Source organism: Chenopodium quinoa, unplaced genomic scaffold (assembly GCF_001683475.1).
Source record: "Chenopodium quinoa cultivar QQ74 unplaced genomic scaffold, ASM168347v1, whole genome shotgun sequence".
NCBI lineage: Eukaryota > Viridiplantae > Streptophyta > Magnoliopsida > Caryophyllales > Amaranthaceae > Chenopodium > Chenopodium quinoa.
The window spans coordinates 5,366,106-5,429,203 of record NW_018745650.1 but is presented as its reverse complement, the minus strand read 5'-3'; the positions used below and the strand labels follow the sequence as shown (position 1 = coordinate 5,429,203).

General features: G+C 36.8%; 3 protein-coding genes, 1 long non-coding RNA gene and 2 pseudogenes across 4 annotated transcripts; 4 read left to right on the top strand and 2 right to left on the bottom strand.

Annotated features, from left to right (window-relative positions):
- The first annotated feature begins 2,520 nt into the window (after positions 1 to 2,520).
- On the top strand, positions 2,521 to 20,955 carry LOC110716962 (annotated as a pseudogene).
- Positions 20,956 to 25,002: 4,047 nt separating this feature from the next.
- Positions 25,003 to 25,347, top strand: LOC110717027. Its single transcript, XM_021895667.1, has one exon. It carries the CDS (start codon positions 25,003 to 25,005, stop codon positions 25,345 to 25,347), a length of 345 nt encoding a protein of 114 aa, XP_021751359.1.
- Positions 25,348 to 37,383: 12,036 nt separating this feature from the next.
- On the top strand, positions 37,384 to 39,555 carry LOC110716914 (annotated as a pseudogene).
- Positions 39,556 to 41,611: 2,056 nt separating this feature from the next.
- Positions 41,612 to 43,023, top strand: LOC110716915 (phosphatidylglycerophosphatase GEP4, mitochondrial-like). The gene has a single exon (XM_021895567.1). The coding sequence runs from the start codon at positions 41,939 to 41,941 to the stop codon at positions 42,836 to 42,838; it is 900 nt and encodes a 299-aa protein (XP_021751259.1). The 5' UTR covers positions 41,612 to 41,938; the 3' UTR covers positions 42,839 to 43,023.
- A 1,752-nt stretch (positions 43,024 to 44,775) lies between these two features.
- LOC110717026 lies at positions 44,776 to 45,189 on the bottom strand. The gene has a single exon (XM_021895666.1). The coding sequence runs from the start codon at positions 45,187 to 45,189 to the stop codon at positions 44,776 to 44,778; it is 414 nt and encodes a 137-aa protein (XP_021751358.1).
- Positions 45,190 to 45,357: 168 nt separating this feature from the next.
- LOC110716976 lies at positions 45,358 to 46,870 on the bottom strand. The gene is made up of 2 exons (XR_002510649.1): positions 46,585 to 46,870; positions 45,358 to 45,928 (listed from the first exon to the last, which is right to left on the bottom strand). It is a non-coding gene; the product is annotated as an uncharacterized LOC110716976 (long non-coding RNA).
- Positions 46,871 to 63,098: the final 16,228 nt, after the last annotated feature.

Sequence of the window (63,098 nt, the reverse complement as noted above, 5' to 3'; positions counted from 1 at the left end):
AATAAATATAGTGAGTTTCTCGTTAAAATATAAATAAATATATCTACAGAGTTGAATTAAACCCAGTGCATCGACCCGAATATGACCCGACCCGAAGTTGACCCGAAATTTGCACCCGAAAATTGACCCGACCCGAACTCGACCTGACCCGAAGTGTTGACCGATACCCGACCCGACCCGATTATCAGTCGACCCGAAATCAACTCGAAACCCGAGATGACCCGACCCGACCCGAACTTGACCCGATACCTATTTGACCCGATCCATACCCGACCTGAATGACCCATTTGCCAGGTCTATTGTGTACTACTTAACTAGTGTAAAGGCGATATACTTGTTGCCTTGTTGGCTGCTATTCTATTTTGTTGTAGAAGGCTACTCAGTTAACAATTGTATGGCTAATACATAGGGTAGTAAAAAAATTATTTCCTACATCTGTAAAAGGTCTTTCTATTAGGACGGTGATTGTTTTACAAAGACTTTTTGATTAGAGACTCGAGTTTTAAAAGAAACGAAATTTTAGTTTAGAAACAAAGGGAATCATACTTCATACAATTATTTATCATACCGATCCTTCTTACTAAGTTTCATTTTCCTTTCCTTGTTAATTTCATATGCCTAAAAACAATTACATTGATTTTAAGTTGATGACACAACAACATGATATCATTTGATGTGGATTTGCGTTTGTCCATCTAATTAAGTAATTTGGAGCAATACTCATTAAAATAGAGCAAATAATGATAACACGTGTTATGTCGGCCTTTTACTATACTAGATTCTGCCGTGCAACTTGTTAACCGATCCTAGTGTCATCCTTATTTTACGACCAAATCTAATGTCATCCTACTTTAAAGTTATATAGCTTAAGCTAAATAGGTACAGAGTACTTTGTAATAAACCCTTCGTATTTTCTAAGTGATACATTTTTTTTTTGAACACCAGGAACAAGCCCCAAAACAAATGAAAGAAAACAAACTAAAAAGCAGAACAAACAACGAAAAAGAAGACCAAAACAACAATTAAGAAGTCCCAAAAAGCTAAGTCTTTGGAACTAATCTTGGCCACACCACTCTACTAATTTCTCAAATAAAACGGCATGAAAATCCCTAAGGATTGTCTCGAATCCTTAGGGTCCTCCAATACATCTATCTTATTTATAATTATTAGGGCGGCTAACGCGTGCGATGCGCATGCCATTTCTAGCCATGTCCGAGAATTTCTTTCGATTTGACCTTAAATTAGAACTTTAGTTGTTTGTATCATTAATGAGAGGAAAATATGTAAACAAATACATTTATCTTACTTGTATGGGTATAAATGTGCACACTATTCTTAAGTGTTAAAAAAAAGGCAATTAATGAGGACAAATTAGTAAATAATCATTTTAAAGGTTATAATTGTCCAAACATTATTCATAAGTGTTACTATCTCAAACTTTTAAAAAAGTAGAGATATCTATCTTTTTCAATTTCCGCTACTATTCCCTTATCTACTTTTTGTCTATTTTTAAGTACTTCAATGTGACCGACATAGCTGTCAACATGAAATTTTGACCAATAATATTGTACTTTATACGAAAGATTAAACAAAAGCTTTTGTATACATCGGTTTACAATAATGTTATTGTGTGGCATAAAAGACTAAGAAGGTGTTTGTTTGGTGGGATAGAAAGAGGAGGAAAGAGATAAAAGGAAAGAGATTCAAATATTATTTTGCTTGTTTAGGGGGATAGGGATAACATTGGAGAGGGGGATAAGGATAAAAATACAAGTGATCTCTCCAAAATAATAACTAGGGGGAGGTGGTATAAGGGTTGGGGATAAATCAAAGGAGGTAAAATACATTTTTACCCTTAATGAAAGAAAGAATGAAGAAAGAGGAGAGATTTGAGTAAGGGTAGTTAAGTAACTTTCTTACTTATCCCAATAGAATTCTCAATTCATACCAAACAAAAGACCACCTTTTTTTTTATCCTTATCCCACATACTAATCCTCAAAACTTATCCAACCCTTTTATCCTCCTTATCCCTATTCCTTGTACCAAACACCTTATAAAAGTAAGTTACCCTTAATTTCATAAAAGTTATCCTTTTTCTCATAAAAGTTACCCTTAACTCATATAAAGTTACTCTTTTTCTTACATAAATTACTCTTTACTCACCTAAATTAAAGTTACCCTTACTATGTTCACCAATAGTTAATCTTTAATCAATTGAAAGCTACCCAATAAGCACCAAAAAATTACTACTTCCGTTTCATATTAGTTGCAACTTTCGGGCATTATTTGAGAGACATAAAATATTCCAAAGTTGCAACTAATATGTAACAGAGGTAATAATTGAAAATTACCCAATAAGCATAAAAAAACTAGAGTACTCAACCATTTACTCCAGAGTCCTGAATTAGCCGTTGATTTGGTAAACTTTATCAATCTCCATCTTCCCCAAATCAACCCAGATAAGTGAAGAAATAAAACCTAATTATTGTAGTGTATTTTCTTATCGGGAGACGGGAGGAGAGAGAAAGGAGGAGGGATTATGAAATTTTCATTATCACCTTATTTAGCATTGAAATTGGAAGAAAAGAAGATTGAAAAGTTGGATTAATTTCAGAGTAACTCTGTTGAAGTAGAGGAAGGCGTTGATCTCGTCAAGTTTTTGTTTTCAGTAGCTGTCATGGGCCTTGAAAGAGAAGGAGAAATAAGTTGTCAGCAGCCCACCATTCAATAATTAAAGTAATCTGGGTTTTTTGAAAAGTTTGTGAAAATTAAATATATTCATGGGAGTACTTGTTGTAATGATCTCATCAATGCATAGTTTCCATATGTATTACAAGTAAATTTCTTATTATTTATATTTTTTTTAAAAAGAAATCTTTTATTTATACTTATATAATAATTAAAGATATTATTAATCAAATTTTCACATTGATAATTATCCCACTCAAATTAGAGCACTTAAAAAAAAAAAAAAAAACACAGAGGGACTACTTCAATTATTAGGGGTACTTTAGTTCCATATCCAATTCTAAAGATTGGTACTGTATGTTTCAAATCTAATCCCGATTCCCAAAATCCCAACCCATCAAGATAGGCACTTTCATTTTCAAATTTTTTATTTTTATTTTATTTTATATTTTTCTTGTGGTTCATAACACGAAAGCCAATTAATACAAAAGGCAACTATCCCTAATAATTGTCGGACTAATAATAGATGTAGACTTTCACGTCGGCAAGTGTCGGACTAATTAAGCAAATAACATCTTTATTCTTTATTAATAGTACTTATATATGAACTTAATGTTATTGTACAAGTACAACATTTCACACCTAGCCTAAAAAAAAGTACACTACCACTTCTTCTTGGATCAATCATGCTAACTGATATTCTTGCAACCATCTTTTTAGTGTTATTGTTTGTTTATGTTCCATTGCATCTCATCAATTCACTATGGTTGAAGCCAAAGAGGCTAGAGAAGTGCTTGAGAGATCAAGGCTTTCGAGGCAATCCCTACCGTCCGATCTCCGGGGATCTCGCCGAGATCACCCGCACGGCCAATTCATCACTCTCCAAGTCCATTTCATCCCTCTCTCAAGATATAATCCCTCATATCATGCCCTTTTTCCAACGAACCATCGAACAATATGGTATGTTCTACGAAACACTTTTGTTAAATCGTTTTATTATTATTTACATTTTTTTAACAATCGTCAATACTTTGTATTCAATAGAAAAAATGTGATAGATTTAAAAGAATGTTATAGTCGAATACATGGATATAGGCCAAATACAAAATACTACTTTCATAACGATTACATTTTTTACCCACACTTTATATCAAATTATTGCAAATATTATAAAACAGAGTTAATATTATATACTCCGTAGATTCTTTTTAAGGTCTAAATATCGGATGATTCTCCAAACTAAGCTTAAATACGAAACTAATTCCGAAAGTAGACGCGTGACAAAACTATTTACCAAACTAAGCTTCTGGAGTAAAACGCTGTCTCGGACAGCGTTTTACCCCCGATTTTTTATTAAAAAAAATTCAATGTGTTCAGACAGCGTTTTACATGTTGACTTTTTTTAAAAAAAAAATTCGTATGTTCTGACTTAAAAAAATAAAATAAAATTATACACTTTAAACGCTGTCTGAGGTAGCATTTAGAGTGCATTTGATTGTTATTTTAATTTTTTGTAATTTCTGATTTAAAAAAAAACACTATAAACGCTGTCTGAGGCAGCGTTTATAGTGTATTTGATTTTTTTTTTTTTTTTTTTTTTTTTTTTTTTGTAATTTTTGATTTTTAAAAAAAAAATATAAAAAAAATTATACACCATTGCGTTAATACGATAATGATTGTATTCGTTGGAATTGTATTGTATCCGAGTATTGTGGTTGAATTGGGATACGATTGTTGCTTCCTATCTTCTTCTCCTCTTTGTATTTAAGTTCATATTCACATGATTGCAATATACGGACAATACATATGCTTTGATTGCTGCCATTGTTTTGTGTTTAACAAAATCAATTCATGAGCAAATTCTACCATCCAAAACGAAGGTGTGTTGCTCAAGTAAAGCCTCAACAGAGGACAGAAAAGGTTAAAGGTAGGAGTATAGTGAATAAACCTGGGCACGGGTGATAAGTGTCATTTATGTCGCTATTTTTAAGAGTTTTCTAGTTATTTTTTCATAGTTTTTATATCTTTTTACTTGGTTTTAATAACATTTTATTACATTTGTCATGATTGCGTGTGAAATGTCGTTATTGCTCAATTTTGGCTTTTCTTGCATATTTTAGTTGCTTATGGCATTATATTAAACTTTATTGGTTTATTCTTATGTTTAGGAACACTTGGATAAGTTCATTGCTCAAGATTGAAGAAATATAAAACATAAAAGAACAAGTAATGAAGAAATGTGCACTTGATTTTCAATGATCGAATTTCAAACGCCTATATCTTTTTATCTACAAAACATTTTGGGGCAATTCCAATTGGAGATGAAAGCTTATCTTGAGAGCTTTCCAAATACAGGTCATATGCCCAATTCCGTTGTAAAACGTGGGAGATATGCTCATTTGAAGCTGAGCGGTTTGCCCAGTCCGATAGGAGCGGGCGCGCATCCTATGAGGAGCGCCCGCTCTAAACTTTCTGGAACGATTCTGCCATATTTTGCTGCAGCTAGGAGCGCCCGTGCACGAAATTGGAGCGCCCGCTCCTCTGCACGCTGCTCGACTTTTTGCGGAGCTTCCTAGGCAATTTAGTAAGGGGGTATAAATAGATTTTTTGCTCATTTTAGGGGAAAAAATTCATATTTTCAGTAGTTTTAGGTTTTTAGAGAGAGAAACTCTCAAATTTTGGAGAGAGAAAGTGAGAGAAACAATGGTTTTCATGGATTTTGGATAATCAAAGGAGGAATTTGATGATTTGAAGATCTCCATTTTATATCAATGAGCATTTCTTACTCTCTTCTCTCTTTATGCTTTATTAATTGCTTTGTTAATCATGTTTGAGTAGATTTCCTTCTACTAGGTGTTGAGTGAAGCTTTGTTATGGTTAATTGAGTTATTTGAGATAAATTTGATGATAATTGTGTGACTAAATTGATTGAATTGATGATGGCATGTTGTTTGTTTTAGATTGGATTGATCTCCCAAGATAGCAAACTTAATTGCATGTTAGTTCTAGTTTGACAAGGGATTGTGAATTAGAATTTATATATTTGATTGCATTTTGGGTAAATTTCTTCTACGCACCTAGTCAATGAGGGATCTAGGCTAGGAATTTGAGAGATTGCTCTTGATGGTAATTAATTCCCATTTTGATTCTTTCTTTGCATGATTGATTATCAAATCGATTCCCATTAACTTGTTAATTGTTCAAAGTGGATATTTGCCCCTAGTAGACTTTGTAATATCTTGATCTTTATATGTGTGTTAGTGTAGTTGTAGTGTCCACTATCCATAAACCGACTTCGGCGTAGCTTAAGCATTAGATCGAGAACAATCCAACATTACCGTTCCTTGTGGTTCGACTCCGAACTTACCACTAGACTTGTTTAGGGGTTAGTTTAGGATTATAATAAATTTTGTTTGGCCGTGAGGAGGTTAGTCAACGACATAATTTCCCCGCGCTCAAAATGGCGCCGTTGCCGGGGAACGGTGTCAATGCTTGATTGTTTTTTATTTCTTGAGTCTAGGTCTTTGTGTATACTTTTCTTTTTCTTTTTTTTTATTTTTTCTTGTTTTTGTAAAAAAATGGCAAGTAACTCGTTTCCTCAATATGATAATTAGCCTTTTTGTGAATATTTCAATAGACTTGAGGGATATTTGGATTTTGATTGTTGTAGTCTTTGGGAGGCTTGTGAGATTTGTTATTTTGGTTTGAATGAGCAAATTAGGGATGAAGTTGAATGCATGCATAATGGTGAATTTAGAGCATTATCAATTGATGATGCTTGGGATTTTTATGTTTGGTTTGCTTGGGATGTCTATAATAAGGGTAATCATGATTCTATTATTGATATGCAATGTGTTGATACTTCTAATATTAGCATGAATTCCCATGATTTGTTACATGATCCCTTAAGTGAACCTAAAACACATGATTTCAACTCTATTTCCTCTTTTGTTCATGATGATGAGGTACATGCTCAAGTTGATGCTAATGGTGTGTTTCAATATTCTTCATTATTTACCATGCCTTCTTGTGATGTGCTTCGTTCCCTTAATGATGAATCTCATGTGTTTGATTGTGCCCCCACTCCCCAATGTGATGTATATGCTCATGATCTTAATGTTGATTTTTCCAATCTTGGTTGTACTTCTTCTTCTCTTGTTGAGCCTCAACTTTCAACACCTTTTGAATCCCTTATTGCTACTTTTGAATCTCAAATTAGGTGCATTGAGCTTGATAATGAGCTTGAGCCTAGTAAGGAAATGATTCTTAATTCTATGAGAGGTCAATTAGAGATAATGAAAAAGAATGAGGAGCGTCTTGAGGAGGGAAGGAGAAGAAAAGAAGAGTTAGAAAGCCAATTGTCACCCTTGATGCTTGTTTGTGAAAAATCCCAATTTAATGTGTGTGTTGAGGATGATGATGATGATTTTGAGCAACCAAGAGAGTGTGAGGATCCCATTGGTGAGCATATGAGTGATGGTGAAGGAGTTGAGAACGAAGAGAGTGTTGATTTTGAAAATCCTAACCCTCTTTCCCATCTTGATGAGTCTCAAGTGCATGATTGTGATCCTTTTATCCATGAGTATTTGGATTCATTTGAGGTTATGTCTAATGTGTTTATTGAGTGTCAAATGAAAACCCATAGCCTTTTGAGTGAGTTCATTAAGAATGCTTCATGGGAGAGAGATGATTTTGAAATGAATTTGCATCCATTCATGCATGGCTTTGAGATTTTAGGCTTTAAGGAAGTTGAGGGAGTTGTTGTTCATGATTGTAGTGAAGGGGATTATTTAGTTCCTCTTGGAAGTTGGATGTTTGAGGGAGATCATGATCATGAGTGTTCTTCTTTTGAGGATTCTATGATTGATTTTCATGCTCAAATTGGTGATTTGAGGGATGGTGGTGAAGAAGAGACCATTTGTGAGACCATTGCTCCTATCCCCTTCTCTCATGTCCCTTTTTCTAGGAATTTCAACCATATCCCCTACACTCCTATATCCCTTCCTTCCTTTGTTAATGAGCCTATTGGGGAACCCCTTGCCTATGAAGATTTTCATGTCCCTCATTCGTCTTCTATTGAGGAAAAGGGTGATTTTGCCACCCAAAAAGATTTTTGTGAAGAGAGTTTGCCTTTCTATTCTTCTTCTTATTTTCTTGAATTTTCTTTTGATTCTTCTTCTTCTTGGCAACTCCCTCTTCACCTTATTTTGCGTGCACTAATCTTGGTGCATGCCCTTCTTATATCATTTGCTTACTTGTTATCTTATGAGATGTGTAGTAGTGCATTTGACAAGCTCTTGCGATCGTTGCAATATTATTTACTAGAGCGGTCAAGCTTGGACCTTAAGCAAGCCTTTCTCGGGAAGTAACCCGTGTTTTATTGCTTTCATTTTCTTTTCTTTTAAGAATAGATTTTCTCTCATGGAAATTTTTGTGTGCCTTTTTCTAGGTACATAACTTGATATACTTTGGTGCATTGGTTTGGATCAAGAATCAAGGAAGTTTGGCACCACAATTGCTAGCATATGGAAAACAAGATTCAATTCTTGAGAAGAGTGGCTTTGAAAAGTTTAATTGGGTCATTTGCGGGTATATACACCCACCTAAAATCCGGTAATATCATTCCTTGCTCTTTCTCCATTGGTTGATACCTAAAGTGGCTTTGAAATAGGAGATATGTTGGGTTGTTGGATTGATCTCCTTGTTTTCCCCTCCCATGGATTATTTGATTTATGTTTGAGCATGTTGTCTCATTCAAGCTTGGGGGAGGGGATTCTATCATATTTGGTAGATTTTGATTCATATATATTCCATGCACATTTGTATATGCTTTTCCATTTTCTATGTCTTGAAAATCACAAAAAGATTTTTGTTTCTATCAAGGCAAATTTGCAATGTATTTTCTTTTGTTCTTGCTTTGGACATAATACTTTTGGACTTGTATTCTTGAATGTCTTTCTTCCTAAATTTTAGAGGTGTGCACGGTTTGAGAATGTGTTAGGTTGACTCTAGGATATGGTATGCTAAGGTAGTTGGCTAAGAACTTTAGGACCATGAAGCTCTAGTTCACTTGCTTGTGGTAAGATGGAGTTGCTCTCTATAGTGGATATGAAATCAAGAGTTATTTATTGCTATCCCTAGTGAGGTATAATTGTTCTAGCCTTCATCATACTTTGTTGAGCGGCATATTTGGATCCTTGGCTATTGCATTCTCATATCTAGAACTTGACTTTTAGCTCCCAAGATCGCGACTAAGCCACTTTAGGGGATGACAAAGACATTTCTCTTTTTATAGGATTAATTTTAAATTTTAGATTTGGTTTGCATTTGCCCCTATTACTAGCCCATTTGATCCATATACATTCTTTTCTCTAACCACAATACAAGCCTTCCAGCCTTGGTTTCACTTTAACTCCTACCTTTAGTTTGTGAAGCAATTTTGTTTTGGAGCTTGTTTTATTGTTTATGGTGCAAGTTTAGAATTATGAGTTCATTTGCAAAACAAGTATGTGTTGTATATAATTTTTTTGCATAAAACCAAATGCATTTTGAGAAAAAGCCGCCCAAAGTTAAAAGAGGCAAGGACATTAAAAAAAAAAATAGCAAAAGCAAAAGCTTGGAAAAAGAAAATATCGAAAAAAAGTAAAGAAGAATGTAAAGCACAAAAAAAAAAGAGGTTTTGTTATTGTTGTTTTCCCTGTTTTTGTTATTTTGTGTTGAATAAGCTTGGGGGAAAGTTATTTAATAAGCATACTTGGCACTTTTGTTTTGGAATCGTTTGGATCTTGTGGAAGAAGTTCCACCCGTGCTTCACATAGGTTTACCGCCAATTTCAAGAGTTCTCCACACCCTTACTCTCCTAGCTTATATGTTACAACCTTGAAAGTCCTTTTGATCCTAAAGGGTTAAGTCATTCAATGATGGCGGGAAATAGGAATCAAGCCTATAGAGCGAGTTTGCATAGCCAAGATGTTGGGTAACCTTCTCAATGTTTTTAATTTCTTATTTATTTTCCGGTTCCTTCGTGGAATCATGAGAAGCTAACTTGAAAGTGGATTTGAAACTAGTAGAGAGAACGTGGTTTGATTGGTTGGAACAAAAGGTGGAATGTGTTTCCTTTAGTTCTCTATGCTTAGCATATGTTATGTTTCAACCAACCTTGGACATCTTAGAACGTGCATACCTTTATTATTTTAGAAATATTGACATTCATTAGTGTTTGTTCCATCATAAAAGTCCACTCTAGAACGCTTGTAACTTTTCTCTTACTTCGATTTATTTTATTTTATTTATTTATTGCTTTGCCTTGATTTTTTTCAAGAGTTATGGGTTAAACTCTTAGGACACCCTTACGAGAGCTTACTCGTCCTCTAGAGAAATCTAAGGGTTTAAAGTGCTTGATGCATACGCTAAATGTATTCGTGATTCCTACGAAAGTGAGTTAGTGTATATTCTTCCCCTTCTAGTTTTCTTTGTTTGTATAAAATGCATCACATTCCCTTGTGTTTCTTTTGTTTTGCTCGAGGGCGAGCAAAAGTTAAGCTTGGGGGAATTTGATAAGTGTCATTTATGTCGCTATTTTTAAGAGTTTTCTAGTTATTTTTTCATAGTTTTTATATCTTTTTACTTGGTTTTAATAACATTTTATTACATTTGTCATGATTGCGTGTGAAATGTCGTTATTGCTCAATTTTGGCTTTTCTTGCATATTTTAGTTGCTTATGGCATTAGATTAAACTTTATTGGTTTATTCTTATGTTTAGGAACACTTGGATAAGTTCATTGCTCAAGATTGAAGAAATATAAAACATAAAAGAACAAGTAATGAAGAAATGTGCACTTGATTTTCAATGATCGAATTTCAAACGCCTATATCTTTTGATCTACAAAACATTTTGGGGCAATTCCAATTGGAGATGAAAGCTTATCTTGAGAGCTTTCCAAATACAGGTCATATGCCCAATTCCGTTGTAAAACGTGGGAGATATGCTCATTTGAAGCTGAGCGGTTTGCCCAGTCCGATAGGAGCGGGCGCGCATCCTATGAGGAGCGCCCGCTCTAAACTTTCTGGAACGATTCTGCCATATTTTGCTGCAGATAGGAGCGCCCGTGCACGAAATTGGAGCGCCCGCTCCTCTGCACGCTGCTCGACTTTTTGCGGAGCTTCCTAGGCAATTTAGTAAGGGGGTATAAATAGATTTTTTGCTCATTTTAGGGGAAAAAATTCATATTTTCAGTAGTTTTAGGTTTTTAGAGAGAGAAACTCTCAAATTTTGGAGAGAGAAAGTGAGAGAAACAATGGTTTTCATGGATTTTGGATAATCAAAGGAGGAATTTGATGATTTGAAGATCTCCATTTTATATCAATGAGCATTTCTTACTCTCTTCTCTCTTTATGCTTTATTAATTGCTTTGTTAATCATGTTTGAGTAGATTTCCTTCTACTAGGTGTTGAGTGAAGCTTTGTTATGGTTAATTGAGTTATTTGAGATAAATTTGATGATAATTGTGTGATTAAATTGATTGAATTGATGATGGCATGTTGTTTGTTTTAGATTGGATTGATCTCCCAAGATAGCAAACTTAATTGCATGTTAGTTCTAGTTTGACAAGGGATTGTGAATTAGAATTTATATATTTGATTGCATTTTGGGTAAATTTCTTCTATGCACCTAGTCAATGAGGGATCTAGGCTAGGAATTTGAGAGATTGCTCTTGATGGTAATTAATTCCCATTTTGATTCTTTCTTTGCATGATTGATTATCAAATCGATTCCCATTAACTTGTTAATTGTTCAAAATGGATCTTTGCCCCTAGTAGACTTTGTAATATCTTGATCTTTATATGTGTGTTAGTGTAGTTGTAGTGTCCACTATCCATAAACCGACTTCGGCGTAGCTTAAGCATTAGATCGAGAACAATCCAACATTACCGTTCCTTGTGGTTCGACTCCGAACTTACCACTAGACTTGTTTAGGGGTTAGTTTAGGATTATAATAAATTTTGTTTGGCCGTGAGGAGGTTAGTCAACGAAATAATTTCCCCGCGCTCAACGGGCCGGGTTGGCCCGTGTGCCGCCCGGCACGGCCCGAATTCAAGCACGGCACGACACGAAGTTCAACTCCCGTGCCACGGACAGGGTTGAGAATTCCCAGGCACGGCCCGGCACGAGCACGGGCATGGCCCGCCGTGCTGGCCCGCAGGCACGGCCCGCGGGCCAACGGTAATGTTACAGTTTATTCTAGCTCTAATAAGCCAAAAAAACGGCTAAAAAACGGCTATTTTGCCAATTTGCTCCCCAAAAATTCTATAAATACTCACCTCCATTTCATTCCCAAATCACAAAATCACAATCTCTTCTTCTTATCTCTTATATTCTCTAAATCTCTAATAATCCTTATTTTCTTAAATTCTCTAATTATTCTCTTAAATTCTCTAATTATCTTCCTAATATCGGAAAAAATTAAAAAGTTCGTAATCGTAATTAGTGGAGCGTTGAAGCACGGTTGTAAGATCTAAACTAATCTTAAATTTATTATTGTTTTATTGTTATTATTAGAATAATCTTGTTTAATTATTATTGTTGTTAATTGTTATTGTTGTTGTTATAACTGTTGTTATTAATTATTATTATTGTTACAATTGTTGTTATTATTTATTTTTGTTGTTATTGTTATTGTTATAGTTGTTGTTATTAATTATTATTATTGATATTTTTATTGTTAAAATTGTTGTTATTAATTATTATTATTATAGTTAACCACTTTTTATTAAAAAATTAATTGTTAATTATGGCATCGAACAACCCATCATCTAGGTCTAGGGGGAAAGGCCGACTTATCCGTAGTAGTAGTTCTAGGGAACCACCAAATACAACGAGCCCCCAAATTACGAGTCAAACCAATGACCCCATTTACTTCCCCCCGGGCTATGAGCCATATAATACGTCGGGATTTCCAGCACCACCACTAAACCAATTTCCACTACCACCATACCAATTTCCACCTAATTATATCGGTGATCAACAAAACTATTGTTCTAGCCAAGGTAGCCAAGAAAGTACCCGAATTCCCTCCGGTTCTACCCCTTCTACTGCCACTCCCACTAGTCTCACTACTAACCATCACGCACATCATGAATGGTTAACCGAAACTGAGATGCTACTTTTGAAAAACCGAAGGAGTGAGGTATGGCGTTATTTTGTCCTAAGTAAAGATGGTGAACAATGGGCAAAATGTAAAACATGTAATAGTGTATTCACGGCAGTTACCAAAAACGGGACGGGACACTTATCTAGACACATGAAAGCTTGTGCAAAACCAGCTAGTGATCCAACCCAGCCCAAAATTTTCCAATTCCATCCATACGGCTTTACATACAACTATGAGAGGGATAGGGATGAACTAGGAAAAATGATAGTACACGCCGAACAACCTTTTCTTTTCTTGGAAAGTGACGCATTCAACACCTACATTAACAAAGCACTACAACCCCAACATAAAAGAATCTCTAGGAAAACCGTTCGTTCCGCCGCAATGAAAAATTTCCTAGAGTACAAAGTCCGGTTACAAGCCGAATTGAGTAACCTTAACTGTAGAGTATCTTTAACAGCCGATTCTTGGGATAGTGGTTATAAATATCACTATTTATGTGTGACTTGCCATTGGGTAGATGATCAGTGGATGTTACAAAAAAGAATAATACATTTCAAAATGCTGGAATACCCACACACCGGCATTAACATTGCTCACCATTTAATGCAAGCAATAGACGAATACAACCTTCGAGATAAAATGATGTCTATGACTTTTGATAATGCAACCTCTATGACATACACAGCTAATCTTATCAAACAAAACTTAACCGATGTACTATTAGACGGTGAAGCTCTTCATACTAGATGTGTTTGCCATGTACTTAACTTATGTGTACAGGATGGAGTTCGGGCAATTGGCCCATACTACAGCAAAATCAGAGATGCTATTATGTCTATTAATAGCTCTAACATGAGATACCAAGAATGGAAGAGTTTTCTAAAACAACAAAAGATAAGGGTAATAAAAATTAGAACCGATTGCCCAACTAGGTGGAATTCCACCTATGACATGTTAACAAAGGCAATTGAGTACAAGGGCCCGTTAACATTATTTTACAACCAAAAATTTCCACAAAATGCTTTGTATGATGATGATTGGAAAAACTGTGAAAGATATATGCAATTTTTACAGTTATTATATAACATGACGTATTGTTTTTCTACTGTTTACAATCCTTGTGCTCAAAACTTTCTTTCTAATGCATGCTTACTCGCCCAACTTTTCGCTGATCATCGCCATCAAAGTGATTATGATCAGTATCTTCCAGCAATGGAAAAAAAAGTGGCGTAAATATTATAGTGAGATTCCTTTGATTTATATTTTTGCTTCCATATTAGATCCTAGGCAAAAGTATGAAAACACATTTATGTTAGTTGACATTTACTTTCAATGCATGTTTCTTGACGATGATGTAGAAAACTATAAGACTAATGTGAAGGATCAGTTTTTTGCTTTATATAGAGTCTATGAAGCCAAATATGGAACCGTTCCTCGCTCAGGGCCTTCCCAACCATCCAAAAACGTAAGTAAGAAGGCCAAACATTTATTTTCACAAGCTACTAACTTGATTTCAAGGTTTTCAGGTGATTCATCAATCAGGAGAACGCAAAGCGACGTCTCGGAGTTGCAGATGTACCTGAGTTACGACTTCACCAAAGGCATGGACGACGATGAGATAAACAGCCTCGACCTCCTTGCATGGTGGAAACAACAAAGCTCGAAGCATCCAACTTTGGCGGCAATGGCACGAAACATTCTTGCTATCCAAGTTTCCTCCGTCGCCTCCGAACGAGCTTTCAGCGCATCCGGAAGGGTTTTAGACGATAGAAGAACAAGTCTAAAACCCGAAACACTAGAAATGTGCGTGTGTTTCAAAGATTGGTTGGATGCGGAAAATCGCTCACAAGACCGTTCTTACGACCACAACGACAACGAAGAAGGAACCTCCGCTTCCGGTTCGGGTTCGGCTAGTTCCCAATCTATGCAACTAGCCGATGACCTTGAAGGCGAAGGCGAAGACGAAGACGAAGACGAAGACGAAGACGAAGACGAGCAAGAAGAAGGAGAAGAAGAATAGACAATTATTGTATTGTACGATTTTAAAAATATCAATTTTATCATTTTCCAATTTTTGTTTAATACCATCATTGTATGATTTTTATCATTGTTATCATTGTACAATTTTCTCAACTCAAGTAATAATAATATAAAGTACGCATTATTCACATCCAAAGTCCAATTTGCCTTTTTTCCCGTTTTGTTACAATTTGTAAATTCATATTAAAAAAAAATAAAATTATACCAATTACTAATAAATCATAAACATTAAATTTTAAAGTAATAGTATAAAGTAAATATATAAATATAAATATTGAATATACAAATTATAAAACATAAATATTCAACTTATAATTATAAAATTCATAACTTAATAACTTATAACTTATAAGTTATAAACTTATAAGTTACCTTATAAAACTTATAATTATAATTTTATAACTTATATACATTATAAACTTATTAATTTATAATGTTGTCATATATAAAAAAAAAAAAAAAAAAAAAAATTATTTGAAAACTGCACCAGCCCGCTGCCAGCTCGCAGGCCGGCACGTGGCCGGCACGGCACGAGCCCGCCAGGCACGAGGGCCGTGCCGTGGGCTGGCCTATGAAAATGGCCGGCACGGCACGGCACGAAATCCTGGGCCCGCCGGCACGACCGGCACGGCACGAACCAGCCCGTGGCCCGCCAGGCACGGCCCGCGGCGGCACGGCCCGGCACGGTGCCCAGGATTAATAGTGAAAGTGAAGGAGAAAAAAAAAAGTAGAAACTTTGATTAAAGGTGTGAAAACAGGAAGACGGTCGAATAATTGGTAAAAACCAAATATAATAAATCTTAGAAGGAGACACTAATCTTTAGTGCATGAACTCCACGTGTAGAACAAAGAAGAAAAAAGTTTGATTAAGCTAGGAAAATGGGGCAGCTCAAGAACACAACAGCTTTAATATTTTTTTTTCCTTTTTATTTTTAAATTAGAAATTAAAAAAATAAAAACAAATACACAAAAAACGCTGCCTCAGTCAGCGTTTTTAGTTTTTTTTTTTTTTTTAAATCAAAAATTACGAAATTTTCAAAAAAAAAAAACACTAAAAACGCTGACTCACTCAGTGTTTTAGTGTAATTTTTTTTATATCAAAAGTTACGAAATTTAAAAAAAAAAAAGGCAACATGTAAAACGTTGTCTCATCTGAGACATCGATTTACATGTTGACTTTACAGCGTTTTACACATTGATTTTTTTTTTTTTAAAAAAAAACAGAAGCTTAATTTGGTAAATAGTTTGGTCACGAGTCTACTCTACAAAATAGTTTTATAATAGAGCTTACTTTGGAAAAAACTTCCTAAATATCCCGAGGGACCCTCACTTATATTCTATTCCTTTTATTATTTTATTTGTCCATTTTGCTTTTTTTTTTTTTACAATTTACAATACTCAATATAATACTCTGTATTATAAACTGTCAATTTGCATTGGAATCTTGAGAATTAATACTTCCTCTGTTACGTATTATTTGCAACAAACATTGCTGGACGTTTCCAAAACAAAATTTGTTAATGTTTGATTAACAAAATGAAGGGTGTGTGATTAAGGGTAGGAGAGAGAAAGGGGGATAATTAATTAATGGCCACCACTACCAATTGCCATGGCCTCCTCGACACCACCTACCAGCAGCAATATCCACCACCACCCACATCCACCTACTCGCCGCTACCCCGTAACCACCGGTCCACCACCACCACCATGCTCCGAAACCCCACCAGCCAAATTGCGGAACCCCACCACCTGAGCAAAATCCCGGAATCCCACCACCAGTAAAATACTGAAACCCCAACGGCCACCACTTGAAACCCCACCACCAGCGAATTTCCGAAATTATTAGTATGATACGTATGATTTATTTGATTTTTTTTATAATTTTTAGTTTTTTATTTTTTTTTATCATGATATAAAAAGTCTGGATAGATTTAGATAGATTTTTTACGTAAAAAAGTTAGTTTAGAGTTTTATTTCAACAAAATTTAGATGGATCTTTAGGATTAAATTGTTAGTTTAGAGTTTTATAATCGAAAAATACTAATCAATACACAGTTGTTTTTCACATACGGAATATGTTTCTATAATTTTCATTAATAGTATGTTATTTCAAAATATCCTAAATCGAAAAGGATTATATATGTTTCTTATAAAATATGAATTGTATCAATGAAATATACGTTAAGAGTTGGTATTGGAACAAAAAAATTATCCTAAAATTCAACAAACTACCCGGACATCGTACGGACACAACACTAGTTTACTTTAATAACCGAGGCCAATACTTTTAAATAATAATATCGATAATCTTTTGTGAATAGGAAAGGACTCTTTTATGTGGTATGGAAGAAGTCCAAGGCTTAACATTACAAAGCCTGAGTTTATAAGGGAAATATTTGCCAAGTATGAGGTATTCACCAAGCGGCCTCCTGGAAAGAAGACACCTTTTGGGCTTGTAATGCGAGAGGGTGAAGATTGGGCTAAAGTCAGGAGAATCATCAACCCTGCTTATGACATGGAAAAGTTGAAGGTAATACTATTTTTTTTTATACAATACGAAGTATGTATTAAATGAGTGAACTCATTACACGGTAAAACAAACTTATCCAATATTTTGTGAAAATAGAAACATGTTTTTAATATAACATTGCTTCATCACATTTTTACATTACATTGATTAAATGTGGTGTCATGTTCAGAATATGTTGCCAACAATGGAAAAATGTTGTGACAAAATGATACGTAAATGGGAAGAAATGGTAGCCACAACTGGATCAGCTAAAGTCGATGTTTATTCTTCTCTTAATGCCTTATCCGGAGATGTAATTGCTGAAACATCTTTCGGAAGCTCTTATGAAGAAGGTAAAAAACTATTTAAGCTCCAAGAAGAAGAAATGTTCCTAGCTTTTCAAGTAATGCGATCCATGTCGAACTACATTCCTGGATGGAGGTATGATCAATGTTGTTATTTTTCAATTCAACCATATTTTAATAGTTGCAACACATACACATTTTTATAATATACAATACACTTTAAATGGGGTTGAGAGATTATTAGGAGTATAATTCAAGTGGGAATAGGCTTTAAATAAGGATAAAAGTGTAACTTTTTTCAAAAAATATTTCATTTATAATGTATTGCAAGTATTGAGATATTGCTATGTTATGAAAGTGTTGTAAATATTAAAAAATATACCAAACTACCTTTGTTTCGATTTGATCGTAATATTATTTAATTAACTATGCTACTTGCACCAATTTGAAAGTGTTTGGTTGGAAAACCATTGCTAAGCTATAACAAAACTATCCAAATTGCTAAGCTATAACAAAACTATCCAAGAATTCGAAAATTCGATAATTAATCCGCAACCGATTCGAATTTTTGGATATCTGATTCGAGTTTTCATTTCGAATCGGATATCCGATACGAAAAAGCGGATATCGGATGCGAATTCGGATATTGATTTTCAAAATTTCGGATATCCGATATCTGAAATATAAAGGCTGAAATAGTGAAATATATATAAATTTTTTAATTTGTTCATATAAAACTGACCCTGTATTATTAACTTATTATAATATTCTTAATATATTTGATGATAATTTTTATTGCAAAAAGACTATTATTTTGTTAAAATATGTTGTACAACTTAGTGATACAAAAGTGGTAAAATTAGTGGATAATGGATATCCGAAACATCCGATCTAAAAATTTCGGATATTTAAAATTTTCGAATCGGATGCTTCGGATATTAGTTTCTGATATCTAAGCATTCGGATCGGATATTCGATCCTTGAACAGGCCTAATCATGATTGATAGACGATAATAAATGGATGGATTTTACAATTTAAGGCCATGTTCACTTCACCTAATTTTTGCGGAATTGAAATTGTTTTTACTGAACTGAAATTATTTTTGCTGAAATTAAATTATTTTTATTGAACTTTTTAAATTAATTTTACTAAACTGGAATTATTTTTGCTAAACTGAAATTATTTTTTTTTACTGATTTTCTATTATATTTTTTCTTTATAATTAATGAACTGAAATTATTTTTACTGAATTGAAATTATTTTTACTGAACTGAACTTATTTTTGCTTAAGTGAAATTATTTTACTGAATATTATTTTTTTAAGGTGAAGTGAACAAGGCCGAAGAAAGTGAATTTATATATACATTATTATTAGCTTGAAATCATCTCAAATCACATGTAAAATTAAGTTAAATCATCATCTTGTAGTCCCGTTAAGTTTACCTTATTTTTGCTGAATTGAAATTATTTTTACTGAATTGAAATTATTTTTGTTAAACTTAAATTATTTTTGTTAAACTTAAATTATTTTTGCTGATTTTATGTTATATTTCTTCTTTAAAGTTACTGATTTTTAGTGAACTTAAATTATTGTTACTGAACTTAACTTAACTTAATTTATGAATTGAACTTATTTTTGCTGAATTGAAATTATTTTTACTGAATATTTTTTTTTTTAAGGTGAAGTGAACATGACTGTACTCTGTATTAAGTTAAAAGTTTAAAACTAGCGTATATCTTGGATTGAGAATATAAACTATGTATTCAACATTAATAAACAATAGCTAGAAGAACTAGAGAAAACAAATAGTAGTACTAAATAATAAACACCACCCAATTCAAATTAGATATATTTAAGCCGATTAAAAGATAGCAATATTATAATGGATCGACTTCTAACTTTATTTCTTATTGTCTCGGGTTAAATTTTATATTAACATTTTTATTGTCAAACAGGAATGTTCAAAATAATAGATGATGTGAGTTTTCAGTGCATGAAAATATTATCACGTATAAGACATACGTTGTCAATAATTCTTCTTTATGGATTAATAGTTAGATTTTTCGATATCTTGCATTTTGCACTAACTTGGAGTAATTTGATCTTGATGTTTCAGATATCTACCCACTAAAGTTAATCGAAGGAGAAAGAAACTGGTTCACGAAACTAAAGAAATGGTGAAAATTTTGGTGGATAAAAAAAAAAATTAAGGCAAACAGGGGAGTCGATAAATAAAGTTGACTTACTAAGTATAATGTTAGAGTCAAATGAAAAAGAGATTGAAGAAAATGGAGTTGGACTTCCAATGGAAGAAGTAATTTCTGAATGCAAGTTATTTTTATTAGCCGGAAAAGATACAACTACATCTTTATTAACATGGGCAATGGTGCTCCTTTCCGAACACCAAGATTGGCAAAGCAAAGCTAGAGAGGAGGTTTTGTCGCGCTTTGGGAAAGATAAGACACCGGATTATAGCGACATTAATAGCCTTACAATAGTAAGTTCGCTTATCCATGATATAGTCTTATACGTATCTTTTTACTAGTCAGAGTGTAAATAGGGACGAATAAAGTATTACGTAAACAGAAATTTGAAGTTTTGGTGTGATCTAGTTTTATCTCTTTGAGCTTTATGATTTAACACACATTGCCTTCCTATTTTACAGGTGAATATGATTATAAATGAAACATTGAGGTTCTACCCACCAGTTTCATCTCTCTCACGAATCATCCATACAAATACAAAATTGAAGCAACTAACTCTACTTAATGGTATGGAGGTTAATATGCCAACGATCATGGTGCATCGTGATCAAGAATTATGGGGTGACGATGCAAATGAATTCAATCCAAATCGATTTTCGGAAGGAGTGGTAAACGCAACTAAAGTTCCAGGATCATTCATCCCTTTTGGTGGTGGACCTCGAATATGTATTGGAAAGAATTTTGCATTGATAGAGGCAAAGCTTGCCTTGACAAAGATTCTTCAGCACTTCTCATTTGAGCTTTCCCCATCTTATGTTCATGCACCTATGTGTCTAGCGGCAATGGTGCCTCAATTTGGTGCGCCTCTTATCTTGTACCAAGTTTAAGTAATTTTTCATGCTCCAGATTGTGGTGAGAAATGCTATATATTTTACTAAGTACTTCTATAAATTAGTCAATGGATAATTGTATCCATTATTTAGAACTGTAATAATTTTTACAATGCCCATGTTTTTTTTTTGGACAATGCCCATGTTCTATTATGTATGATCTTGACGATATATAAGCTAAACTATGTAAGTTGTATATCATACTTTTTATGTTTTCTTTTAAATGAAACACTTTAACTTTTACACTACTTTTTAAAGCTACTTCTACACTATTTATATATTTGACTTTGATTAGCTTTGATAATTTATTGTAAAGAAAAATAATTCATGTGGGATCTTGTTAGATTCGTATCGTTATATACTTTATTAAAATATTTGTTTTTGTAAAATCTTACATAATAGTATTAAGAAGATATTGATAATTGAAATAACTCTTTGGTAATTGCGTAATGAGAAATGTTGCATTTAAAAGAAACAAGAGGTATATATATATATATATATATATATATATATATATATATATATATATATATATATATATATATATATATATATATATATATATACTTCTTCCGTTCCAGAAACTTCGACTCGTTTTTCATTTTGAGTCGTTTCCAAGATTCAACTCACTTCTATGTTATACGTTTTCTTGGAAACCTCTTTTATTATCTTACCTCTCCTATCCCATGCTATTTACACCATTTTTCTTACACAAGCCCACCTTTTTACCTTTTTTTATTTATTTATTTTATTTTATTTTTATTTATTTTTAGGCAAAATTGACCTTAACATTCAACTATAACTAGGGTGCACACAACACCCCTAACTTTGACTAATAGCTGGAACACCACCAACTATTGATTAAGGCGCAAAGTGTGTTATTAAATTAACTACCCTTTAATTACAAGAAGTGTCTCATTTTAAATGCTAAAAAATACCCATCAATGGCACATGTTGTACCCCAATCAATAGTTGGTGGTGTTCCAGCTACTAGTTAAAGTTCAGGTTAATGGGTGCACCCAAGCTATAATTCAGGGTGTTAAGGCCAATTTTGCCTTTTTCTTATACTCATTTTTCAAGCATTCCCGGGAGGTCTGCAATTTACGAGCAATCCATTAGATCAATTATCTCGGATTTTATACTAAAGAAATCTCCCCTCGAAAAGAGGAGCAAAACCCTGTCTTTTGAAGGAGGTCGAAAAACCATGTCTTTCGAATGAGATAGAAAACCCTTTCTTTCAAGGGAGAAATCATTATTATAAACCTAAAATAATAAACCAAAAAAGTCTAAAGAAACAAAGGTTGGGGCTTTCCACCGGTTAAACCGAAGGTTGTATTATTTAAAAAGAACAGGCCAAAGTTTGTATTATTTTTTGCAGTTTTTCCAATTAGGAAGGGGATTTAAAATCTGGATTAGCACTTAATTAGATTAGCGTTTCGGTTTTATTGGATAAAATCGTATTAATTGCTAAATTATGCTTATGAACCCAAATTTCGACGAAATACTAGTGAATTTTGGGTGGAAAACGCATTCTAAATTGAACTTTATTCACAAAGTGTTTTAAAAATGGCTTCGAGAAGCCAAAATCCACCCAGAAACATGTTTTTCGAGGATTTTTTCATTTGGAACGAGAAAATTTTAAATCTTTGGACTTTAATTAATTATGGCATATAATTGTTGATTATGTGAGTGATTATGTTACTAATCTACTGCACTTATACTCCTCTTAATGCATGAAATTGGTAATTTTTGGATGATTAATTTGGAGTGCTCAAATTTCCACATAAACTTGAACTTGCTTAAATTTGCAATTGGATTATTCTAAGTGACATGGTTTATGTTGGGTTGTAATTAATGACCACTAAAATGTTTAAAGGATAAAATTTTTATTGGATAATTGATTTGAATCTTGACTACTAAAACCCTAAATGAACAAAGTTTGAATTTTAATGATTTTGGAAATCGGTTTGAAATTCATGTTGTTCTTGCTTGAGTTTGAATGTTGGATTTCATTGGATGGTTGACATATTCAAACTTTTTGAGTCCTAATTTGAATAAATTATTTTTCATTGGATTGTTAATTAATTTATTTGGTTAGTTTGTCAAAATCATAATTATTTTAATCATGGGATGAGTTAATTTAATTATGATACATGCCATAAAAATTTTGATTATTTCAAAATGACCTAATTATTGATGAATGGTACTTGGAAATAATTTTGGATGTTGCCCTTAATTTGGATTAATTTAGTTGGACTTAAAATTAATTTAAAAATACTCAATTTTAATTCGAAAATTAGGGTTGGAATTAAAAATCGTCACACATAATTTTTCGAGACTAAAGAACCCGAAGCATGCCACACTCCTCAAACAGCAAGGGTTGTGTTGCTGCCCGAGGGTGGTGCATGTGTGCTAGAGTGTGCGAGAGCGAAGGGTAGCAAAGGGGTATGTGTGCGAGTGATGCTTGCATGTTGCGGCAAGCATGCGAGCTGAGCCAGGGCTGCTAGGCAGCGCCGAGCAGCAACGGCATGCTTGTGTGCGCTTTATGTGCGTGCTGGGGCTGCCAGGCAGCACAAGCTCTGCATGCGGGCTGGGGCTGCTAGGTAGTGTGCAACACATGCACACGAGCAAGCTGGGGCTGCTAGGGTGCACCCAGCCCGAGCCTTACCATGGCTGCTCGGCTAGGTAGCCTAGCAGCAACCGGCATTTGCGTGGGAGCTAGGACTCGGTTTAGCATATTTTGAGGCTTTGCCTCGGTCTTTCTCATCACGATCGCATAATTTTGACAAAATTGACTTTATTCGTTTAATTAAATTTAATCGTATTAATTTAATTAATATGGATGCGGGTTTTAGTGGGAGCGTCATTAATCGATTTTGAGCGTCTAAGCATTTTGCATGCTTAGGAAGTGATTTTACTTCACATTATAGGTTAAATAACTGACTAGTTTTAGTTAATTTTGGTAATTTGATTAAGTGCGCGTTATTTATCGATACATGACTTTATGATATTGCTTGCATTATTTGTAAAATTTGTTTGGGTAATTTACTTTAGAAGTGAATGGGTGAATGGAATATTAGAAATGTTCTTATGTAGGTTTTTACAAAAGTGACTAGTGTGGCCCGACTAGGGTAGAAAATACGGACTGGGGTCGGCCATTATGTTTTTTGTAAATATAAATACGGACCGCGTGCCATTAAGTATTTTTATACTTAGTTAATTTAGATTACATGCTAGTTTCTAGTACTCGAATTCTTCAAAGTCAAAGTCAAAGATAGCGTTTCTTTGAAGACGGAGTCAAAGATGCCAAGGAGACCATGAAGATTGAAGATTGGACGATTCAACAGAATTTTCAAGGGGCCATGCTAGATCACTATGCATTTATATATCAATTTATTCGCTCATATCTTGATATTTAAATTCATGCCTATTGGATTTCTCAAGTTGAATAATTAGTTAAGTTCACTTAAATCAAACCAACATATAAACCCTAAGTCCCAAAGAAAATTGAAATAAAATTGCCATTCCAAAATGACACTTACTAAAATTTCGAAAATTGTTAATCAGCTATGCCAAAGAAAGACATCATCATTTTCTTAGGGAAGTAAGGTATATTAGATATACGCGTTAGTTTTGTTTAAACTCAACAATATCGGTAAGGAGTCCTTGGATGTTGTGGAAAACGAGATAAGTGGCAAGAAGCATTAGATGCGACAACTTATCAACTAAGAGTAGTTTGGAACTATTAGCAGTTGGATTGCGTAATAATAAGTGTTAAGACAAGTCAAAGTATGCTTAATTACTTAATTATTGTTTTTTGGGATCTTGAAATTGTTTTATTCTCACCTAATGGGACAAAATTATGAATGTGTGCATAAAATGTTGATAAGCTGAAAATTGCAAGTATGCTTTTGTTTCAAACTTATTAGATTATGAATGGTTATTTATAACAAGTAATTATTTTCATTTGTAGTATAATGCCTACAAACAACAACAACCAGTTTTCTCTCCGTTCAATTCTCGACAAGGAGAAATTGAGCGGAACCAACTTCCTTGATCAACAATTTGAGAATTGTTCTCACGCAAGAACAAAAGGAGTACACCCTTGATGAGGAGTGCCTCTCGTTCCGAACAAGGAGGTAACTTAGGCTGCCCTTAACCATTGGACCAGGGCCAACAGGGATGTAAAGTGCCTAATGCTAGGCACCATGTCACTGGAACTTCAAAAGACATTTTTGGAGAAGGACACTTCTTTTGAGATCATAACTGAGATACAGAATATATTCCAGGACCAGGCTAGAACCGAGAGGTTTGAGACCCACAAGCAGATCCTTGAGAGCACGCTCAAGAAAGGAGAGCCAGTGAGCCCACATGTTTTTAAAATGATTGGATTATTTGAGAACATGGGTAGGCTTGACGCCGGGTACTCAACCGAGATGGCAATTGACATCATTCCCCATTCGCTTCATAGTGGCTATGATCGGTTCAAGATGAACTATAATATGCATAGCATGGAGAAAACCATCACCGAGTTTCATGGGATGTTGACGTAGGCCGAGAAAACACTCAAAATCGAATGAGGGAAAGTATGACATGCTTATGGTTAAGTAGGGCAAGTCATTTAAGCGAACGGGCAAGATGAAGAATGGTTATAAGGGGAAAGGCAAGAAAGCCAATCTGCCTAAGCCAAAAGCTACCAAAGGCGATAAAAAAAAGAAGGTAGCTTCTTCTCCGTCCGATTCCGAATGCTTCTACTACAAGAATAAGGGGCACTAGAAATGGGACTGCCTTAAGTTCAAGGAGGATAAGAAGAACGACAATGTTGCTTCTGCAATAGGTAATTACGTTATAGACCTTAACTTTGCTAGTGATTCTTCATGGGTATTAGATATCGGATGTGGTTCATACCTTTGTTCCAATTCTCAGGAACTAAGGAGAAGTAAGAAGCTAGCGAAGGGTGAAGTGCAACTACGAGTAGGAAATGGAGCGAGGATTGCTGCCTTGTTTGCTGAAACACTTTGTTTGTCTTTGCCCTCGGGCCTTATTTTAGAAATAGGTAATTGTTATCATGTTCCGAGTATCACTAGAAACATTATTTCAATTTTGCCGTTGGACGCCAAGGGTTTTGAATTTCGGATAAAGGACATAGTTGTTCGTTTTATCTTGACAATGATTTTAATGGTACGACACTTTCAGAAAATGGTCTTTATGTGCGTTGTTTAGACAAACAGGTTTATAATGTTGAAAATACCATGAAAAGGGCTAAGACCGACCGGTCGAATAGCACCTACTTGTGGCATTATCGTCTAGGCCATATAAACATTAAACGCATTCAGAAACTTCTAAAAGAAGACATTCTAGATTCATTTGACTTAAAGTCATTTGAAAACTGCGAATCTTATTTACTTGGCAAGATGACGAAACATCCCTTCTACAAGTTCAGAGAAAGGGCAAGTGATCTATTGAGCCTTGTACACTCGGATGTGTATGGCCTAATGAGCACGACCACAAGGAATGGTTATCACTACTTCATTACATTCACGGACGACTTTACTAGATATGGATATGTCTAGTGGCGGATCCAGGATTTCCGAGATAGTGTGTCACCATCAATTATTGATCATTTGTGAAAGTACAATTTTTTTTTCCATGTCTTGTTCATAATTAATTTCAATCCAAAAATTATCTATATATATATATATATATATATATATATATATATATATTTCACCAAATTGGTTTCAATCCAAAAATAGGACACAAAAATTCATACCACAACCAAATACAGTACTTAAGAATTCAATTTTACAAGTCGAAAATACTACAGATAACATGTTATAAACAAATGGTACAATAAAATTATTATATTGAATTATCTTTATGATTTTTTAGTTAATTGATAAGCTTTATGGGGAAATATTAAAATTGGTTGTACAAATATAAGATATAAAAAGGGAAAAAAATTATTAAAAAATTATACAAAAAAAAGTGAGATAACTTAAGAGACATGTTATTAAATATAACTGGTCTCTTTAATGAAAAAAGAAAGTAGCGCAAAAAAATTGCGAAATGCAATAGCAGCATCAAAGAGACCTCTTATATAAATAACAGGTCTCTTTAATATTTAAAAAAAACCACAGCAAGTCTTTTGTTGCAATAGCATCATTAAAGAGATCGCCTATCTTAATAAGAGGTCTCTTTGATATTGTTTGGTGTTACCAATAGCAGCATCAAAGAGACCACCTATCTATAATAAGGGGTCTCTTTGATATTTTATTTTTTAAAAAAATACTGTGTCACCGGACCCACTATGACTAAAGGTGGGTCCGCCCCTGGATATGTCTACCTAATGTCACACAAATCTGAATCTTTTGAAAAGTTCAAAGAGTTTCATAGTGAAGTAGAGAAACGACATGGCAAGAAAATCAAAGCACTTCGATCGAATTGAGGTGGCGAATATTTGAGCCATGTATTCAACGATCATTTGAAAGAACATGGGATTCTTTCACAGTCGACACCTCCTGGAACTCCACAATGGAATGGGGTGTTCGAGAGGAGGAATCGAACGCTTTTAGACATGGTTCGATCAATGATAAGTCTAGTCAATCTTTTGATATCTTTTTGGGGACATGCACTTCAAACTGCAACACTTACACTGAACCGTGCTCCGTCAAAAGCTATTAAAAAGACTCCATATAAATTATGGACGAAGAAACCTCCGCGGTTACCTTTTCTAAAGATTTGGGGTTGCGAAGCGTACGTCAAGAGACTTATGTCTGACAAGCTTGCACCAAAATCTGATAAATGTTTCTTTGTGGGGTATGCAAAAGAAACAAGGGGGTATTACTTTTACAACTAATCTGAGAACAAAGTATTTGTTGCTCGAGATGGTGTCTTTTTCGAAAAGGAGCATCTTTCCAAAATGGCAAGTGGGAGGAAAATCGAACTTGACGAAGTTCGAGAGGATGAGTGTAGGCGTTGCTTGAAGTGCACCTAGGTTGAGCATACGTGAATATGCTTGGCAATCATACGAAGTTGGATTTGACATGTAACGACAGGGAGAAAAAAGTAGGGAGCCGCAAACAAGTTTTTAAGGAACTTGTAAACCGTTCATGGATCATTAATGGAAACTATGAAAAAGGACCAAATGAAGGCAACAATGATTTGATCCATGAAGGTTACACCCCATTTATAATCCATGAGATTATTAACTCCATAGTGGTCCTGAACCATAACTTCAGGGATGATGGTACGGATTGAGTCATGAACCCAACGCTGTTCGTATTGGCCTCTACTCGATTCTTATAATATAATGACATGTATTATCTGCAACCCAAAAGACATACAAACTAGATTCAATTCCCTCCAAACGAATTAATCTAAGTTGGTTGGATATTTAATGCACACATAAGTCTAATCGTTGTGATCACTTAAATTTAGCAACAAGATTACTGAAAACGTAAACCAGCTGTCCAAATTATCTTATTAGGCATGCTTTTCAATTACATATTCCCAATTAAACATGCAATATAGGTGATCAAAACAAATAATAATAATAAATCAAATATAAAATAAATAAGCATGCATAGAAATATTGGAAGAAACTAGATTATAATTAAAGAAACGAATCAAATCACCCTAAACATGATACTGAATAATTATTAATAAAATTCTAGGCATGATACTAAACAGATTAATATAAAACCTAAACAAGATACTAATAATTAAATATAATGATCCTAAACATGATGCTAGCACGAATAAATATTGTAAAATTAATTAAACGGAAGGATAATTAAATCTACTTACTTTGATTGCGAAACCTTGCAACTACATCATGAATAAACGATTATTATACTTCAATAAAATATATAAATCGAAAGAATTAAATCAAATCAAAGAAAACAAGTTAAACTGAGTTTAGATTTAAACCCTCAGAGTTTATGATCAACCTTTCACACCGTGGATCGCCGATTGAGATTCGGGTGAAGTATTGATGTCGAGAAACACTTGAAGGAGGAATTTTAAAAGATTGGAATTATGAGATATTGAGAGAATTAGAGTGTGAGAGAGAACGTGAGTAGAAAATGGTAATCGTAACCCACGAAAGGATATAGTATTTTTAGAAAAATACGGAAAAAAGATAAAAATTACATTATCCAACTCAGCAATACCGTGGCGCCAGCTCATCATTTGTTGCATAACGACGGAAATCGTAGCGTAGCGACAAAAACGTCACTTTGCAATGAAACATGGTGCCACGTGAGAAAAACGCCTTCACGCGCTAGAATCCAAATTTGAGTTTTATTTAAATTACTCTTTTGCACGTTCTGATTATGAAAAAATATCTGTTTTAAAACGGTTTTGAACGCGTTTTGACTTTTAGAAGTTCGTTTCAAACTCGAATTGCTTTGTAAATTAGATGAGTCTTAGAATTGGTTTGGAGAATAAAAATAAGAATTAAAATAAATGAATTGGGCTTAAGATTAAAATAAATATGGGCTAGAAATGTTAAATTAAATGAATTTAGAAATAAGATCAAGTACTCCTTTATTTCAACACTAAGCCCGAACCAAATGGCAATGCAAGGTTTCCCTCATCATCGGGTTTTGATTGGAGATACATTTTTAGGTGTCTACAATGAGCAACAAAAGGAACCTGACACATAGAGGGCTTTGAAAGTGCCTGTTTGTGAAAGTCAGAGTCAACCCGACAATGTTGATGCTCAACCTATCGCCCCTCATAGGTCGCAAAGGCAAAAAACTCAACTACACAGATACCTTATTGTCTTGTTAACCGAGAATCACGAAATCCTAGTGTTGGATAGTGACGAGCCTACGACATACAAGCAAGCTATGACGAACCCCGACTCTACAAATGGTTAGAGGCCATGAAGTCCAAGATAGGCTCCATGTTTGAAAATCAAGTATGAGACTTGGTTGATTTGCTCGAAGGTTACACACCTATCGATTGCAAATGGATTTTCAAGATGAAAACCGACAAAGATGGAAATGTATATGAATACAAAGCTAGACTTGTGGCAAAAGGTTAAAGGAAAATTCATGACGTTGATTATGATGAAACCTTTTCATCACCAGTTGCAATGCTTAAGTCTGTCCGGATAATTCTAGCGATTGTTGGATATTACGATTACAAAATATGGCAAATGGATGTCAAAATCGGCTTCCTTAATGGGATTTTGGAAGAGACTGTGTATATGACATAGATTGAGGGTTTTGTAAATCCAAACAACGCTAAGAAGGTATGCAAGCTTAAAAAATCCATTTACGGATCAAAGTAAACAATGCAAGCAGGAGTTCGAATCTGGGTTTTGATGAAGCGGTAAGCAAGTTTGGCTTCATCAAGAATGCGGATGAGTCTTGTGTGTACAAGAAGGTCAGTGGAAGCGACATTACATTCTTAGTCTTATATGTCGAGGACTTATTGCTCATTGGAAACACGCTCCAATGTTAGAGTCTGTAAAGACTTGGCTTAGAAAGTGTTTTTCAATGAAAGACTTGGGTGATCAGGCACAGTACATATTGGGCATCAAGATCTATAAGGATAGATCTAAGAGGATGATTGGACTAAGTCAAAGTACTTATATTGATAAGGTACTGGCACGGTTCAATATGGTGGACGCCAAAAGGGGCTACCTACCCATGTCTCATGGTGTGACTCTCAGTAAGACTCGGTGTCCAAAGACACCTGATAAGCGAGAGAGAATGAACGAGATCCCATATGCTTCGCTAATAGGAACAATCATGTACGCCATGATATGTACAAGGCCGGATGTGTCGTACGCCTTGAGCGCTACGAGCCGTTACCAATCAGACCCAGGAGAGGCGCATTGGACTGCGGCCAAAAAGGTCCTAAAGTACCTAAAAAGGAACAAAGATAAATTCCTGGTTTATGGTGGGAGTGAAGGCCTTGTTCTTAAAGGTTATACCGACGCGATCTTCTAGATCGACAGAGACGACTTCAGATCGCAATCTAGATACATATTATGTCATAATGGGAGGAGCAGTCATTTGGAAGAGTGCAAAGCAGAGCACAATTGCGAATTCTACAACAAAAGTCGAATACTTGGCAGCTTCGAAAGCGGGTAAGGAGGCAGTTTGGATTCGAAAGTTCATTGATGAACTTGGTGTAGTCCCCTCAATCAAGGGACCAATAGACTTATTTTGTGATAATAATGGGGCTATTGCTCAGGCCAAGGAGCCAATGAGTCACCAGAAGGTCAAACATGTCATGCGGCGATTTCACCTATTACGAAAGTGGACTGCCAGAAGTGAAGCTAAGATTTGCAAAGTGGACACGGACGACAACGTAGTCGATCCATTCACAAAACCTTTGTCCCAAGTGAAGCACAACAAGCATGTTGAGGCAATGGGAATTAAGCACATTGGAAAATAACTTTAATTTTCTGTTTTGTGTGTTTTTATTAAGATTTGGATATCTTAATGTAAAACACTAAGTTAACCATTCATATATGGAGTAATTTTAAATTTGCAAAAATTATTATTCCATGGCTATTTAATTGTGGTGTAGAATTAAATAAAAAGTTCATTCGATTTGACGATATTCAAGATAGGGTATCCTATTAAGTGAACACTGATCAAATGTTATATCGAAATTATCCCTAATCGAGGTCAATAAAAAGTTGGACGATTAATGACCATGTGAGATTAGTGTATAGTATGATTTATAGCACCGTCTCTTGTGCTACGTTACGAGGACATAAATGTCATAAATCATTTGCACAGGTATTAGTTTGAACTATACCGGATCAACCTATGAGAAATGTCATAAATCTCACAGCTTGCTCTTGACTGAACCCATTTGGTCACACCCAATCGTGCAACCAAACTAAGGCGACGGATTAAGCCGAATGCTTAAATACGTTGATAAAGATATTTCGTACTCAGACGTCGGATTCCGAGCTTAGAGCATCGAAACCAAGCGTCGAACGTCGAGTCGATTAAGGAATTGACGAGACAACAAAATAAATCAAACAACACAAAGGCCAAACCCCTAGCCGTAGCCCCGCATGGGCCTAGCATGGTGCTAGCCATGCGGGGGCTAGGCCAAGGGGCTGCTAGCCAATGTCGCGAGCATGGCAGCTAGGCCGGCCAGCCATGCGCGTAGCATGGCAGCTAACCCAACACAACATGCGAGCAGGCTGGTGCAGCTAGCAGCCCCAGCTGAGGGCAGGCCGCCAGCATGGCGCGCCTTGGAGCCCAAGGCTGGGGCTGCAAGCTGGCCGCATGTTAGTGGGTGGTCTTTTGTCTTCAGGAGCAAGGGAGGGCCTTGTGGTCCTTACCTAACTCCCTAGTTTATTGTCAAGTGTTGTTTGATTATTGGCATTACAATTTAATTTATTTTGGAATTAAATTAATTGTTCAAATTCTCATTTTGGTGAAAGTCCCACATGGAAAGATTACCTTGGGATTGGAGATCCCAACTCTATAAATACTCAACTTGGTTTTGGGGATTGACACAAGAGTTGGACTCTAAAAGTGATATCTGCCTAAAAGTGATAATACCTTCGAGTACGTAAATCTCTTAAATCGTGTCGTAATTTTGTCGAACCTACGAAATCACGACCAAGTTTTGAACGCGTGGGAGTACGAAGTTGGAGGTTTACGCATTTGCGGTTCTAAGCTTCCGGTGACCAAGGAGTTCAACGATCGTGTTCGAGTAGTGGAGAAGCACGCATCGAGGGTATAACTTCTTATCCTTTAATATGTTTACGTGTTTATTTATTATATGCAATTTAGTCGTATTAATTATGCATGGGTCTGGGGCGAGGATTTGTTTTTTGCACGGTGTTTGGAACACCATAAAACCCTACGGATCTTATACATTAGTACATGGGATTTGTCAAGATTTTTAATTTATATTTCAGTTAAAAATCATAAAAAGCGCTTTTATAATAAGTTTGTTCATCCTTAATAGTATATATTCACTACAAAAAATTAGCCTTTTAGCGACAGGTGATTTCTGTCCCTAATTTTTAAAAATCCGTCGCTGGACTTAGCTAGCTACGGATATATGGACAGAATCACTCCGTTGGTAAAAACCTTCCGCTAAATGGATTTAGAGACGGAAAAAAAAATTTGTCGCTAAACTGTTTGTGTTATTTTTTAAGAAAAAAATTGTTAATTGTTGGGTGGTGTGGCAGATTATATTGTGTAAAGGGTGCTGTAGGTAGTGGTGTTGGTTGTGGGGGTGTGTCGCAGTGGGGGCGGGTGGGTCAATGGGTGGTGTAGGTAGTGGTGTGGTCGTGAGAGTGGATTACAGTTGGGACTAGTGGGTCGTGGTGCCGGTAGCGACTGTCGGTGGTGTAGTTGTTGGTGGTGTAGGTTGTGGGGGTGGGTCGCAGTGGAGGCTGAGGGGTCGTGGTGTGGGGGTAGTGGCGGTGGGTTTGCATTTTTACTTGTTACCACGTTCCATAAATTATTTAGTTTGTTTGTGTTATAAGTTATACTCTGTATATAATTGTTTTGTACTTAAATTATTTTCTTTTCGGCCTTTTGATGTAGATTTGAATGTAAGATGAACCGATGAACAAGTCTGGAGGTCATGACGACGGAGGATGTTGTATTGATGTTGCATAAGTTTAGAGAATTGCTCTTAAATTGTACTTCGTATAATTTGTATTATACGAAGTATTTGGTTTTTGTATTTGAGTTTAAGTACTTGTATTTTTTTTTATTAGTGGAAGTTGTAACAATAAATTCTAATATTTAGCTAAATTGTGGTGATTTTTTTTATAATAATAATAATAATAATAATAATAATTAATAATAATAATAATAATTAGTTTTAAAAAAAAAAAAAAAGGAAAAGAGAACTGTTATCTAAGATAGGCGCTCTCTATGTATGTAGATATAGAGCGTCTATTCTAAGATGACAGTTCTCTTTTCCTTGTTTTTTATTTATTTTATACATCGAATAGAGAGCTGTTATCTTAGATTGGCGGTCTACATAGTACTTTATATAGATCGCTTCTTTCAGGCGATCTGTAGACTTTATAGGGCACCCCCTCAGAAGAACGCTTTTGAGGCGATCTCTATTCCCTATTTTGTGGTAGTGAAAAGGAAAATAAATTCGTTTCTAAATTTAGCAACGGAAAAAAAAAAATTAGAAACGGATTTTCAATTCTGTTTCTAATTTAAAGACGGATATTTAATTCCGTCTTTAATTTATAAACGAATTTTTTAAATTCCGACTTTTTAATTCCGTCTCTAATTTAGCAACAGATTGAAATCCGTTTCTATATAGACATTTTTTTGTAGTGATTATCGATCTAATACATCAATACCGTTGTATTTGTCAAGGTGTGTCATTTAAATAAGGACGAATGTAGTACGTATTGAGTAAATAAAGATTTGAAATTCTGATGTGGTGTAGTTTTAATGTGGTCATATTCGAACAAGAATAACTTTTGGAAAAAAAATGAAGAGAACACGTTGCAACTTTGAATTGATCGAATTAGATTTATTTCCTTCAGCTTCATGATTTATCCAGATCCACCTCTGCAAGGGTTATCAAGTTTGATGTAATCTCAATTTAATAAGAATATGTAATATCCTTTTGGAATATACTGAAGATAACAAGTTGAAGTTTGGAAGTAGAGTTATTATCTTGAGCTTCATGATTTTACACACACTCACACATTGTCTTTATAAATTGCAGATGAATATGATTATAAATGAAACACTATGGATTCACCCACCAATTGCAACTCTCTCTCGAATCATCCATACTATTACAAATATGAAGCAGCTAACTCTCAACTCAATGGAATGAATATGCCAATGAGCATGGTGCATAGAGATCTTGAACTATGTTTTGAAATGATGCATATGAATTCAATCCGTATCGATTTTCAAAATAAGTGTTAAGTGCATCAAAAGTCTCGGGATCTTTTTTCCCTTTTGGTGGTGGACGCCGAATTTTGCATTCGTAGAGTCTAAGCTTGCCTTGACAAAGATTCTTCAGCACTTCTCATTTGAGCTCTCCCCATCTTATGTTCATGCACCAATATATGAATTGGCGTTGGTGCCTCAATGTGGTGCACAACTTATCTTGCACAAGATCATGGTTATCTTTATGCTATGCTACGAAATTCATTCTCTTTATCTTTAATCAATATTTTGAATTGTAATAAATTTTACCATGGTTATGTTCTACTATACTTTGTATGATTTTGATGAACTAGTTGAAAAGTTGCTCTAGTGGTTTGGCTAGGCTTTAATTTGTTGGTTTGCTCCTATAGTTAAATTTGCTTTAAAAATGGTTTGATGTATTTTATTTTATTTTATTTTATTTATTTATTTATTTTTTACATGAGAAATGGTTTGATGTAGCATGTCGTCGTTTGTGCTAGCTTGGCTCTCTTGAGTCTTGACAATGCGGAACAATTGGGGAAATATATATGGAAGGTTATGCCAAGTCAAACCACTAAAAGCTACTTAATAACTATTCAAAAGCTAGTGCTGAACACGCCCTTGATGTCCAACCAAAGCTTTGCACCATCCACTAGGTACACTGCGACTACGTCCACCTTTAAGTAGTCCTTTAGTTGAGAAATCCAAATTAAAAGAATTACTCCAGTTCAAAAATTAAGTTATCGACTGCCTTAATGTCTGTCGTGCTATTAAAGATTCGGGGCTTGGGTGGTTTGATCTTTCATCCTCCGAACCCCATGAGACCTCATGGGGCGCGCATCAAGGTCACCTATTTATTGTGCGCCTCATATGTCAACCCTAATACACAATCGAGATTCTTGCGCAATGAATTCCTTTCGTCCACAACCTCATCTATCGTAGTTCCAATTCGCTCGTTATGATTTTCTTGTCTGATCACAATTTCCTTAAGGTGGGGTCATTTTTTTTTTCCAGTGAGGTCCATTTCTTTGACTTGACACTCAAGCTAATTAAGTATCTCTCCAAATGATTCTATTTCAATTTACTCCCTTTCTGATGATCAATATGGTCTTTGATTGATAAGGTTCAAACCTCTGGTATCAATGCCAATTTTCCTAGTTCGAGTGTTTTGACAGTGGATCTATTGTGGCACGGAGCAGCACAAGCAAGATGAGCGTCCAAGGGACACTCTTGTCTAGTGACAACAAAAGTAGGAAGAAGGGTCGATCGAGGCTTGTGATAACCATATAATAAAGGAAAAATTGTCAAAAATAAAACAACCTTTGACAGGTCTTACGAAAATAAAACAACCGTTTGATTATTCCAAAATAAAACGACCTTTGACTTATATCTGCTCAAAATAGTATAAAAAAAACGGTAACCTGTTTAAAAGGTTAAGCCGAACACATGTCGTGTTGTGATTGGCAATGATTTTTTATTTTTAATTTCTACTTTTTTCTTCTATAAGAAAATGGTTTTATTTTTAAAAAATGAAAATAAAAAATTCCCTCCACCTCAACCTCTCCCTCCCAGTTCAGCCCTCCACCTCCTCCCTCCATAACTTCCGGCGGGAACACCAACAAGCTACACCCACCAGCCACCATTTTCGTCCAATACCACCAAGCCACACCCACAAGCCACCATTTTGAATATAGAGAAAAGCGAGTTTGATTGTATATGTGAGTGGTGATATGGGTTCTGCGATTTGGTTGAGAAGGTGCAAGACCCACCCACAATGTTTTATTTTACTCCATAATTGACTTAATTTTAGATCTCAGTGTATCACTAAGTTGATCGATCAAGTGGTGTTTTCGAAATTAAATCGGAAAGTTAAGTGGTGAATCACGAAGTTAATCGATTAAGTGGGTTCACCGGGGAAGATGGCTATGGGCTCGTCTGGGGCTGGGTGAGGTGGGGGAAAAGGGGGGTGTTCGGGGTGGGGGAAAGGAAGGGGGCGGTGATGTTGGGATGGGGGAAAGGAAGAGCGGTCGGTGGGGAAGGGGTCTGGATTGAGATTGGGGGCTGCCGGGGGAGGGTGGCTGTTCACGGGGATTGGGGGATGCCGGGGGAGGGGGGCTGTTAATGGGTGGGGGTGGTGGTTTTGTTTTATTTATTAATTAAAATTAATTTTTATTAAAAAAGGAAAAATGTAAAACTTAAAATAAAAAATAAGTGAAAAATAAACATTCCAATCACGTTGCAACACGTGTCACAATTAACCTATTAAACATGTTACCGACCGCTCATATTCTATTTTGAGCAAATGCATGCCAAAAGTCGTTAATTTGGAATAATAAAAAAGTCGTTTTATTTTTGAAAGATTGATTAAAGGTCGTTTTTTTTTTTTTTTTGATAATTTTTCCTATAATAAAGGCAAACATGTGATAAGATTAATATCACAAAAACTTCACAACCCCAAAAAAAAATTGATAGTAACAATGATATAATTATAACATATATAACTCAAACCTAATATGGCCTGACTTGAAATCTACCTACTTTAAAAAAACCTCTATTAACCCGTCAAGATTCAAGACCGAACTAATTTCTATTGAACCAATGCATGGAAAAAACTAAATTAACCTAACTTTATCGAACAAGCCAAATTGACCAGTTTTAACTTGATTCGATAAATCCCACCTTGTTATTAGTGATATGGATTAACTTAAAACAGACCCGACAACAAGTATAGACACCTCTAAAGTCATGATTTATGACCTCTTTTGCAGCCTCTTGGGGTCGAGGCGTCGAGCTGAGCTATGCCCTATTTTCCCCCTTGTCTTTTAAAGCCATATTCCAATTTCTCCCTTGAAATATTTTCAACCAATTTCCCAAAACCAAAATTTATAAAGCGGAGAAAAAGAAAAAAAAAAAGACAAGAAATACTCCAAACACGCGCCACCGATTCACATTATCTCTCTCCTACCTTCATCTCCCCCACCCCCAAAATCCTCCCTCCTTGAAATCAAACCCCAGATTGAATCACCCAAACCCAAATGACAACCTATGGTACCATACCCACTTCCCATTCACCCGACCCACCTCCATTAACAAACCTCCATTTCATCTCCCACGCCAAACACAAGATCCAATCTACCTACACCACCCATCGCCGTCCATGGAACCTTCTACTTTCTCTCTCCTCCCTCTCCCTCCCCTCTTCCTTCAACGACGTCGTTCTCCGGATCAAAACCAACCTCTCCTTCTTCCGTATGAACTACGCCATCATCACCCTTCTCATCCTCTTCTGCTCCCTTCTTTGGCACCCAATCTCCCTCATCGTCTTCCTCTTAATGATGTCCGCTTGGTTGTTTCTTTACTTTCTTCGCGATACTCCGCTCTTTGTTTTTGGATACAACATTAATGATAAGATTGTGCTTGCGCTTCTTGCGGTTTTGACGGTGGTTTTTTCTGCTTCTTACTGATGTCACTGTGAATATTGTTGTGGCGCTCAGTGCTGCGGTTGCTGTGATTGTGGTTCATGCCGCGGTGAGAGGGACGGATGATCTTCCGCTCACTGCCGCCGGGTTTGATGATGAGGGTGACGCGCGTGGGGGTTTAGTCGTGGTGTTGGTGGGTTGGGTGAACGGCTTCCTTTGAAGGATACGGCGTCGTCTTCGTTTTCGGCTTCCAATTGAAATTTTGGACTGTGATCAGAAATTGTTATATTTGTGAGTTCGTTCTTTACTTTCAATTTTTTTTTGGTTGTGGTTGAATTTTGGTGAAATGGTAGTAGTTATAGTTTAAATTATTTTTGGGAAATAGGTAAATTGTATTGTCAATTTCATGTAATTTTTTAAGTTTAATTTTCATTTTCGGTATGATCATAGGTTGATGTTTTTTTTTTGGAATATTTAGTTTAGAAATTTGTATGCTTGTCTGAATTTGATTAAATTGTTATTTTGTAGTTCAAAGTCTCATTGAATTTTTTACTTTGATACGAATTTTTCTGTTGATTACTTCCCCATTATAATGCGAAATTTTTTCTGTAGTTGCATTTTGTGTAAACCTGTACCAGGTAAAACAAGTATGATGCCTTTCTTGTTACTCTTACTATGTTACATATAAGAACATGTATGATGAGGAACCCTGGTCGAATCTTCGAAATCAGATCATTTTTCTTGTTACTCTTACTATGTTACTAGTATGTTACATATAAGAACATGTACGATAAGGAACCCTGGTCGAATCTTCGAAATCAGATCATTTTTCTTGTTACTCTTACTGAGTCTTCGGATTAAGATCATTTTTTTCAATCTCGATTGTTTTTATTTTAGAGCTATATCCTTCAACTGAGGAAATCTTAAAACACCCGCTTAATAATATGAATGGATTATGATTTTCTACTAACACTTGCCCTTTCTTTTCCGAAGTTTTCTGTGCTCTTGAAAAGCAGTGAACATAATGCTGTATCGGCTGTATGTCGAAAACGACACCAGATTATTTGATCCCGGAGATTGATTTATTACCACTCCATAGAAAATTGTTGCATTCAAACAGCGTCTAGCTTGTGTGTTACTGCTTCATGTACAAGATGACAATTCTCTGTTTTCCTAATTTTCAGCGATTTTGCACTTATATTAGTTGCTCAATTGATGAACTTTGGAGTATAATAGAGACACGGAGATGATGCCACTTTGTTTAGATTGATAGGTTTTTTTTATGTAGATGAAAGGGATATTATTGGCGGCAAATGTGAATATATGTTTGTCATTTTGCATCATTTGAACATGGATGAACATGTAACAGATGTGTTGGACTTTTACTCTTGATGCCGATATTTTTGTACTTCATTTGTGTCCAAATAAAAGCTTCATTTAGCTTGTACAAGTTTTTAGAAAGGTGAATAAGAAAAAAAAATATATAGAGTAGTGGTGTTTGATTGATTACTGGTGAATATGAAAATTACTCTGGATATATTAAAAAAGAGAGAGAGATATTGTGGTGCTAAACTGCTAATAATAGAAGCTTTGATGTTCTATTGTTCTGGAACAAGCTGGACTACCTCTAGTCTCTACCTGCTTGTTTGCTTGCTGATGTCATTATTACTTTGTTAGTTAGATACTCGTTCATTTATGTATGTATAATTGTGTTTGTTTTATTTCCCCACATTCTAGAACTCTTTGAATAAAAAAGCTAGTGGAGGAAAATATAATCCCAATCAATTTGTTGTTGGTTTTGTTCACATTTTTTTGGTTTTTGAAACGTATAGTCGTCCAGAGAATCTTGGTTGTGACTGCCATAGTTTAAATTTGGCGAACTATTGGATTTAGGTATCTTAATCCTACATGTACTACAATCTTTATTGTTTCTCTAGAATGAAAGGAAAAATTGCCTATACCAATTTAACCTTTTGTCCTGTTCTTCCAAAATAATCTAACTTTTGAATTATTCCAAAGTAATCCAACTTTGTTACCTATTTACTCATAATAACCCTAACTGGTAACCAACCTATTGTAATTGGTTACCAATCCACATGTTATGTAATTGGTTTCCATTTTTTTCTTTTTTTATTTTCCCGGTTGGGTGGGGGGTGATTTAAGGGTGGGTAGGAGTGGTTTTCGGGTGGGTGGTAAGGTTGGTTATGGTGGTTGGGGGTAAGGTTTTGTGGAGGCCGGGGTTTGTTATGGGTAGTGTTAAGGCAGCAACAATGATCTAGTGAGGTGGTTGTGGTAAGGCGGTGCCAATGAGGGTGGTGAGTCTGGTGACAGTGGTTGGGCGGTTCTGGTGTGCAGTGGTGGTTGGACAAGTGTGATAAGTTAACATTGGTGTATTAAGTTAACATTTATTAAGCCTATTTTGACAGCTACTGAAATTATAAGAGAGATGAAGACTAAGTTAACCTTGGCGTATGGGAAAGAAGAGCAATAGGCTCTATTCTCTTCAATAATACCAGTTTAGTAAAAATCAGTAATTATAAAGAAAAAAATTAGGGGTGTAAATAATTCGGATTAAAATCGAACCGAACTAAAAACCAAACTGAATTAGTAATTCGGTTTGGATTTTTTTTCAAATTCAGATATGATCGGTTTGAAAAAATTGAAAAAATATAGATTATGGTTTATATTCGGTTTGAGATTTTTAAAAAAAAATTGAAAACCGAATTACAAACAAAATTATGGCTGGCAATCCCTGACTTGACCTGATAACATGACCCGAATCCGACCCGAAGTTATTGAGAGAAACCCGAACTCGACCCGAACCAAACCCAAACAACCCGAATTCGACCCAATTTGACCCAAATTTCATATTTCTTAATAATATTAAGTTTTACACTATTTTTGATAGTTTCTAGGCATAACCTGAAATCGACCCAAAATCTGACCCGAACCCGACCTACTGACCCGAATTGCCACCTCTACATTACATTAAGCCCATTTTCTCTTTTACAAAGTATACCAACCACTTTTCCCCTTTCATATATAAACCAAAATAAAAACCCTAATTCTCAATTCTCCTTTCTCAGTATCTCACAAAGTCACGGCTCATCACTCATGCCACATCTTCTCACTTTCTCCCACATTTCACACTTCGGTTTGCTTATCGGCCACATCTTCTCCAATTCTCTCTCCTCTCTCAATTTCTTCGATGTTGTTAGTGGAAAATGGATGCTAGAGGTGAATATATTTAACAAGAAAAGGTTGAATAATTGCAGGAATTTTTTGGGTGAAGTTCGGGTTTCGGATTTGAATGTTGTGAAAGGAGTAAATAAATTTTGTATCGTAGGGCCTTTGATTCGCCCACACTTAATCAGTTAGGTCATTTTGAGTATCAATTAATTTTGATTTGGGTCATTTTGGGTATAGTTCGGGTCACTTTGGGTTTCGGGTCAAATTTGGGTCGGGTATGGGTCTGGTCGGGTTAGTTTTGTATTCGGGTCAATTTCGGATTGACGTCTTCGGGTCAATTTCAGGTCACTGACTCACGGGTCGAGTCATTTGGGTCGGATCAATCGGGTCGGGACAGGATTGACAGGTCGAGTCATATGGGTCAAATCATTCGGGTCGGGACAGAATTGACAGGTCGAGTCTAGGTTGCTAAGTTGTTAACCCAAATATCTAATGGAGCTGAAAACGGTTAGGAAGTGGGCCAAGTGGAGATGGTCCAGCCTTGAGCCCTTAACCACAGAAAAACAAATTTAACTTTGTCACATAAAAAAAATCATTAAACAGAGTTAATCTCTTTCCACCAGAAAATTACCCACATAAAAATGGCTCATTCACTTCCTTTCTCCCATGTTTCACCGACAACAACTCTCTGCACAAAATACTCTTTAAATAATCATCTAACCCAAATCATCAACACAACCCATCTTAAAATAAAACCCAGAAATCTCCATTTCAGGAGAGAGAAAATACCCCCAATCATCCTTAACAGCGCAGAGAAATCAAAACCCTTAAATTTTCATTGGGGTATTTTCACAAACATGTGGTGGGCAAAACTCAAAGGAGCAATAGGCCAACGATTCAACCTCGAGGGCATAATTTCTTCCTCAAAAGTCCTAACAAACGACCCCCATTTACTCCTCCCACATCTCAGAATCTCGAACATTGGGTACATCAACTGGGAAGAACTCCATCGAAGAGGGTTCAAAGCCGTAGTTTTCGACAAAGATAACACGATTACATTACCTTATTCATTAAACCTTTGGGACCCACTTAAGGGTTCAATGGAGAGCTGCAAAGCCGTGTTCGGCGAAGGGAAAGTCGCCATATTGAGTAACTCGGTTGGATTGTACGAGTTTGATCCGGATTATTCGGGGGCGGAGGCGGTGGAGAGAGAATTGGGGATCGCAGTGGTGCGGCATAAGGTGAAGAAACCGGGTGGCGGTTCCGAGGAGATTGAAAGACTATTTGGGTGCAAATCAGTTGAGGTTGTTATGGTTGGTGATCGCCGGTTCACCGATATTGTTTTTGGAAACCGGAACGGGTTTTTTACGGTTTTGACTGAACCATTGACGGGAGATGGTGAGAATTTTGTGGTTAAGATGGTTCGGAAGATGGAAGAGTTAGTGGTTAGTAATTGGTTTAGGAGAGCTTTAAAGGCTAAGAGTCATTGTTTTTTAGCTAATGATGAAGTGGATTTGGTTCGTTTGGATGAACCATTGTAGTTTTTGATGGTTGGTAGAATTTAGACTTTGATTATAATTGTTTTGTTTTTTGCAAAGTGTTTTAGCATTGATGTGTTGTCAAGTTTTTTAAGTTGTGGGTGTTTAATGTACCTAGTTTGTCTTTGATTAATGTGAGATTTTTTGAGTGGAATTTTCGTATGAACATGATGATGATGTTTATGCCATACTTGGGTTTATTGAACTATGATGCAGTTGGAAATAATTTTGACCCTTGTGGATGTAAATAGTTTGACTTTTACACTTTGACTTTAACTATGAAGGGACTAAATAAAATAGCAAAATATTGTTAAAAGTTTTCAAAGAAGGAAATGAAGCAAGTAATAAAATATATTTTAAAAAAAATGTGAAACAAGTAATTATATAAGAAGAACCATGAGCTAAGTAGAATAAGTAGTCTATCTAATTACGTAATAATTAGTGGTTATCAATATATTTTAAGAAAAGTGTTTAATTCTTAACGATTATGATCTTTCTTTTCTTTATTAAATATATATATATTCTTATGACTTTATATTCTGCAACTTTGATTTGGAATCAAGCATTATCATGGTTGAGTGAATGTATAACTTCAAGCGGAAGGTGATGAATAAGTGATAAACTAAAGTGAAGTGTCAAAGTTGGTTGAGATTTGAAACGTACTAGATTCTACGATTTTTTCACCAAATACCACTGAGTTAATGCGTAATTCACCATATATCACATAAAATTTTCTAATTCACCATATAACACTGAGTTAATGTATATTAACACAGAATGCCTTTTTTTGTTAACTGCCGTTAGTAATTAAGTTTAATTATGCCACGTGGCTGTCACTTATTGGCTCTTATTAATATTGTCTAATTAATTAGTTAAATAAAGAATTAAAAAAAAAACAGCCACCACCTCCTCACTCCACCAACCCCGACACCCCCCTCCCCCACCAGCCCAGCTCCCCCTCCCCGCCGACGGCCTTGCCCAGCCTCCTCCCTCGCCGGTGGCCTTGCCCAGCCTCCTCCCTCGCTGGCACTCCAGAGCTCCCCCTACCCCTACCCCTGCCATCTCCCCTTCCCGTCCTCCTCCCAAACCAACAAAAAAAAAAACTACCATCACCATCCCTGCCCCAACCCGCCAGCCTAAATTCTCCTCCCTGTGCCAGTGTCGCACCTCCTCCAGCCGTGCGCTGGCACCGCCCCTCACCCAGCCTTGCGCCGGTTGCCGCCCCCTTCCACTGAACCACAAACTCCCCTCCCTCCCGCATCAAAATCACCAATAATTACGCCTTTTCGTCACCCAACTTCAGCAATTTACAACCCAGATCAACACCCATATCAATTAAAACTTTAAGAGAAAGGAGAACGATTAAGATACCTAGAAGACAAATTATCCAGCCGGAATCCGACCAAAACCCCCGTCGACGCTCCTCCCCTTCCCCTGAACCGCCGTGCGTGCATCTCCCATGAAAACCCTCTTCTCTGTCCGTTTCTCTCTTCAACTTCCTTTTCTCTTTGGTTTTCGGATAAGGTGCTGGGGTCGGGGTTGTCGCCGGTGGGGGAGGAGGGCAGTCGCCGGCCATCTAGGAAGTGGCTGGGAATGGGATTGTCGCCGGCAGGGGTGGCGGTGGCTTGTATTGGTGGTGTTTAATTTTTATTTATTTTTTAAAATATTTTTTCTAAATTTAATTAATTAAATAAATAATATCAATTAGAACCAATTACAAGCTGCCACGTGGCACAATTAACGTTAATGACAAAATGAGTTAACGGAAAAGGCATTTTGTGACATTTATGTTAAACTCAGTGTTATATGGTGAATTAGAAAATTTTGTGTGGTATATGGTGAATTACGCATTAACTCAGTGGTATTTGGTGAAAAATCCGTAGATTCTAATATGTTTGGCAAAGTATATTTAATTGAAATCCTTTTCTTAGCCAATAATATTAATCAAGGGACAAATTGTCCGAGAGTACATATGGAGAAACCTCCCTAGGACAGTGATTGACCCAATCTTGTTCGACTCCAATCGACACTAATTTAGCAAGATGGTGAGCAACAATATTGCCACCTTTTTTGACATACGACCACTTAACATAATCAAAGCCACTACTTACATACGAGATATCTTCTAGGACATTATCAAGCTCAGAAAAATAAATGTCAGCTTTGGAAAGACGATTAACTAGGACCTGACAATCCGACTCTAAAATCACTTTGTTGAAACCGTGTCTCTGTGCCAGTTTTATTGCCGTAAGAAGAGCTCTACCTTCTGCCACCTCCACTGGGTAGTAGGCCTTGACTCTACGAACAGAGGTAAACAACACCCTACCCCTACTGTCGCGAGCAACCACCTCCATGCCAACCCAGCCTTCTTGGTGCTAAGTATACCTGTTCAACTGGCCGGGCCGGGCCAAGCCTAATCCAAAATGGGCCGAGCTTATCCATGGGCCATTAAGCCCAGCTTGGCCCATTCAAAATGTATAAACAAACTACAACAACCATGAAGTAAACACAATATAAGAGAATTATAAAGGGCCTTTAAGGGGCCTTATAAAGGGCCTTAGCCAACAAGTTAAAAGTAGAGAACTGAGGAATGTTCTTGACACAAATTTGTTACAATCAAGTAACTAAGCAATGTTCTTGACACAAATTAGACACTTAATACTTATGAAACTCGAAGCTGCTCTACATATATTATAATTGTTCCAAGGCTGCTAGCTGTTCCACATATCTTTCCAAGTCTGCTAGCTGCTCCACCTGACATATCTTCACCCAACAACAACTTTGCAAACCTCATCATCAATCGCCTCCCCAAGTGGAAGTCCATTAGTTCGTTTTTTACACACTTCAAGCAAATGACGTATTAAATGAGATGTGCCACTATTTTTGTGGGCAATTAACTCCACTTTACAATGCTTACAAATAGCGATTTGTTTGCATTCTTTCCTTCCGTCATTTCTTGCCAAACTTTAGATTTCCTACTCCTTTTACGGGCGGCATTAGATTCATCAACCTCATCATCTGATGTATCGGCATTGACGTTATAGTTGCTTCACTTTCCATAGTTCGAGAAGGAGACAATGAAACTGCCACAAGCTGGAAATGATAGTAAGATAATGTATTATTAGTCAAAATTTTCAAAATCAAAATGCTTCAAACAAAAATCCCAATACATCATCATTCAATGAAGAGCTTAAAGATAGTGCACCCTACAATTTGGGAACAATCCCAAAATTATTAGGATTATTATACTAACTAGCTTCCTCATTCTTCACAACAACCCCAACTCAAAAACTAGATTTTTAGCTTTAGATTGAAAAAATCAAGACACCCATTTCATAATTTAATGAGCTTTTAAAAACCCAGAAAAATCACATACAAAATCAAGAACTTCCTCACTTTTTTTGCTGATTTTGTGCTGGTGAAAGTGTAACGGCTATAAAACAAACGGAAAATGTGAAACCCAGTAAATAATCTACCAAACGGATAAATGCAGATAATTCAAAGGGTAAAACAAGCTAAAAATGAAGAAAAAAAACTTAGATTTTGTGTCAGAAACAACCAAAAAATTATACAGTTAGAATAAGCTACTTAATTAAATCCACCACATCAACTCATAAACTTAAATCAATCAACAAACTACAATAACCAAAAACATTAAAAGCAAAAAAAAAAAAAAAAAAAAAAAAAAAACAAAAACCTGCGTAATTTCATATCAAAGCAATATAATCATGAATTTAATTAAATTTTACCAATAATTAAAGAAGAAGGGTGATAAATGGAAGATTGAGAACAACACCAAGAAGATTGAGAGTAGCAGCAAGAAGATTCACGTGAGCAGCAACAAGATTAACGGAATCTGGGAATTTTTTTTAGGGTTCATAATTTTGGGGAAATTGGGAATTTTTATTTTCAAGTATCATAATTTGACGTTAGGAAGTTTTAGAAACAGAAAAATTAGGATAAAAAAAGCCTCATAAGAGTTATCTAATTTTAGCCCTTTTTAACTTAGACCCAACTCTTTAAAAGCCCATTATTTAATAACCCTTTAAAAGCCCACCTTATTTAAATATTGGATGGATAAAACCCTTTTATAAAAGGGCTGGTTCAGGGCTTTAAATGGGCCCCTAACCCATTGAACAGGTCTAGTGCTAAGAAAGCATCAGCATTTAACTTCACAAGATTTGGGGGTGGAGTAACCCATTTCGAAGGACTGCTGCAGCTCTTTACCCAAACAGAGTTGTAAATTTTCTTAGCTTGCTGTATTTTCCATGCTCTTCCGCCAATCTTTCAACCCTCGCTAGCAGAATGTTGTTAGGAGTGCCTTTTCCCTTAAAAACCCACTCATTCCTCTCTGCCAGATCACCCAAGACAGGAAGGCAACATGTTGCTTCAGCTTTGCATTTGCTCCCCTCCATCTCACAACAAGATCACATATAGAACCTTCACGATCGTCAATCAAACTCAAACACCCACCATCTTCCCACAACTCACTCACACTAGCACAGTTAAATAGCGTGTGTGAGCTCGTCTCTTCAGCCCCCCCCCCCCCCCCCCCCCCCCCCCACACCATGGGAAATAAATATCCTCAATTAAATGTATAGAGTTAAGAAGCTTACGAGTGGGAAGAGTGTTTGTGCACAAGCACCACAGGAAGTGTCAGACTTTAGGAGAGACGTCCATGCCCCATATTTTAACCTATACTAGGTGAAAATCATCGAAATTACATCCCTTACCCAACATGTAAGATGTTTTTGTGGAGTACAAACCATCTTTTGAAAACGCCCAAATCGCTTGATCAACAAAAGCTCTCCTACTAATGGGAATCGAAAGAATACATTTCTGATCTCGCTCATTAAAATTGGAGAAAATTGATCAAGGTTCCACTCCATACTCTGAGAATCAATAAGGTCAGAAACCATGCTCGGCCCCTCCACCTGATCCAAAGTCACGAACCTCCCTTCACCATTAGCGAGCCAAGGATCTTGCCAGATGTTAACCCTCACCCTATTACCAATACGCCACAACATTCCTTCCTTCACTAACGCCTTTGCACGGCCATGCCTGTTTCCCGAGTAGCGCATCATTAAAATCGCCAAATCCTTAAAACCCATTCCATCCATACACTTCGGAGAGCACATTATATCCCACGATTTCCAATGTACTTTCCTATTCAAACCTTTATAACCCCAAAAGAAGCGTGACATACATTATCGGATTGTATGAATCACTGAGCTCGGAAATTTATACACACCCATCAAGTATGTAGGAATTGCTTGGATTACTGATTTCAAAAGTACCTCCTTACCGGCCCTCGACAAAAGCTTTTTTTTCCACTCCTGCAATTTCTTCCAGTATCTATCCGTAAGTTCTGTAAAAATGGTTTTTTTTTTATCTTCTTGCTAGAGTACCAAGGTATTTCCCATGTCTGTCAACCTGTCACATATTCAAAATGCCCATTAACTCACTCTTTTGCTCGGCGCCCACTCCTCAGCTAAAAGAAACCTCTGACTTCTCATAATTAATTTTCTGTCCGGATGCTTACTTCATACTTGTTGAGTATATCAACTATTACTTCACATTCCCGTCGGTTTGCTCTAGCAAAGAGTAGATTGTCATCTGCGAATAAAAGATGCGAGATTGCAGGGCCACTACGACTTGCTTTTGCTGCATGAATTTCCCTACTCTGAACTTTATTAGTAAGTGTGAGGAGGGTAGCCCGTCGTTGGGGATCCCACTTCCTCTATGCCCATGACCCTTTAAAAGCCTAGGACTTTACACTTTTGAAGGTGTGTTAGGATTTGAATTCCTGACTGTTTGGGGGACCTTAAATTAGAATTCATTCTATCATTACGCTTTTTGTAAGAAACTAATAGAGAGTTGCCAATGAATTTTAGGAAAACTCGTAAACCTCGTTCATGCCTTTCTCCTAAGTAGAGTTCAAGGGATATTTAGCATGAATCATAAGTTTACCCATGCCCAAATTGGTCTACTTGTACTAGAAATGAGTTTGGGAGCGAGGGTACTAAAATAACGTTCCCTTTAGGGGGGAATCACTATCTTACCCCAAGTGCGGCCTCTACTAGCTCTCCCTTTTTCACAATTTCATCACCAAACAATATATGCAACGTGATACCTAAAACTAAGTTAGTTGATTTTATTTACACACGCTAATCACATAAAGATTACATTACAACGGATGTCGTTATTCTTATTTAGTCCAAATTTGTGAAAGAAAAAAAAGTAAACAAGATTCGTCTTGGCTTAGGTGATAAAACAATCAATTAATTTGTCCGATTCTAGTCTTGTTTTAACGAAAGAATACTATCTCAAACTAATTATATAAATGATTATTTTAACGTGATCAAACAACACTAATTAATTAATTTAAGTGATTTAGAACAAGATAAAGTAATGTGATTTTATCTAAGCGCTCGGGAATTTCCACTTTTCTTTGCTAGATCTTTGTTCAGAATGTTTATGGACACCTTCTTGTTGGGGAACCTCCACCGTAAGAACAAAGTAATTAAAAGGGTGAGTGTTTGGGACAAGAGGGTTGATTATTGCATAAGTTCATAAAATGTTACTGCTGACCTTTTGGCTATTTTTTTGTCTCTTTTGAGCTCATATTGAACCTTTGTTTATAGGGAATGGGTAATATTAGGGTTTCAGAGATTCTGCCGCAGCAAGTGGCGCGCATAACTGTGATTGCTGCGCGCGGATGAGTGAAAGAGTTGCGCTGCTCCGAGCAGCGTAACCTCTAGTCTTGCGCGTGGCTCTATGGTAAGATTTGATTCAGTATATTTTTGAAATTATGAATCTTCCGTAAGCGTAACCTCTAGGCTTACGGAAGATTCATAATTTTAAAAATATACTGAATCAAATACCACTGAGTTATTGCAAAATTCACCATATACCACACAAAATTTTCTAATTCACCATATAGCACTGCGTTGGTAGTGGTCTGGGTGTTCGGTCAGAGGAGAGAGAGAAGGTTTTTTTTTTTTTTTTTTTTTTTTAATTTTTTATTTAAGTAATCAATAATATTAATAAGAACCAATTACAAGCTGCCACGTGGCATAATTAACCATAATTACTAACGGCGTTAACGACAGTTATAAAAAAATGGCATTCTGTGTTAATGTACATAAACTTAGTGCTATATGGTGAATTAGAAAATTTTGTGTGGTATATGGTGAATTTTGCAATAACTCAGTGGTATTTGATGAAAAATCCGTTTTTTTTTTTTTTTTTTTTTTTTTATCTTTCTACTGATTCTCAAGCTAATCACGTTCATTCATTTTTTAGACTTGGGGGTATTCGTACATGCCTTTTCTAGCCCCCAAGACGCCCGGGCCATTTCGCTTCCCTATGGGCCAACGTCTGGTCAGGATAGGGAAGAGACGAGCTACTGCACTCGACGACTTTCGCCAGAGGATTCTTTCGGCGACTCGTGTGTTGGTGAGTATAGTTTTACAACATATGTTCATAATATTTTGTTTTAGCCATCATATTTTTTTTGTGTTTGACATGATGTTGTATTTTGTTGGTCGACCTTTGCCCTTGGGGCTTGGTCGTTGGGGTCCCAGAGGCTGTCCGGGAAGGCGGCGTTCGCTGCCGTTTCTAGGCGCTTTATCAGGGACTCTCCTTGGCTCACCGGACAAACGCGTGGTTTTTAAGCGAGCGGGTTGTCTGGCAGTTCTCGTCCAAGGGGCCTTTGGATCCTGCGGAACCTCCAATTAGGATGCTGTGTTCGGACCTGCTGTCTACCGAGGACCGATCTCAAACGATCTTTGGTTATCTTGCGGAGTAGCTGGTGCTGCCTGGGGCTTCTTACTAGGATTTTGTTGCATCCCTGTTGACTCATTTTCCAGATTTTGTTCCGGGTTGTCTTTCTTTCTTTGGATTTTATTATTATTTATTTTTTTGACGTTTGAATATTGACCTTATTTTGTTTTTGTAGTCTATTATCTTTTTTTTTTTTTTTTTTTTTTTTTTTTTTTTTTTTTGGTACTGGGTCGTTCTGGGTGGTTGGGTTTCCGCTGAGGCAAAGGTTTCGAACACCGACGCTTTTGGATCGGTGATCCACGAGACGTTTTCGGCGGCTGTGGATAAGGACATACGGTACATCCCAGAAACGGCCGAGTCAGTATGTTTTGTTTCGCATATGTATATATCTTTATTTATCATATACGTTTTTTATAACTTTCCTTTTTGAAACAGGTTCCGCGGGAGACCGTGAACGGCATGGTAAGGACCCTTCGAGCTTTCTGAGCTACTTATTGGAGGGCTCTCGTGGCTTTGTCATGTCGTGATCATCGGATGGTTGCGGTAATTTTTTTTATCTTTTTTTTTTATTTTTTTTATTTTTTTATTTTATCAAAGTTATTACATGAATGTGTATTAATCTTTGATTTTGATTTTGTAGGATGTGTAGCAACCTTCCGGGAGTCGCCGAGCACCGTGATTCCATTTTTTTCGTTTGTTATTTTTTGTTTTATGGAAAATGTATATATATTTTATTTTTATGCCTACGACATTGTACATACGACGTATTTTGTATATATCGTCATTTGACTTTTGTCGTATTTTATATTTTTCATAAAATATTAAAAATTCCAAGGGTTCCCGACTTACCCCCCTAAAGAAAAAGAACGACTGAAAAAGGAAAGGGAACGAAAAGAAGAAAGGAAAAAAAAAAGAAGTAAGAAAAGGAAAAAGGAAATAAAAAGGAAAAGAAAATAAAGGAAAATAAAAATAAAAAGGAAACAAAAGGAGAAAGGGAAAGAGAAAAGAAAGTAAGTAACAAAAAGGCAAGCGTGTGAGTTAATCATAAAACCGTAATAAAATTTCCATTATTCACAAAGTAAAATAAGGAAAAAAGAAAAAAAAATTCGCTGCGACAGATTAGGCGCACGCAACACTGAGGGTTTCGCGCAGACGTCGCGCACAAGTGAATTAGTTTCGCATGGCTGCCGAGTGCAACTTCTTGAGTTGCGCGCGGCACCTGCGTGTAGACTTTCCTTTGAGCATATTTTGCCAAAAATCGAGCCGTTTTGGTCTATTTAAACATGGTTACGTCTAGGCTTTTGATCATCTCACATTCATTCGACACCAAAATAATTAATATTACTCAAAGAATTTATTACTCTCTCTCTCTCTTTTTAACCTTACAATGGTGAAAACTTTTGAGCAACGATTGAAACAATGGGTAACCTCCCTTTCAAGTGAGAACAAACTAGCTTTTAAAATATACCACCAAGATGCCCTACTAAGTTTCATGCAACTCAATATTAGTTTTGAATTTTTTTCACGCTGCTGTCAGCCATTTGGACTCTAACCACCATCTCTTTCTCTTTAAAGGGATGAAATAGTGCCTTTACCTGGCGAGTTCGAAGCTCTACTAGGTTCCCTTACAAATACTTTCCTCATGACTTATGCCCCTAACCTGTCAATTTCTAAACCTGCTTTTCAACATTTCTTTTTGGCATGAATGACAATGATATGGACAAAATTGAGGAGCATGGCGTGAATTTAATTCAATTCGTCGAACATTTTGTGACTCCTTGAAAAAATTTGACTAAACAACATTTTAAAATCCGTGCTTTATGTTTTTGTCTTGTTGTCAATTGTTTACTTAGGACAGACAAATAATATGGAGATTATTCAATGGTGTCCGTGGTAGAGCAAATAGAGGGGTGTCACTCTCCTGCTCCACTAGCCTTGGCGAAAATTTTGCTTTGTTTGAATCAGCTTAGAAGAGAATCCAAACGAAAACGGTTTCATCGGAAGCCCTCTCCTATTACATGTACGTTTTTTTTTCACGTACTCGTCAGCGCGCGCAACTCTGAAGGTTGCGCTAGTATGCCCAGCGCAAGTTTCAAAGTTGCGCGTAGAAGGCACGCGTGACTCTTTCAGTTGCAAGCGCCACCTGCTGTTGTAAATTAAAATTCGCAATATGACTTGTTTTTTTATTTATTTTATTTATTTTTAGATTTGGTTCATGGAGCGCTTGCGAATTGTTGATCAGCCACAAACCTTGAAGCTAATGGAGTGAAATCATTTCCTGGTCGTCGCATCCTTTACAAACACAGGAATGACGAAGAATGGACGGCTTTTTTCTGTCATGGGGTTCCTAACATTCATTTTTTGATTCCTTGGTGGAACATAAGTAGTATGATTGGGAATAGTCCTAATTACCCTATATTCGCCTCTTAGGCCTTTCTAGTACTATTTATATATTTCCTTGCAGGGTTATGAGACAATATGGGAGAAAGGATTCCCCGTTGGATTGAATATTGGACTAGTCTCCCTAAGTGGGTAGTGCAAAATCCCATTGCAAGCACGGTCTTATCTTCCTATTACAAAGCTTGGATGAATGCGGCCAACAAGGGAGAGTTGAACATGATTCGTCAACAAAACCAAGCCGCCTTGACTAGCAATCCACCTAAGTCTCTAGTGCAATTGACCACTACTACTCCTACTAATGGCCAAAACAAAGGAGTGAGGAAGAAGTTAGACTTTTCCCCATCTCCTAAGGCTCGTCCAAGAGAACCTAAGAGGAAGGTTACTCCTAAACCTGCGCAAAAAGGCATAAAGATTAAAGAACCGTCCTCAAATCCCTGCAAAAAGGCTCCTTCCAATCCCAAAGAAAAGGGGAAAAGGGTAGAAAAGGCTCCTATTCCAAGTTGAAGAATAATGTGTGGGTTTTGAAGAAGAAAGGGGAAGGTGAAACTTCTAAGGCCGTTGAGAACACTGCTATAGATACTACTCCTCCTTCCACCATAACGGTTGAAGACATAGTGAAACCTTAGGCTGTTACACAATATTATTAGTAATATTTATTTCGAATAAAGTGTAATCACTACTAGATGGTTTATTTTTTATTTTTTATATTATTATCATAGTTCTATGATGTACTTTGAATGCCTTTATGTTTTGGAATAAAAGAGCTCTTTATTTAATTTGTTGTCTTATTTGACCGAATCAAAGACTGCCTACGTATTCGTATTACAAAATCAGGTTTCGCGTAGTTCTTGTTCAACCAAAAATTTATTTTTTTTGTGTTTTTCTTTAATTCCACTTGTAGGATTAAATGAAAAATTAATTAAACCTTGTTTAATGATTCAAATCAAAGTTTAATTTTTGTTTTTCGAATATATATGAGAATTGAATACTCCTTCGTTTCATCGCTAGTAAAAGTTGTAATTGATTTCTTTCAAGCGTAAAATTAAGGTTCGCAGTTCGTCATCAGGTGGCACGTGCAGCAATAGAAGTCACATACGCCAGTTGCGCGCGGAAGCCTAGCGCGACCTTGTGAGTTGCGCACGGCACTTGTGTTACGAGTGTTTCGTTTTTTTTACCAAAATTTAAAACGAGTGAAAAAAAATTTCGATTTAATTTTTTTTTATATCTTATCTACCCTCCAAATGTGAGGAATTTTTTCGTGGGGTTTGAAAAAATCCGAACACTTGAATGGCTCGTTTCTTTTTTTTGGCCTACCCCCCCAAGTGTTGTGAATTTTACCTTGAAGTTCGGTAAAATTTAAAACACTTAAGTGAGAATTTTATTTTTCAGTTTTTGGTCTACCCCTCCCCCCCCAAGTGTTATGAATTTTATCGTGTAGTTCAGTAAAATTTATAACAATTAGAATCTTTTATGCAAATGCTATGAAATTTTATCAGAATATTTGAATGAACAAGTTTACTCGGAATTTATGTGTAATATTTTTTTAAGGCGATCAATGTTATTAGTTGGCGGATTTCATCGCCACCAATATCCATTAATCTAACTGCTCCTCCTGATAGAATTTCAATTACGCGGTATGGTTCTATCCAATTGGGTTTGAATTTCCCTCGTGGATCAGTTGGAGGACCTTTAACCTCTTTTAGTACAAAGTCCTCTTCCTTGATATTACGGGGTCATACCCGTTTGTTAAAATTTCGCGCAATGCGTTGTTGGTAGACTTGTACATGATGCAAAGCTTTTAATCGTCGTTCATCAAGGAATAAAAGCTCTTCATACCTTGCTCGTACCCATTCGGCTTCCGGTAGCTTACTTTCGAGTACGATGCGTAGGGATGGTATTTCTAGTTCAATTGGTTGAACTGCGTCCATGTTGAAAACTAAGGAGTATGGAGTTACCCCTATTGAAGTTCGTATGGACGTTCTATAACCCCAAAGAGCAAAGTGTAGTTTATTCGGCTAGTCGTTTTAATGTTCTGCCATTTTCTTTATGATGACTGTTAAGTTTTTGTTTGCCGATTCTACTGCTCCATTCATTTGAGGTCGATATGGGGAAGAATGGTGATGTTTTACTTTATAACAAGCCAAAAGGGATTCAACTTCTTCTTTGAATTAAGATCTCTGGTCACTAATTAGTTCGTGTGGAACACCATTTCTACAAAATATGTTTCGTTCTAGAAACTTTGCGACATTTTTAGGAGTGATATTAACGTAAGAGGCGGCCTCGATCCACTTAGTGAAGTAGTTGATGGCTACTAATACGTACTCGTGTCCTCCCGTTCCTGTTGGAGAGATTTTACCAATAATGTCATTTCCCCAAGTTGAGAATGGCCAAGGGGAAGTGAGATTATATAGTTCGGATGGTGGAAGGTGTTGGAAGTTAGCAAACATTTGGCACTCTGGACATTTCTTGACATATTGGATGCATTCATGTTCCGTTGTGGACCAAAAGTACCCTAAACGTGATATTATTTTAGCAAGCATTTTTCCATTCATGTGAGGTCCACAAACACATTTATGAGTATCTTCCATAAGGCGCGTGGATACGGGTTGGTCTATGCTTAGTAAATTTTGACTGTTAGGCCCTTTTTTACACAATCGACCATTAACTATCCCATAATGGGTTGCGAGCGTTCTCAAGGCACGCTGGTCTTTAGGTGAAGTATTTGCAGGATATGTGCCATGAGTAATGTATTGGAGGATATTTTCATACCAGGGATTTTCTCCTTCGATGTCATTTAATTCCTCTGTTGCGTTGCAATAAGCTGGTTCATCTCTTTTTTCAACGCATAATGACATCAAATTTAATTGATCAGGAATATTGATCATTGAAGCTAATTTTTCTAGCGCATCAGCAAATTGATTTTCATCCCTTGGGAGATAATTAAAATCGATATAATCGAATTGCTCGATGAGTTGCTCTAGGTGTGCTTGGTAAAATATCATTGTGGAGTTTTTATTTTCCATTTTTTGAGTATATGATTTATTATTAAGCTAGAATCTCCATATACCTCTAATTTTTGCACACCTATACTAGCCGTTGCTTCTAATCCAATAATGCATGCTTCACATTACACTACATTATTAGTAGCCTCAAAGTCTAGTTTAGCAGAGATTGGAGTATGTGCTCCCTCTAGATTTATGAGTGACAATCCTACGCCACCCACATTTTATTAGATGCGCCGTCGAAATACATTACCCATTTGTCATCTTGTGTCATGAGAATTTTATCATCCGGAAGATGAGTGGTTTCTTCACGACTTGTTTGAATAGGATGTTGAGCCAGAAGATTGGATATTACTTTTCCTTTTATTGATTTTTCAGGAATATATTGGAGGTCAAATTCGGCCAACATCACCAACCATTTGGATATTCTTCCATGTTTGGGTGGTGGTTCAAAATACTTTATTGGATTGTGTTGAGGAATCACATGAGTGGTGTGAGGAAGCATATAATGTCGTAGTTTTTTTAGTTGCCCATACTAATGTTAAACATGTTTTTTCCAAAGTGTTGTATCGTGCTTCATATTGTACAATTTTTTTTTACTAATGTAGTATATTGCACATTCTATTTTATCTACCTCTTGCGTGAGCATGGATCCTGTAGCCGTGTCAGTGACAGTTATATAAAGTCTAAGAGGTAGTTTGGGTACTAGTGGTGCTAAAATTGGAGGACTTTTAAGATAGTTTTTCACTTTGTCAAAAGCCTCTTGGCATTGGTCGTCCTATTCATGCTTTTCATCTTTTTAAAGATTGGCTCACAAGTAATTGTCAACTCACTAAAAATCGACTAATGTACCGTAGTTTGCCAAGAAATCCCTAATTTGTTTTTCTGTTTGTGGGGAAAGCATGTCAACAATAGCCTTTATTTTCGAGGGATCGATTTCAATGCCACGTGTGCTTACTACGTATCCGAGTAACTTGTCGGAAGTTACTCCAAAAGCGCATTTTTGTGGGTTTAATCTCATCTTATACTCTTTAATTTGAGTAAAGAATTTGCGTAAAGCTTTTGTATGACCCATTCTATCTTTGGATTTTACGATCATATCATCCACATATACCTCTATTTCTTTGTGCATCATATGATGCAAGAGAGCCGTAGCTGTTCTTTGGTACGTAGCTCCTGCATTTTTAAGACCAAATGGCATGACTATGTAGCAATAAGTACCCCAAGGGGTAATAAAGCATGTCTTTTCTTCGTCTTCTTTTGCCATGATAATTTGGTTGTAACCTGCGTATCCATCCATAAAGGATAACATTGTGTGTTCTGCCGTATTATCCACCAATATATCAATATTTGGTAGAGGGAAATTGTCTTTGGGACTAGCTTTGTTAAGATCCCTAAAGTCGACACACATGCAAACTCGTCCATCCTTTTTAGGGACTGGGACGATGTTTGTTACCCATTCTGGGTAATTACATACGCGAATGAAACCTGCGTCCAATTGTTTTTGTACTTCTTCTTTTATTTTTTAAGCGACGTCAGGTTTCATTTGTCGAAGTTTTTCTTTTACTAGTTTAGACATAGGGTTCAAGGGAATGGTATGTTCCGCGATTTCCCTATCTAGTCCAGGCTTGTCCTTGTATGACCAAGTGAAGACGTCTTCGAATTCATTGAGTGTCGATATGAGGATCGATTGCTGTTTCGGATATAAAGTTAATCCAATTGACTTCTTTCTTATTTTCATTTGTTCCTATATTGATCGTTTTGGTTTCTTCGATCACAAGATTCTTTTGTTCTCGTTCGTTCATTATTTCAGTCAATTTATTAATATCGTCATCTTCATTAGATTGATTATTATAGCATTCAAAAGATTCAAGAGAAGGCATATACTCATAAATAGAGCTCATCTTATTAAAATCAAAAGCATGTACATCAAGAGAGAAATCCTTTTTGGGATCCTCGTCCTTAGAACTAGAAATTAAAGACTCAGTAGTGGCCACAAGGCCTAAATTCTCAGCTTCATTAAAACCCAAACTAGACTCATTGTCGGATTCTTCAAACATTTGTCCTTCGCCCGTGGTGATTTCCAGCTTATCACCTTGGTGCTTTGTCCACTTGAAAGTCTTCCTCCATCCATGCTCAAAAGTGTTATCAAGAGGGGTGATCAATGAAGTTGGATCAAAGGCTTCGTCTTGGATGGCGTTTTGATTGGTTATGATAGCAACATGATTTGCTCTAGTCCAAATACCAAGTTAAAGACTTGCCTATCATAGCACCCTGAAGTTGGGTGTTTTGATTGAGTGACGCTTAAGTCGTCATTCAAGAAGTAGAAATCATGAAAAATCTTGAATTTAGGCTTCTTGATACCTTCAAAAAAGTTCTGGAAAGTAATAGCATGGGTAATTCTCTCCCTCCTTAATGAATTGTCCATTGAGGGTTTGATTGTAAGATGGGAGTAAAGAAATTATCCCATTTTTATTTTTATTTCTATGTGCCCTTATTTTGGCATCGTGAGCTTCAAGGTCTTCTTTAGTTGGTTTATATCCCAATCCAAAGGAGAAACTTTTGTTTGGGATAGGAAGTAAGATTAATTCATTCAATCCTAATCCCAAAGGCATCCTAGGAAAGTAACTACTCTTGAATAAGATGTTGTTTACTATTGGGGTGGAATATGGATCAAGTTTGAATGAAAGGGACTCCAAGATATTCATTTATTTCTAGTGTGCAGATAGCCTCCGCGGAAAATCTCCACATATCTTCTTCATCATTGTCGTGATTTATCTCTAGAAGAAATTGATCGTTTATTGCGACTTTTAGAGGAGAAGCATGTATAGTCATAGGAAGACCTTGGTAGTTCAACCTAATCATTTGACGAAGCGAAGATGGTATTGCTCCAAGTTCATGTATCCAAGGACGTCCAAGAATAAGGTTGAATGTAGGTTTAATGTCCATGACATGGAATTCAACCATCTTTTAAATTCGGCCTGTGGTAATTGGCAACTTAATAGTTCCACACACTGATCTCCTTGAATTGTCATAGGCCCTAATTCTTTGTGTTGTTGCATTGAAATCCTTTTTAGGGTCTAGGCCTAGATATTTCGTGGTTTGTAATGGGCACACATTAATGGCGGATCCACTATAAACTAAGGTAAGTGGGATGTTGTATCCCTTGCACCCCACAGTTAGATATAATGCATTATTGTGGGTGGCATCTTTTGATGGCAAATCATCATTAGTGAAGATTATTGATTTGTCGGATTTTTCTCTAGTAAGCAAGCTAACGAGATCCCCAGGAGTTGTGTCCGTACTTACGGACAAAGCAGTTAAAGCATTCATTAGAGAACTCCTATGTTCCTTAGTGGTACTTAGGAGTTCCCAAATGCTAACATTCGCCTTAGATTGGCGAAGTTGTTTTACCAATGGATCCTTTACCTCAGATGGAGGTGGTGTTGGATTTTGAGCTTAACCTTGGTTGGTCGAAGATCCATTTGGTTGTGTTTGATAGACTCGCCCAGAACGAGTCAAGTGATCGATCTCGTTTGGGTTAGCCTTAGCACTCGTGAACCAATTTTCTTCTAAATGTGTTGAACATGTCTCCATTTCTAAATGTTCCATGAGTTGTGCTTGATGCCATTGTTTTTCTAAGGAAAGGTTTGATAACTCTTGTGATTTTCCCAGAAATTAATCCCAATCAAGCACTCCACTTGTTTCGACTTGAAGACAAGGTGGAGGTGGGACGTCGGCATATTTTGAGACATATAAGTCCTTAAAGTCATCGTCCCATAGTCCACACACCTCATTAGTTGCCCCTATAAGTGTTGTGGTTAGAGGTTTCCCTATGGAAGTGATGAAATCCAAGGGATTGGACACACCATTCCTCACATGGTCCTCATCAATGTGAAATATTCCCAATGGGGAAACATTATTATTGGGCTTAGGTGTGGGAATTTTCCCATCGTCTACTAGATCTTGAACCTTGTGTTTCAAAATAAAGCAACGTTCAGTATCCTGCCTAACACCCCTATGATAAGTATAGTAAGCATTTCTATCCCATTGAGGATGTCTTTTTTCTATGGAAGTAGGACGTGTGGGCCCAGTTGGCAATTGTAAACCCTTTTCAGTCAATTTTTCCAGGAGTTCTTTATAAGTTAAAAGGAATTGTGTAATTTTCTTTCTCTCGTCAATGCTCTTCGATTATTGTTATTATTATATTATGTGGACATTGCGAAAACATCAATAGAGGATGAAGTGTTATCATTCCCCTTCTTGTAGTTGTTCTTAGGTTGATGATGATGAGACTTGTTTGCCTTTTCCTTTGCAAGATCATCTTCAATCCTAGTGGCCACGGAATAGACCTTTTTAAAAGTGTCTAAACCAAGGTAACGTAGATGCTTGTTGTACTTTTCATGACAATTGTCAATGAATTTTTATACTAACTCGAGTTCGGGCGACCTTTGGGTAAGGTGAGCAGTCTTTTCTCGCCATCTACCATAGAAAAGCAAGGAAACCTTCATCGTCTCCTTGCTTGAGCATTTCAAGTTCACGCAAAGTTGATTTGAACTCTACGTTACTCTCATATTGGGTGATGAAAGCCGAAACTACATCTTCCCATGTACTCTAAAAATATACCATCTAGCCTGTTTAGGGGATTTTTCCCCGCCACGTGGTCCAATCAGCACCTGCCACGTGTACTAATCAGGGACTGCCACGTGTCATGCTCCAGGAGGTCCAACATGGACCAACCAAGCCACGCCACGTGGCACATAGGTTGCCAACCTGGAAAACGGCCAACAAGGCCCGAATCCCAAGGCAAGCCCAATCAGTCCTAGGTTTACCATTTAACCTAGTATTGGGCACGTACTTCGAGGCTATAAATACAAGTAATTACCCTCCATTAAACGGGAGAATTAACTCATTAAGAGATTACCCCACGTGCATACTAATTGCTAGACCTTACTTAGCATTAATTGCACTCTTACCAAGGTTGCCCACGGCAACTAGTCAGATCACTCCTCTCTTCGGAAGAACTAGATCACCCTTACTTTCCGCACCTTTTACTCCTAAAACACGTTCTAACTTGATTGTCGGAGGCGGAGCTCCCACCAACCGGAGTTTCCGCTGTTTTGCAGGTACAGGCGCACGGATCCAATCCCGGAATTGTAACTCTCCCGCAGGACATCAAAAAACCCCGAAACATTTTGGCTTGTGGGGAGAGTACTTTCGAGATGGCATCACAGTCTGTACCGATTCTAAGTGAGAAGCGTCCCATGGACGAACCCCAAGTCTACTCAGACCAGGATACGGACAATGAAACTGAGGCCGAGACTCGCATGGCCCCTGACGGGACCCTCAGAGCTCGATGCACCCGTCCCACCGAAAGGAGGGAACGGGAGGACTGCCCGGCTGGAACTAGCCAACCAGCCGGCCTGCCACTTGATCATCAACAGGCGGCCGAGGGATCTGCTCCCATTACCAGAAACGAACTCGTGACCTTCACGAATAGTTTCAAAAGGGAGATCCAAGAACTTATCAACAAAAGGGCGACTGTTCCACCAAAGGAACAGTCGGCTAGAAGACCCTCCTAGTCTGGGAGGACAAAGTCTGTAAAGGATCGGGAGGCGACTCCTTATCCTAGACCAAGGAAGAGGGAGGTGCCACTGATCGACCTAACTAAGTACCGCTTCCCCTCACCCGGGAAAAGGAAGCCCATCCGTCATGTTCTGCTGGACGGGTCCAAGAAAACATACTCCGATGCTCGAATGCTGCTCGAGCAGAAGAAGAATGACCGGCTGTCAGAATCGGCCTCCACATCTGATTTTCAAGACAGTCTGCATAATACCTCCATGAGGTATTCAAAATCGAGCTATGAGAGCCAGACGGGCGGCACCCCCTCTCGCTCTGGTTCCCAAAAGCATCATGCGGTACCGTATGTACCTTCCCAGCCATACGTTCCGCAATCTCAATATTTCATGCAGCCTACTCCCTTTGGAGGACAGGCGGCAAGGAATGTCCAACCCTTGGACTGGAAGCTTCGGCTGCTCAAGCTAGGGGAACAACCATCCGCTTTCTCCAAGGAAATAACAGAGGCCGCAAAGCTGGCCAAAGTAAAGAATGTGTTGGTAGGGGCCTATGACGGCACTACCAACCCTGAAGACCATTTGATGGCGTACACCAACCTTATGTACCTCCAAGGGTTGGATGACGCCACTTGGTGTAAGTGTTTCTCGACCACATTGAAGGGCATCACCCAGCAGTGGTTCGGCAACTTGCCGACCGAGTGTATTAATAATTTCAAGACCCTCGCCTACCTGTTCACGTCAAATTTTTCAATGAACATCCCTGCTAAAAAGACCACCCTTGACTTGGGGGCCATACAGCAGGGAGAGAAGGAAGGATTGCACTTCTACATTAGGAGGTTCAATCTGATGAGAATTCAGATACAGGGACTACCTGATGAAGTAGCTTACACAGACTTTTTCAAAGATCTGAAGGACGGGTTGAACTTCAAATTCGACCTCGTCAGAAAGAGGGTAACTACCCTCCAAGAAGCGATGATGGAGGCGGACGCCTACATTCAGGCGACCAACCTCTGCAATGTTGGAAAGCAGTCGGACCACAAAGAAGTTCGACAAAAAAGAGAGCCGGCCAAAGCAGTCAGCCAATAAAGAAGAAAGAAAAAGGAAAGAAGTCTGGGTGGCTGACTCCTCCGAATAGCCGTCCCAGAAGAAGAAGAAGGAATTCAAACCATACTCCCCCAAGTATGAGTTCAACAAGGATAGCTATGCCATCCTCAAGGAAATCACGGACCGGATCTCAATTGAGAAGCCGGCTGCCATGAAGAGTTCCGTCAACAATCGGAATAAAGATAAATATTGCTATTACTATGAGGACATTGGTCACGACACCAATGAGTGCATCAGCCTCAAGTGCCTTTTGGACCGCCTGGCAGACAAAGGGGATATCAATTCCTATGTCAAGAAATCAAAGGGTAACCAACAACCCAAACAGAAACAGGCGGGCAAGAAGAGGTCGACACCTGCTGATAGTTCGGACACTGACGAAGCACAAATGTATACTAT

Coding starts and splice junctions, on each gene's coding strand:
- LOC110717026 (XM_021895666.1), bottom strand. CDS start 45,189: ATGGAGGTGGTTGCTCGCGACAGTAGGGGTAGGGTGTTGTTTACCTCT.
- LOC110716915 (XM_021895567.1), top strand. CDS start 41,939: ATGGCTCATTCACTTCCTTTCTCCCATGTTTCACCGACAACAACTCTC.
- LOC110717027 (XM_021895667.1), top strand. CDS start 25,003: ATGTCACTGGAACTTCAAAAGACATTTTTGGAGAAGGACACTTCTTTT.